Source organism: Leptodactylus fuscus, chromosome 1 (genome assembly GCF_031893055.1).
Source record: "Leptodactylus fuscus isolate aLepFus1 chromosome 1, aLepFus1.hap2, whole genome shotgun sequence".
NCBI lineage: Eukaryota > Metazoa > Chordata > Amphibia > Anura > Leptodactylidae > Leptodactylus > Leptodactylus fuscus.
In genome coordinates this window covers 298,086,007-298,146,954 of record NC_134265.1, presented here as the reverse complement: position 1 = coordinate 298,146,954, position 60,948 = coordinate 298,086,007, and the positions used below count along the sequence as shown (strand labels likewise).

Sequence of the window (60,948 nt, the reverse complement as noted above, 5' to 3'; positions counted from 1 at the left end):
CAGTGCTCAGAGGTCCCCAATTGTTCTGGAGATTGTCTAGAATACATATGAAATGTAACATAATCCTATAAATTATCATCTGCATAATCCCACAATAAAGAAGAGCTCCGGATAACATTGAAAGGATTGTCAAGGTTGCGTAAATGAATTTCTGGGCCAGTCATGAATTTAGTAGTATGAGCCCCCCCGCCGACCCCCTATAGCAGCCTATAGAGTATAGCTCCCTCTTTACAACAATTCAGCAGTAATTGCTCTCAGCTCAGGATAATATTGACTGGGAAATGAGAACGCAGATCTGTCGTTTTTGGTGAGCAAGCAGTCTGACTTCATAAATTATTGTTCTGAGGAATTTCTGGGACTGCTCCGTGTGGATTGTATTCACTTTTTATCTGTTGCGGAGAGATGGATAGAAAAGTTGGCCTGATTCTTCTCTTGGCTGTCACCACGGAATATATTATATGAGACATGAGAAACACAGAAAGAGATAAAAATAAATGGGGGCTGATTCACCGAAGGAAGAACAGAAAAGCCAGCGAGCTATGGGGAACTGCAATAGGAGAAGCCTGAAAAAGTGGAAGTTGTAAGATGCTGAATACAGACATGTGGATGTAGCAGAGCTGAGATGGTCAGATGGATAGATAGATAGATAGATAGATAGATAGATAGATAGATAGATAGATAGATAGATAGATAGATAGTAAGTTACTATTACCAGACTTGTCAGTCCACCCTCTGACAAGAGAAGAGTTAAAGGGCAGGTGAGGCAAAGAGTGCCAGAGCAGCCAGTGTTACCTATACACTGCATTCAGCACTTGTCCCCTCCCACTTGTAAAAAGGATTGAAGAGAAGGAAAGCAGAGAGATAAGACACAGTAACTCCAGAGCCTTGGAGGAGGTGACAGCACAAGGCAGGACTGCAGCCACACACAGGGACACTGGTACAGCAGCACTTCACTGCACCATCTACCTGCAAGACATCATGTATGCCAATGGGAAGGTGGCCCTGGTCACTGGAGCTGCGCAGGGCATTGGCAGAGCCATGGTGGAGGAACTTTTGAACAAGGGAGCTGCGGTAAGTTGGTGAATGCTCCTGACTGTGTGCTGTTGTGTATGGACCTGTATAGACTGTGCATCGGATAGAGTTTACAGAAACTACTGGCAGTGCCCATAGTAAATAGCACTCCGTATAGAGAGCATGGCAGGAGTGGCTTCTCTCAGGCTTCACAACTAGGCTGCATGGCTGAGGGTTGTAGTTCCTCCAGAAGATCACTGCCACTTCTGAGACTTGTAGTGCCTTGGCTGTATATAGTCCCACAAACTGTTTATTGCTGAGACCAGTTGTTTCTCATGAATAGGCTGATATGTAAATAAACTGGGACTTGTAGTTCCACACCAGGTGGATAGATGTATTGCTGAGGATCAGGTAAAAACCTATATACCATCCATGTTATATGCTCAGGGTGACTAGCTGTATATACTATGATGGGGCAAAGGTATAGGCAGTGTACACTCAGTCTTGTAGTTCTTTTAATGATAAAGATCTCTTTAGTTCTCAGAGGAGGCTTCCGAGACTTGTAGATACATAGAACATACAACAGGTAGATACATAGAGATTCCCTAAATTTATTACTGAGACTTGTAGTTCCTCAAATCAGCAGTTATAGATGTCCTTTCACATATCACTGCTGAGACTTGTAGTTCCTCAGATGTGTAGCTGTAGATGTCCTCTCACATATCACTGCTGAGACTTGTAGTTCCTCAAATCAGTAGTTATAGATGTCCTTTCACATATCACTGCTGAGACTTGTAGTTCCTCAGATGTGTAGCTGTAGATGTCCTCTCACATATCACTGCTGAGACTTGTAGTTCCTCAGATGTGTAGCTGTAGTTGTCCTCTCATAGTTCACTGCTGAGACTTGTAGTTCCTCAGATGTGTAGCTGTAGTTGTCCTCTCATAGTTCACTGCTGAGACTTGTAGTTCCTCAGATGTGTAGCTGTAGATGTCCTCTCACATATCACTGCTGAGACTTGTAGTTCCTCAAATCAGTAGTTATAGATGTCCTTTCACATATCACTGCTGAGACTTGTAGTTCCTCAGATGTGTAGCTGTAGATGTCCTCTCACATATCACTGCTGAGACTTGTAGTTCCTCAGATGTGTAGTTGTAAATGTCCTCTCATAGTTCACTGCTGAGTTTTGTAGTTCTCCTGGTAAGTAACTATATATTTGCTATAGTTCATTAGTGAGACTAGTAGTACCCCAAGTGAGTATAAATAGATTTATCATGGGAGTTCACTACTGAGACTTGTAGTTCCTCAGAAGACGAAAACCTGTATAATATAGTCTCTCAAAGTTCATCAGTGAAACTTGAAGTTCTTGAACCTGTGAGAATCCCTCTCAGGGATCATTGCTGAGATCTATAGTTGGAAACATATGTGCCCTCTCATGATACATGTCTGGTAGTCCGAGTTCCCCAGCAGATGCTATTGTATATTTCCTCTGAGATGTCATTGCTGGGATGTTTATCTCCTCAGCAGCTGGAGAACTAGACCTTATATTAAACTAGACATATATTAAACTTGGTTTGATTGGAAACTTCTCAGTAGATCTTGAGCAGGATTCTGAAGGGAGCAGTTCTGTGTTGTGCCTGGTACATTATCATAATATATGCAAACTATATTCACTTTCCAAGCTATATACTGAATACAGAGCCCAGAATACAATGCTAGCATTTATATATGCATGGCCTTTATTTGCAGGAAGCTTACAAAAGTCATTGTCGCTAAAAGACTTGACATAACAAGGATCACTGTGCTGGACAGGGGCCAGGGCAGCCCTAGAATGTTATAAAGTGGAAGTTTCATTCAATGTTGCAAGTAAAACTGCCTTTAGAAACAGAAGTCCATGATTTATGGAGGATGTCACCCTGCTGTGTGAATTGTAGGCTATTGTTCCCCCACATGACATTGTCCTGAAAATCTGTATAAACTGCCAGTGTTTCCAGTTACCATTAAACCAAGCAGCCTGATGTCTAGTTGTGCTAGGAATCCGCAGTGGGAAATGTAGTTCTTATACAGTGAAGTGCTGCAGTTTTGGCAATGAAAATCAGCTTTGTTCACCTGAATTGACTTTTACTACAGAAGGCACATGGATTTCTGCAAGCCTCATGCCTATGAATGCGACAGTCACAGACATCCTTGCAATAAATCTGCAGCATGTGAATTTACGTTCTGTGGTTTCCGTCTTCTGCATGCAGAAGACGGAAAGCACAGACCGGGTCCGGCCTGAGCGCCGGTGAGCGTTTTATGCTCTCCGCCGCGAAACAGTTTTTTTTAAACCGGACACAGAGTACTGCATGTCCGACTCTGTGTCCGATTTAAAAAAAAAACGGTTTCATGGCGGAGAGCATAAAACGCTCACCGCCGCTCACGGCCAGACATCTTTTATACCCATTCAAATGAATGGGATGAAAGAGTCCTGCAGGTTTCCGTCTCCTGCCTCTGTTTTGTGCAGGAAACGGAAACCTGCAGAACGGAGACCGGGCGCAGATGTGAACGAGCCCCCCTTACTCCGTTTTCAAATTTTGTAGTCATGTGATGTCTGTAAGTCCTTATTCACATTTCCACATATCACATACATGTCGTATCCACATTTTTAATGGATGCCATACGTACCCATTCATTTCAATATGTTTATCCAGACCTCCATGTTTATTTTGCAAACAGTCGGTTGGCAAAACACAACGGAGGCATATCCTTTTTCACCCTAATGAAATTCCACGAGTCTGTGAAAAATACAGATGACATCCATGTGTCGTCCATTTTTCATGGACCCAGAGAGATTTAAAAAAAAAAAAAAAAAACTGCTCTTGTTTTCACAGATGTGAAAAGAGGATCAACCATGGACAGAACACCACTCGCCAATGAACAGAGTGGGGTGCTGTCCATGAATAGCATGGACCTAACATGTCCCCAGATGCAGAGCATGAATGAGGCCATATAATCGTGGACAGTGCTCTCCAAGTGTTGATCTGTTTTTTTTTTTTTCACATGTATGAAAAATGGTATGCGTACATAAATTGCAGATGTGTTAATTCAGTATAAGGCTAATTTCACATTTCAGTATTTTACATCATCAGTATTTGTAAGGTAAGGCCAGAAGTGGAACCCACACAGTCACACCGCGAAAAAGATTAAGCCCCATGTGGCTTAAACATTATGGTTTGCCTGCAGTGTAACACTGCGGCAAAAACTGTGACGTTTTACAGTTCCGGCAAAGTGGATGGAATTCTAGTGGGAAAACACGTGCAGCAGACACACAGCAACTTCCAAAACCGTTGTGATTTTGTAAATGAAATGTCAATTATACCTACGGAAATGCCGGTGGTTTCCCTATAGGTATAGTTGAAACAGAAATTCCACTGAGAAAACCTCTGTGGACTTTATGTGAAAAAGCGCTGTGGGAAGAACTGCAATGTGTTGCAAGTGCGTTTTTCCTGGGGGATACTATATGAGGTCTTAGCTCAATGAAAAGTTTTATATCTCTTCTATGTTTGGGACTGATGGTGTGAACATGGCCATAGTGTGTGACAGAATCTCAGTAGTCTGTGTCGCAGTTTAAAGTTCTCACGCTGTTTATCCCTCCTCCGCCACCAGATTGACAACCTTACAATGGTGGATTACACAACGTGAGGCTCCTGTACACTGCTATTGACATTGTGTAGTCAGTGAGCATGGAAAGCTTAAGGGTTGGATACATTTCCATTTCTGTATATTTATTACTTCTGTATGGAAAACGATTCCTTTTAGTCTTGCTTTAGGCTAAGGCCACACACTGTTTTTCCTATAGACTTATATAGTACAGGAAAGGCAAAAATTAAAAACAGTCGAAATGTAGGGAAAAAACACAAGCATTTTGGTTGCTTTTTTTTTTCTTTTGCATTTTTCCCTCAGTCTTTTTTTTTTTTTAAGCTGTCATTACTATGTATTGACTGAAATTATGTCAAACTATGAAATTGACTGAAATACATAGCCTTTCTATTAAAAAAAAAAAAAAATCCCAGAACATTTCAGTCCAATTTCAGTAGTGCTGCTGCTTAATTGGAAATGTTTACACTTTTATTACGGTATGTAAAAGTTATGGCTTGTTCGCATTTTCATCTATATCAGGGATGAACTGTCTGCATTGACAGCACACAATCCTATTGATTTTCAATGGGCGATGCAGATGTAGAGATAGTAAGAAGACATGCACTATATGTCTTACCGAACAGATGCTCATTAAAGTCTGTGAAGATCATACAGCATACAGAGCTAATCCATGTGCTGTCTGTTTACCACAGACATAGGGACAAAGATAAGGTTGCTATCCAAACACCAGGCTATTTGAAGCAATGGCCGGAACAGCTGCAGTCAATGGTAAGTACATTCAGCTCCTATAGACAAGCTGCACCTGTGTGTGCCAAGGCTTCAAATAGCAAAGTCCATTCCTGGCAATTAGTGGTAAACACATGTGGAGAAAGCCCTGTATGGGTGGTGGTGTACTGGATATGGCTATAACCACATCCAGTCCCTTGGCCGACGGAGCTTTCACTTTTTTATAAATGAAACCCCAATTAGATTCAGCTTATCATTATTTGCTGTGCTCACAATATTCATTAGTAACAATATTCACTAATATGATTTACTAATAGAGAAGTACAAGCACTAGCAGCCCAGGCACTGAATGTGGCTATAGCCCTATCCAGTACATCATGCAGTACCACCCTATGGCAGCACCTTTACATAGCAAATTAATCGGCGCCCCTGTGTATGCCTTTAGACAGGGCATTGTCTGGAGAGCATTTTTTTTTTCTTCAATACAAGTAGGAAAATAGACTATAGGGAAATAGGAAAGGGTGGTGAATAAGACATCTCTTTGTCATGTCTGTGCTGTGAACATCGAGGTTATTTGGAATGCAAATTGCCAGCTAAGTTCTTGGTCAGCACCTGACGTACTGTATCATTAAAAGATTTACATGTCCTAGAATGTCTGACTTACCAGGTAATATTTTAATGATAGGTGTTCAGCCAGCAGGACACAGATACAAGGTAGAATATCTACACTCCACTGACCTCCAGATCTCTGCATGTTCTAGCATGAATGGTACATGGTGTAACCTGAGCAATGTAATGTATCCCGTGTAAAGAGAACCGTCACCATTAGTGACATGTCTACTTTGGTCAATAATTACACAGCATTTGTATTAACAATTCTGAAACACAATTTTTAAAACCTTGTTGTGGCGTTCCTCTGTTGTTCCTCCTAGAAATGGATGAATAAATTGACAACTGGCTGTTACCATCACTGTTGGCAAAGGGTGTGTGTCCTAATAGAGTCTGATGCTGTCAGAACTGGCAGAGAGTGTCACCCGGTAAAGGGCCAAACCTTCAACAGTTGTCAATTTAGTCATAAGGTTTAAAAGATGTATCTAAGGAACCGCCCGATGTGAGTTATAAGAGAAGATGCTGGTGGAATGGTGGAATTGATACCTAAAGTGTAATAGATAATTGTGTAACTTTTCAATATACAAAAAATAACATTTATTTGCTGAAAATGGACGACCCCTTTAAGTATTACATAGTCTATGTATTAAAATGATGCTTTATATGGTGCCACTTTTTATTGTGTGGGTGGCATTATATTGGTAACACAGCTGCTTATCTAAAAAAAACAAAACTTTGTAATGACATCAGCAGCTCTTCCTGTTACTAAGTGTACTGCATGATGACCTCAGCAACTGTGGATCTGTGTACTGTGTGATCTCAGCAACCAAAATGAAGATAGTGACATTGCCTGTTTCTCAGCACACATTGTTCTAATCTCAAAATACTGGCAAGTCCTCTGTGAAAAGTGCATTTTTTTTTCCCCATACCAAAAGCATTTGTCAGATAGCACAACATTATTTAGCTGTCCATACGTATGACCAGTGCTATATGGCTAAAAGGCTCAAAGATATGTACCTTTAAGGGAACCTGTGACTATGGAAAAAGCATACTAAGTAATAGGATGTTGCATGAATGAGGAGCTTTGTTCCTACACATGGGACAGTTCACATATCAAATATGAAGCAACATATGGTCATAGTCCTTGAAGTTAGCTTAGTACAGAAGAGCAGGGTATTGTTCTCTGTACCCAACAAAAGGATGTAGATCAAAACTGAAAATCTTCTATACTGGAAGCTTACCAAGATCCGGTAAGGCAGGTGTGCTGGATATGGAGAGCACTGCAGCTCCTTACCTGTCCCAGCCATAAAGACGCAAACAATTCCATCTTTGTTCTGTATCATCTAACAAAGGGACTGGTGGTACTATACTGCCCAGACAAAAAAACCTGGAAAGATGCAGAATCTTCTGAAAGGTGTAGGACCCAACACTAGAAACTGCAAAGAGACAATAAGGGCCCGTTCACACAGAATAAACGCGCGTGTATTTTGGCAAAATACACGTGTAAAAAAATAAGACTCCCATAGACTTCAATGACATTTTACACGTGTATTTTGATGTATTTTTTATTTATTTATTTATTTATTTTTACACGTGTAAAAAAAAAAAGTAATTGAACTCAATGGGAGTCTTATTTTTATATGTGTATTTTTTCCACACGTATTTTGCGAAAATACACGTGCCTTTTACTCCATGTGAACGGGCCCTAAAAGTCACTAGAATACATGTTGTTTGGTAACCAGGACTATAAGAGAGTTCTCAATACAATGCTTTATGTGATATATTGTTGCAACAAAGTAACAAAACAACTGCAGGACTTTACCAGCTATAAACATAGATGAAAGAAGAAAACCCAGTCCGCTGTGACAATATGCTTGGAGACATTTATCACATCCAAGTAGTTCAGTTAGGTGCCTTATCTCATAGGAGGCCAGTAAAGTATACATACACTGTTTACTATATATCTTTAGTGTTCTTATGATAAGAACTGCAGATAAGGGGAAATAAACCTATAGCTCACTTAAGCTGCCATGCAAAATAGTAGCATTATAGAGATCTCTCTATTCCTCTCTGTATCCACAAAGCATCATTGTGTAGGGACAAGTATTTGCAGCAGTGACAGCTGGGACCAAGTGCCAAGGACAGCTAGCTTTATGTATTTACCCTAGTGCCACTGTGACAGAAATCCTCTGGACCATGCCTGCTGCTCTGTTTTACTTGGCATCAGATGATGAATTTTGTAGCAAAAAATCCCTGTGTCTATACAGCAAGGCTCCCACTGAGTCACTTATGTTCTTGTTTATTTGAGTTGGCGTGATGATGTTCTATTCCTCAAAGACCCATAAGGTTGTAGTCATCCTGACTGTCTATATAGTCAATCACATTCATTATTTAAAATCTTGAGGAACGTTAGTAAATCAGCCCGGCTCACATCTGCATTTAGGTCATTCTGTTCCCCTCTCCACTTGAAAAATGTGGAGAAAAAAGCACTACAAGTAGCACTTTTTTCTCTACACATTTTTTGTGTGAAAACAGAGCAGAAACCACACGGACCCCTATGGGGTCCGCGGGTTTCGTAAGGTAACTGCTTTTTCATGCGGACTAGGTTTCCGTTCGGGGGGGTTCGAAACCCATGCACAGATGTGAACTGGGCCTAATAATGTGTCATAAGTATGATCAGAAATGTTCTTAGGTTGTTGGGATACGATGATGCCTTTCTTAGATCCCTCACAAGTACTAGTTAAAGGACTATTCCGGCCTAAAATGGATTTTTCATACTGATGACCTACAGTATATAAAGGATAGGCCATGAGTATGTGATTTGAAGGGGTCCGATATGGACCCCACACATTTCTGCTGTAGTAGACAGGGCTGTTCCTATTCAGTTAATGAGAGCGGTGCTGCAGCTCCATCCATGGCCCAATGGTGGTTGTTGGGAATTACTACAACAGCTGACCTGTGCGGGGTTGAGTGTTGAATCCCACAGATAACATAGTGACGACATATTAATATCCTGTGGAAAGGTCAAAGGTCTGAAAATTCCATTTGGGGCTGGGGAACCCATATAAACAGCTGATATCACTCTATGAATTTCTAAGATATATTATAGAAAGCATACGGTAATTGGAATCTTTTGTCGTTGCTACGAAAAGAATCAAACTGGCTCTAACCATTGGCAATCACTATCTCCAGACAAAGACAAGCGTTTACTATAGCATTCAGTATGCAATGTCTTTCCAGGGAATCGGAGCAGATGAGCTATGTCCAGCAATGAGAGAGGTCAAAAACCTTAAAGATGGTGCCAAAAATATTCACTCAAAAGAGCAAACGTTGCATGTTGTTAAATATGGCTCACTTTACAATTGTAAATACATGTCATCTTGATGTTATCACATCTGGAAGCATGCTTGTACAAAATGCTAAGCCCTCAAGACAAGAAAAAGCTGCAGGAAGGAATGTGGAATTATCTGATAGCTATGAGGAAGTAGGAAACAACACAAGCAAGCAGGGAGCCCAAGCATACACAACTAGTGTAAACACACACTCATGTGGGTGTGAGATACTATGAGATCAGAATGTCATTAGTTTCCAATGTTCTGTGTATGGAGACATATGTGTCATAAAGTAAATGAAGTTCTCGGACGGCACATATTGTACAGCACTTAGTTGACTGTTTGTGAAGCAGATTGTTCTCCATGTTAATAGGTCTGGGTGTCTCTTAATACTCTTCTAAATTACAGCCCAAGTGAGATACATAGCCATTTGCTCATCTGGTGCTGGCAGGACAGGATACAAAGCACTGGAGTACTATTAGGACAATTACATCATCCTAGTTAATAGCTATGTATGAAGCTGGATGAGTAATTATTTCACAAATTACATAAACCATTGCAGGGACTCCAGAGAAGTTTCCAGTGCCCAGACAACACATTGACGCTTACATTTGTACAGATTTTTGCTTATGACAGTAGATTGACCCTGTACATTTATTTCCCTTTACTGCATTGCATTGCTGTGTAGTGATTGTCAACATTCACATCACTTCCTTCTACTAATTTGCTTAAAGCAAAGAGGTCTACTACTGTCAGTGAACCATATCCAATAGAATACAGTATTCTTTAATACCGTATTCTATTGGACACTAATTTGCTTAGAAGGGTTTTCCAGGACTTTTTAATTGATGGCCATGTGAGGTGACGTTCATCAGTCACATGACCTGATTTCAGGTCAGTCCCATTCAAACTACGAAACGAATATAGCTGCTACACAAATGTATGCCGCTCTGCTTAGTAAGCTCTAAACCCAGACCCAGTGCTCACCCAAACCCTGCAGCCTCTTCAAACAGCTGATCAGTCTGGGGGCTGAGAGTTGGTCCCGGCCGAACTTTAATTGATGAACCATTCTAAATTAAGGTTTAAGATAGATTATCAATTAGTAAATCCAAGAAGACTCCAAGTCCGTTCTGCAAACAATTCATCCTTTAACTGGACAGTATAAGAAGTGGTATATTTATATCTGGTGGGGGTATTTCCTATTTATCTAATGTTTTATTGCTTTCTTTTTTTAGTATTGTATGTGTTCATCTGATTTTCCTCTATTCTAAGAATCTGGTGTAAACAGTTTTGTAAAGTCCAGATTTCAAGGACACTAGTAATAGGCTGAAGCTCAGGAATCTTACTTGTACAACCAGTTATCTTCATTAGTTAGAAGAATTATGTGGACTTGTCTGTGCTAATAAATTCCAAGCATCAATATTTGTAAGCAAATGCAGGTGTGGTGGTGGAGTCCTTCCAAGACAGATCCTCTCTTCCTCTCCTGCAATTCTACATGAGAGTTCCTCCGCAGACAACCATTAAGAACAAACATCTTGTGTCTATGTTGAGCAACTTAACAAAAAATAAAACCACAGAACATGCAGTTTCTATTAGTCACTGGAGGAACCATTAAATCAAGAAGATCAAGCTTTCAAATATTTTGCTGACATGTTTGGAGGAATGGGAAGAGGAACGGACTATTTTTAATTACAATCTGTTTTTTTCAAAATTCTTTGGTACAGAAAGTGAAAGTATTCCAAAAAAAGGTCACAGGCAGAGGACTCCTTCACAATGGCCCCAGTATCGTAAAGGACTATTGATAGTGATTAAAAGTAGAGATGAGCGAGTAGTATTCGATCGAGTGGGTATTCGATCGAATACTACGGTATTCGAAATACTTGTACTCGATCGAACACTACTAGCTGTTCGAAGTTAGGATTCGATGCAGAACCAGCGTTGATTGGCAGAATGCTATACATTGCCAATCAACGCTGGTTCTTCTCTTACCTTTAGAAGTCTTCTCCCTGCGCAGCGTTCCCGCATCCTCTTCCGGCTCCGAATTCACTCTGCTTAGGCATCGGGCCTGGGCAGAGCCGACTGTGCATGCCCGCACATGCGCAGTCGGCTCTGCCTAGGCCCGATGCCTAGCAGAGTGAATTCAAGGCCGGAAGAGGACGCGGGGACTCTGCGCAGGGAGAAGAATCCAGCCCGACCCTCACTCATGGACTTGGTAAGTAGCATTTGATCGAATGTTGCGTACCCCTGAAACGAGCATTTCCCCCCATAGACTATAATGGGGTTCGAAACCCGTTCGAACAGTGTGCGGCTGTTCGAATCGGATTTCGAACCTAGAACATTTTAGTGTTCGCTGATCTCTAATTAAAAGGGTTTTTGTGTTAAAATTATTAATGACCTGATCCTAAGAGAGTGATGAGAATTCGGCACCCCCAGTTGATACCCAGAGAATGGAGTAGGAAGCAGACAGAAATGTCTGATCTACAATACCTTGGTCTGATCACTACAAAAAGGATCGAGCTGTCTGCTTCCTGCTCCATTCTCTGTGTGTCAACCGCTGGGAACAGCTGATCGATGCAGTCTCAGGTGTCAGACCTACACTGATCTGATATTTATGACCTGTTCTTAGAATACATCATCAGTATTTTTAGCCTGGAAAAATCTCTTTAAAGTATAGGTAGTTCCAGAGGGTTGTGCAACTTGTTTTAGTAAAAGGGAAATCCCAGATGGCCTGGCCCCACAGGCTTGTAAGCACCACAAATCTTATTTTTTCCCACTAAAACCACATTACTATCCATAGGATAGTTCACATCTGGTTGTGAGCATGAGGGAGCCGGTACCGTATACGCGGCGCTATTTTGTGGCTGTGATTTTGCGGCGGCCGCAAAATAGCGCCGCGTATACGGTACCGGCTCCCATTGAAAACAATAGGAGTGTATACGGCCCGCAAAACCTCCCGCACCGTCTAGGTACCACATTATGAGCCAAAATACTCCGTGTGAACCCAGCCTTAGACTGTAAAAAATAAAATTTAACATGAGCATCTCCCTCAACTTTTACAAAACTCCCTAGATCACCCCTATCCATTTTATGGTAACAGAGTAATCATACTGTATGTTTTTCTACTTTTCTTTTGTAGTTGACAATAGTGGACCAAAACCGTATAGCGGGTGAGCAGTGCAAGGCCTCTCTTGACGAGAAGTTTGGAAGTAACAGGACGCTGTTTATCCAGTGCGATGTCACAGACCAAGAACAACTGAGAGGTAAAGATAAGTGGGGAGAGGGGTAAAAGAGGTCTAGTAATGTGAAAATAATAATTATCAGTGTAGTAAATGCAATTATGATATTATAACGTAGTAATATGGAAAATACTGTTTCTGCCATCTGGCACAGACAGCTCATTCAGCCGACAGGTATTCTTCCTAATCCTCCCATATTCATACACATTTGGACAAGTCTGAAAGTGTTCTCAATAGCAAGATTTATCTCCCATAAGCCAAGGGATTGAGTATGTTGGCATTCAACATGTCTGACCCTTCTTTCTCTTGACATCTGCCATCAGTGGAGAGTTAGGAAACCCCCATACACATTACATGGTGGGAAATTCCTGCCAAAATCAACATCTTGTATTCATCAAATGTGTGCAGCCATGTTAAGTTTGATCAGTAACACCTTTTCTTTGTGTACTACAGTAACACAGGTATGCACACTGAGTACAAGGGTACAGCTATGGTAGTAATATACACAATGGTCAAACATGGAGCGATATTAGGGGGGCGGATGGAGGTGAAAGCAGTAGCATGTCTGCATTTAGGGTCCTGACCAGTTGACCAAAACACTCGGCTTCATATCCTCCGATTGGCTCACATTGATACCGATACTTATTTTGGTCTTCAGAGTGACTCTTTTTTTTTGAAAGACGAGAGGTAATACAGACTTGATATTTCCTTACAAAAACCCATCAGGTCCTTCATAGATTATCTCTAAAAATTAAACTAAACCTGTATTCCCATTTGGCATTGATGAACACTCTTATATTCTAGGTGCATTTCAGAAGACAGTACAACATTTTGGAAGGTTGGATATCTTGGTGAACAATGCTGGAGTAAATAATGAAAAAGACTGGGAAAAGACTATCGAGGTTAACTTGGTAAGTTGTATTCAACACTTTATCAAAGAAGCTAAACCATTAACCTGAGAAGTCTACAAACTAGACACAAGCTGCACATAATAATATCATATATGGATATAGTGTATCCACTGGTGGAACTTTCTAAATCCCATAAAAGTGAATGTAGAGAGCCAAACATGGGTGGAAACATGTCTGTTCTCAATGCACATGCGACCAGCATCAAGAGACCTCCATTCTGGAGATAGGAGCCACGTTTTCAGATTTTTATGGCTCCTCCTGTGTATAAGCCATAAGTATTAAGATGAAGAAAACTGCTTTAAAGAAATGTGCTAGGTAGTAATGTTTGTTTTTCATTTTATTCTTCCACATTAGAGGTAAAATATTGATGGCCTTTCCTTAGGATAGAATAGGTCACCAATATCAGCTCAGTGGGGGTCAGACACCTTTGTGACCACCTGTTTGAAGAAGCTGCAGTTCTCATAAGTCTGGCCCCTCCACCATGTTGAAGTTGCAGCTCAACTGCACTGAACAAGGCTGAGCTACAATGAAAGCCCTAAGCAATATATTGAACCTTTGCATTATATTCAGGAAACAGGCTACAGCAATTACCTGAACACACACTCTTTAAAGAGTTGATCTGTAGGGGGCCCAGATCTCAGACCCCCACCTATCAGATACTGATGACCTATCCTTTACTCTTGGAAAACTCCTTTAAATTCCAGACATCCCCTTTTAATGATGCATTTTACACTGGAATAGGTAAAGCAATACCAGAAGTCAGGAAATAGTTGTTTTGTCAGCTATATACATATTTGCATTCTTGATGGGTGCCGCGTCAGTGTTATCCAGAACACCGTCATATGTTAAAGCATGCAAAACTTAAGACCTTAAGCGACTGGCTTAGTTTAGTTCATTATAGACACACCTCTGCCTGTCAGTAGCCTGCAGCCTCTGAGATAAACTGTGTAAATTAGAGAGGAGGTAATGATGGGTTTGTAGGAGATCATATCTCTGCTCAGACGTATGCCTCTGACATTCCAGATTATCCAGACTGCTGGGTGCCAGACTAGAGGAATTGTGCTGCATTTATTGTAATGCATTATAATGTACGATATATAGGTATTATTTAGCTGTACCCCGTGGAGCAAGGAACCTTACTGACAAAGTATTTTTATTAGAATTTGTACCGTGTACACAAAGCATCCATCAATGTCAGTTTGTCCATATAGTAAGAGTCAGTGTACAAGTACAGCAAATTTGCCAATCCCTAATAATAAACAGAATACATTCCTGCATGGACAGGTTCCTCCCTTTACAACAGATATATTAAATCATGTTTGTAGTTTCTTGTACTCCAAGGCATCATTCTTGCTATAATGTGATAGTGTTACGTCTTATACATGCCTATAGCTCTGTATTATACAGGTGGCTGTGCTACAATAACAGGGTCAATGCTCACACACGTATTTTAACATTCAATATTTGAAGGTGCTTTTTTGGCAAATGATATTGAGGATCTATTTTTAGAATAGGTTAGAGATATCAGTTCGGCAAGATTCCCACACCACACCCAGTACCGCCACTGATCAGCAATCTTTAGGAGTCGCAATACAGAGAACAGAATCGGAAATAGACAGTTCTGTTCTATGTGTCATTTATTTGTATAGCAGCGGAGCTGCAGTAACTCAGTACAGTACACAGAGAATAAAGCTAACCAAGTCCCACTCTGTTAGGCTCAATTGTCAAACAAAACAACATCAATCAAAAAGATGTTAAAAAAAAAAAAACACAACAAAACCATAATAAGCCTTGTTAAATGCTACTACAAAATGTAAATAATACAGTCACTGGCGATGAATATACATAGTAATTAGCAAATACCACCACATGACAAATGTAGGACACAGTGCGTGGGAGAAATATGTTCTTACACAGAGGAGGAAGTAAGTAGTAGCTCTTGGAACCTCATCTGTATTTGTGGATTCTTAGTATCAGATTTGTGTATAGTTAATAAGTCAATGTAACAAAATACTACAATGTTCAGCCAAAATACATCTTTAAAGCTAATGTGAACCAAGAATATCCTGGTTCAGTTTACTTGCATAGATTTTGGCCCAGTTCCATACAAAAATATTATTATATTAATATCTGTACCAGGAATGATACTTGCTTGATTGTTTGTCTGAGTGTCACCATTTTCTTCCAGAAAAAAAGCTATTATAGGTATAAAGGGTATTATTTCCTAAGGTTGACCATACACATTAGATATCTTCCAGCCAAATGCTTATAGTAAATCTAATTGCTGTTACATGAAGACAATTTGGGATATAGTATAGTATTGCTTTACATCACTACATTCAGTGACAGCTGACTCTATTGACTGCTCATTTCCAGCCTCGATACTTACAAGTTTGGAGTCTCCAGATGGCTGTTTTTGGCATTCTCTCCTCCAACTGTTTGTTTTAATCTGCCATGTTTGCTTTATCCTTCTATTAGGTTGACAAAATTTCTTCCTTTGACCTTTTAACTGTTTGATTTTTATTCAAACACAGTTAAAATGAAAGAGTAGATTCTGAGACGGAGGAAAAGAAAGAAGGATTTTGATTCAGCTCATTAATTCCGGATTCTGTAAAATGTCTAGTGTTACTGTGATGGATATTATGGAGTCATATCAGAGCAGTTCTAGAAGAAGCATTATTGTGACTGCTAATATGGTTCACTTGTATGGTGCATGCTGGCAAGGCATATATACTCACAGGTTCCTCTGCAGGGTCTGGTTGCAATATTGGTGATGGCTCTGCATGTACAGACCTCGTGCAGTGACAAATTTCAGTTTAGCATCACACAAGTGTTCGATATCATGTTTGAAATTTTTTAGGTAAATGTACATTTTGCATTGATTGCCTCTAAATCATACATGTTACAGGTGATTAAAAAAAAAACAAAAAAACTTTTCATCCCTCATCCTATCCGGTTATTATTGTGACAGCAGAATACATTATATAGAAATGTCTTTCCTTGCCTATACCCTTGACTCAACATATTCCAAGAAGAGTGGTATGACATGAACAACTCATTTTCCAATACACAAGATGTCCATCCTATATGTGTTGATATACATGTAGATTGCAGCCAATATTTTGTTAGCATGTCACAATATTGAATTTGTTCCATGAGAGATCGCCTAACTCAGCGACTAACTAAACAGATCTGATAACCTAACTATACATGTAGCTTATTTCCAGCCACACAAACAAAGCCAGCACAATATTGTCTCTTTGGACTCAGGATTACAGGACAGAACCACAAACCTCCTTTCACCTGATGGAACGGCACTGGAGTGCAGGATCTGCAGCCTTTTTCTGGCCCAGTAATCAGCCAAGGATCTATACCGGGGCTGAGGCCTGCAACAGATCTGCCCTGGACCACACATATGTCGGAAACCTGGGGCTAATATATCTGGGATCCAGCACTCTGCCTGTGTGTATATTAAATTGGAACATCTCAGACGCCATGTGTTTAAGGACGCCCAGTGGGCGTTGTAAATAATTTATCTGCTGACATGAATGAAATATGGAAAGGTTACCTTTAACCCAGTTAGAGAACATTCCCAATAGAATGATTGCTGATCTATGTGTTGTCATTACGTTTCTGGAATACTTAAATCTCTGTATCAACACATTTACCACGCCAAAAACACATTCTGTTCAGACTTGCAAGGAATTACCAATCTTGGGCAACCCGTGACAGCCTCTGACAGACAAGAATGATCTCTAATAACCATGCAGTCGCAAGAATACTGTGGAAACTGTATACTCCGCACATTAAGGGAAGCTGACATTTACATAAGATCGGGCGGTTACTTTGTCACCTCCAAACAATACACCACATGCTGATTTCATCACAGTTTCTTGAAGGAAGAAAAAAAGCCTCGTAAGAAGTAACCTCACCAGGAAATTACATAACAGTAAACCCAGCCATATATTGGATCCAGCAAAAATCTATTGTGTATGGGGGCTGCTGCGTCCCCTTGAGTATTTCCTTCTGTGGGGAATATATTAGACTAAATTCTGTCACCCATTTCTCTTCTTGTGTTCCTGAGACGGGTGACACCAGATTTTACATGGCCAGGAAATCCGTTTAGACATTATACATGCCATATTAAATTGCATAAAAAAAGATTAATTGGGTCAAAAATTAACTAAGACCTTTCACCAACCACAAGAAGAGGCCTGTTGTAGAGAAGTGATAGGGCAAGTGGCTACCCAATAGTAAACTCAGCGGGAAACCTCTAAATAAGGTGACGCTATAAAATGATCACCTTTCAATTTCAGAGGTTGTCTCACCCCAAAATGATTTTTTTCATGCTGATGTGGATCCCATTGCAGCCCTCTATACAGTATAACATCCCCACAATTACTTTTGGCCCTTGCAGCCAAGGGGGCCCCGGACTATAACCCAATTTGCCCTTATTATAATCTACCCCTGGGCCAAACTACAACGATCCTATCTTCCAATTCAAAACCATGTATAAGTATTTTCCATTTATTTTCCTTATATTCCTGATTTTCCCACAATTTTTCAATTATTTTAATCTGTATTTTTCTAGCTAAGACAAATTCTGGTTTGATGGTAAATTTTCAGATGCTGTTATTCTAGAAAATTCATGTGTTAAGATATAGGAAAATTGCGTTTGTTACATTTGTCTTTTTTGTGTGTCTTATGTTACATGACTCTTAGCTGGGGCTCTATATAGGACTGTCACATGTGTATGTTAATTCTGCACAAGCGTTGCTAGCTTGCATATATTTCTACAAATAAGCCATCTCTTCTTCATATTATGAGAGCAAATTATTCTGTTGCTTTTGGCCACTTGCTGCAATATTTACCAATTATTACATTTGTCAAAATGCCTAAAAACGGCATGCCCCTGGCACATTGTCTTTTCCATTAAATTGTCTTTTATACATTTTTGCCCATTTTCAGATGAATGCGAACTCTGTTTAACCTTTGGATATTAGATCTTGTATAATAGAATATATTGGACCGCACTGACCTGTGATAGACGTAGTAGAGACATTTCTCATATCCCGCACTTTCTGTTTTAGATCTCAGTTATTCGAGGAACCTATATTGGCTTGGAACTTATGAACAAAAAGAATGGAGGTCAAGGAGGAGTCATAATAAATATATCATCTCTGGCAGGTAAGATATGGCATCTGTAATATCATAAATGTTTACCTATAAACAGAATATGCAGAGCTATGTGCCAAAGAGAAGTGTATATAGCTGTATGGCCACATATTGTCCAGTCATTGGCTTCAGATATACACTTTCTTGAGACACAAAAAGAAATCTCACTAAGAAACCTTCTTTAAAATATGATTTAACATAACATCGAAAGCCACATTTTTGCACTTATAAACATATCTCATAAACAGGCAATAAATAGCTTTTATATGAAAGTAGGTCTTCATTATTTCCTTTGGAAATGGTGAGATACCAACTATCTTAAAAGCACGAGCCCGGGCTAAAATTCAGCTTTAACGTAGTCAGTCGTAATAGAGGTCCGCATTATGGCCACAACATCAAGATCTCCTGTGGCTATACTCAACTAAAATAGAACTGTGTTAGGACTATTATTTACTGTATGTTAAGGTAGTAAAGATGTTAAAATGTTCCTGCATTAAGGTAAAGTCACATCTTTATCGGAGAACCTTTTAAGAACCTTGACTTAAGACTCTACTGACGTCCCAAGGCAGCTTAGTAAAATGGTGGACATCATGATGGAAACCCTAAGATCCTCCTTACAGTAAATGTAATGGATCCAGCACTGCTATTATTTTAGTTTTACTTTTCTATGATGAAACAGAAAATTGTAAAGTTTAGATGCGAGTCTTAAAGGGAGTCTGTCACCAGGAAACATGATATCAAACCAACCACATTACATTGTAGGGGACATTTAGGCGAGCACCATCATACCATTACATAGTCCAATAGGTTCTCCATTTCCTTTAAAAAGCCATTTTTATAAATATGCAAACAGGTACATTGGTGGTAGGCTTGAACTGGGCACAGGTGAATCCCATGGTGGCCCCGTAAGCTAAATGGGCCCCAAAATCACCCGGACTTGGCACGGTTCACTCATTATACTCATACAGATACCCATAATACAGCAGTTCACCCAGGCTATGTGTCAGTTTATTTGTATACACTGGACAGCTGAGATGACATCTATGTGCAGAGTTAGGCCAACCAGTATCCTCCAGCTTTGGATCACACTGCAGGACCCTACTCACCAATTGTCTTGCAGAGTATTTCTGCTGCCTGAGGCTCGCTGCAGGGTGGCATGTATCCCATATTCACAGAGCTAAGAAAGCCCAAGTCAAGAGATATGCAACAGGCTACTGACAGGACCACAGGACAGAAACAAGCAAGCTACTACTGAAAATACATTTATGTTGGCAACATTTTAGGAATTTGAGAATGAGTATCCGGTAATATTGGCATGTAGCTGCATAGTGGTATCAATTTTCCTGTTGAAAAACCCGCTTTTATCCATGTGAAAGCAGTCATATAAAGATCAGATCACAGATTCTCTGTTGTCCCCTACAAGATCCCAGCTGAAGCCTGACCTGACTTCCTCAGCATAGAAATCTAGTATTAGTATCATGAGCCCCTCAGGAGTTTGTAGGAAATAAAAACTTTTAACTAGAAACCAATAACACAAGCAACTTTGCCCTACTAAATCTGTTTTGATGGAGGATCACTTTGTTTTTAGAGGGACATTAGTGTGAAAAGAATGCGAACTGGCAGATATTTTGGATTTTCCATTGTTCACGCCATGAAAAAGCAGATGGTCACCCCACCTACATGCGTAACCATAACATGCACATTTGGCAAGCTGAGTGCATGTTATTGGTGGCATCGGAACTAATGGTTCAGTAGATACTTAGCTTAATGTGAATCATCAGCTTAAGAGGGGGTCATGCCTGATATCCCAGGCTTTTAGATTTTACTATCTAGCCATCCGATGTGAGCTATACAACTGGTACATTTTAATCTACTCGGAAACATTGGAACAAGCTATCAGAACGTGAGACAGAATTGTGCCACTGAAGACATATGTCACTGCCAGGGTAGCCAAGACTGGATAGAACTGTATCGACCGCTCACATGTGAAAATTATTACAGTAGATCGGTAGAACTGTATCAGTGAAATATCACATTATTACGTAGTATTCTTCCAAAAAAAAACCCTATCCTCTGTTCAACTCTTATCAAGTTGTTACACTCATGGTTAAAGGTCATAGTATATATAACTTTGGAGCAAAGCCAACACTACCAAGTAGTAGATGAGCTTGGATTTCATTACTGTGTACAGACCATCCACAGTCTGATATCAGTGTTACATGTGAGTGTATCTGGCAGATAACTGCAGCTGGCATACAGTCATAGGAGTATTAATGGGAGGTTAATCAGCCGCGAACCAGAGGATGTCTCGTGACATTTTATGGGGTTCTTTTAGGGGCAGACATAACATATCTGCATTTTAAAATGTCTGTTTTTGAAAAAGAAGACCTGTCAGTGTTAGCTGTGAAATCACAAACATTTACCTTCTTTATAGATGAAGAAAAAAATGTAGAGAAAAAAGCTGCAAAAAACGTGCTGTGGTTTTTATCTGCAGTTTTTGTTTAACTGCATTTTGCTACATGTATCCTTAGCCTTAGTCATCTTACACAAAGTTAGCAGCTTCCTATCATCTGTTAGATTGTACATAAGTGATTGACAGTTGTCTTTGGATTGTTACAGAGCCAAAAAAATACTTCTCTATGAGGGGCAGTTACTTTTACATGGGTTCTATAGATGTTTTAGGCAACAGCTTCTTGAGTCTGATATTTTGGTTAGAGATAGAAACCACTCACTAATACCAATAAGTAATAAAGGGGGTGAATAGAATACTATATTATACAGTATATAGAATCCCATGTTCTGCTCTTAGTGTTAATGTGTCATAGCATTATCACTATCTGAATGGAGACGCTTGTAAATCAAGGAATGTGAAGAATCCCTAACACTAGAGCTCCTGTAAGTCTTATTAGATTAGTAATTCCTGCTGGATATGTTACAAGGAGGAAAAAAAGACTTGTTGCTCTTAGTATTCTATAAGAGCTTGTTCCCAAAAGAAAGTAGCGTAAATTAATTCTGAGCTCTAAGTCATTGTGATGAGCAGCTAGGTCACCTTATCTCTAAATATGATACATAAAGCTCATGGTAGGTTATAAGCATTGTCATCTTACATAGAAAAATGTGACTTGTCAGCTACTGTAGATTATTGTAAGGGATTAGATTTCAGAAGTATTAGTCATCTGCTGAATAATAGTCAAATGCTTCCTACAGCACGTTGGTTGAGGTTGACCTTAGATACCTCTGATTTACCACAACCTTAAGGGAAAATATACCAAGACAGACTGCAGAATGTTACTTGGGTGAAGATTAAACCATACTTTATGAAAGCATTAGCTGTTTTTGTTTTGTTTTGTTTTTTCCCTTTAAAATCTAGCAGCAGAAAGCCAATAGTTGTATTTTTACATTGGCATAAGATCACTGGTTCTGTCTTCTGGTATAGGTTGAGATAGAAATGTAAGAAAATGTAAAGGGTATCTATCACTTCAGTAAACTTCTGACATATATAGATGTGACCGCTCACAAGTTTTGATTGGTGAGGTGCGGAGACCTTTACTGATCGCTAAGAAGAAGGGGCTAGGAGCGCACTCTGCCCCTCAAGATTGTCTTGTCTTGGCTCTCCTCACAGAGTTCAGTTATTGGTGTACAGAGTCATAGACTTTCCAGGAACCCATTTACTACGCATTCTTGATACCTGGCTCTCTTCAAGGAGATTCAAGCAGATCAGATCAGAACTGGAGGGGCACAGCACTCAGTTTTGCACCTATGCCCCTTCACTTCTAACAGTTACATGTTTAAAAGAATAAAATAAATAAAAAAAAAAAAAATTGTAAAAAGTTGGGAAACTTCCACTTCTTCTAGTTAGAATTTTATGGCCAGTTCTGAATAAACTGATTTTTTTCACATTAAAAGCATTTTTAATGCCCAAGGCAGTCTTTGTACTGTACACTATGCTATATATTAGAAGCGCAGCATTAGGCAGGGCAAGTGCCTCCTAGGTACATGGCATGCACACCCTGGGATAAACCTACCACAGATTGAGATGGTAAATCATAATCCATATCCATAGTCTGACAATGACAGATTTTGTATTGGTATCACCAGTGATGACGTTAGGTTTTTCACTTTCATTTACCCTGAGTAATAATTACATTTAATGCCATATGTAGTTCAGTTATCATCCTACCAGCGATGGCATTCCTACCACTTGGTGGTGGACCTACTGTCTGCCTATAGTAAGTCTACTGCCTCTACTAGAATGTGACCCTTCTATGAAAGCGAATCTACCACCTCCCCCAAGTATATTCAACTGCACCATCACATTACAGAGCACATTACAGGGGTAAACAACATATTTACGTAGATTTGAAGGTTTAAGCAAATGAGGCAGTTGGCCATATTTTATGGCATTGTTTGCTAGCTATATGGTATATATTTTTGTCTTCCCTCCATTAATTTATACTTAAAAAGAAATGACATTATGTAATAGTGGAGAAGACTATGTATTTATTAGCCTGTATCACCTCTTAATATCACTAGGTATAATGGTATATCCACAGTAGAGCCAAAGTAAGTAATATATAGGGTGACCCTGTGAGATCCTGCAGCACTGTAATGTACCTGCACTGTGTGTGAGCCTGTGAAAAGCCACAATTTTCAAGCCTTAAGTACATTACTTATATCTTATCAGCTGGAAACAACACTTCCTACAGCAAACCCCCAGTGCAAGTGTAAAACGCAATAGCCTTTCCTTCCTTTCCAAATAATATAGTCTGGAAAATTACATCTTCCCTCATTGCTAGAGTGCAAATGAAAGTTGAATATGTATTTTTTCAGTGCAATGAAATTTCTAATGCATGTGAGTGACTCTAGTAGATTGCCCTGCCATGTACATTATCTTGGATGGCTGTTTCGGTCGGCTGCAGAAATAAAATACTAAAATGCCGTCTGCCGTCATTCAAGGTTATCTGAAATGATCAGGGTATGTCAGTAATCTTGTGTCACTGTGACCAAAAAAGCATGTCTTGGTAGCATTTTATTGATTGAAATGATATTTATTATCTTTATCAAAGGGCTGACACCTGCTGCCTACCAGCCAGTATACTCTGCTTCAAAGCATGGCGTAATTGGATTCACAAGATCAATAGCGGTGAGTATAATGTAGTATATAAATTATCATTCATGACAATGTGCTCTCATATTTATCTACCCGTATAAATGAGTCTTCTTTATATGCATATGCTGTGCACTTTGATGTCACTTGTAAACTGTGAGCTAAATGTATCTTTGTCTGTCTTTAAAGGGAACCTGTCACCTACATTTGGGACACTAAACCACTGATAGGTCCCAAATATTGGTATATAGCATGTCTGTGCAGGGAACGGGGATTTAAAAAAAAAAAAAATATATATATATATATATATATATATATATATATATATATATATATATTCCCTTTCCGACAGCTGCTGTTGTTGCAAAAACACAGATTTTTAGTGAAGCAGTAGACAGCCCTGAGCTACACTGTTTCTGTAATGCACATAGAAGTGAATGAGTGTACTAAGAGCTACAATGTTTCCATGACTCATGTGGGAGCTACAGAAGCAATGTAGCTAACTGTATGCTCATTCACTTTTATGGGAGTTATGGAAACTGCGTAACTCAAAGCTGTGTTGGTTCCATAAAGCCTGGTCATAGTCTTGACAGCAAGGACAAGGTCATGTAAGCAGCAGGCATGGAAGGTGTTAAAATAAGACAATCCTTTAATAATCCCACCATGGGGGAAATTCAGTGTGTTACAGCAGCATGGATAAATACAGCAATATATTTCAAGAAAGAACACATACAAACTCATAGCAGATAGAAAAGGTACTAGGAGTCAAATAAAAAGAAAAATAAGACTTCAGGATCATTTAGTTCTGTGCGGAGTGATCTCTGCTTAGTCTGATGTTGATTATAAAGCCTGACCGCGGTTGGTTGGAAGAACAGATGCTATGACCTAGTGGGCCCGACATCTATCAGACAATTATGACCTCTCCTGTGGATATGCCATAGATGTCTTTTGATGGAAAATACTTATGTCACAGACCTCAGTCCCTGCATCAGGCATAGCACATTGTATGATCTTTACTCAATCCACACAATCCAATTCGGTGTTCATAAATACAATGCTAACTTTTCTAAGCCAAAAGTAAAAAAAAAAAAAAAAAGATAAAAACTACAGACTTGTTTCCTGATATATGTTAACTTAGTACAGTTGCAAATGTCAGACCTGTATTACAGTTCCATTACGTCCTTAGAAGATAACGCTGTGGCTTCCTCATTTAGATCAGTAAGACTTTTAAGGTTGATGTAGCAATGGCTTATTCTCTGCTGCATTTGCATAATACACAGCTGCCGCTCTGGAATACGGCCAAGTGGTTCTACTTCTCTAATCTAATAGTCTGACATTTCATCCAGATATGTGTGATATCATTTAGTATCAGGATTAATATTTACAGATGTAGCCATGTTACCCTGAATGTCTGCAACTGGTTATCACAGAAGACAAAAAAACAATGAAGTATTTTGAAAAACATTATTGAAGATATCATGGAACAGTAGTTTTAACCAATTGCAGACATTCAGGTTAACGCTCCAACATTGTTTGTTTCATATTGTTGCAGACTAAGATTGTAGTGATAGACAAGACAGCCTGATCTATTGTATAGGTCTTACCAGACCCTGTGGATTACTAGACCTTGATGAAGAATATATTGGCATGTCATTGCAGTGAATAACTAGTCTTGTAAAACCTGTCAGTCTAGTCTACCTACTGTATGTCTAATGGAATTTCTCATAAAACCAATTCAATGCAATAACACAATATTGCTAACAAAAGCCTTGAAAGGCTGCAATTTACACCCCCGACCCCTCACCAGAGTAGACACAAATAGCATGGTTAGCATAACCCATTATCGGGAGATCATGTTGCTTTGAGAATAGGGGCTTAACACACATCTGTACATGTCCAGCCAAGAGAAAAGGCAATGGAGAACCTATCTGTATATCTGATATCTCACATACAAGACGCCTTATTCACTTTCTCCCTTTCAGACGTATATTATTACGGTACATTGCAATACAATAGCAATAACATCATGTACCCTAGTGAAGTATGAAGGCAACTCTTTATCTAAAAATCAATAGAACCATAATGGAACAATCATTGAAATTTATTGTGATGTACAGCAAAAAAAGGGAACATTGCCTTTATGTCACCAGTTTGGCATATTTTAAAGTAAGGAAAGATGACATTTTTTGACAATAATAATGGTAGCAGTCATGTTCAGGTCTACAGTATACAATAGGGACAGAATGTAAGAAATTGTGCAGTCATTGCGGCATACAAAGAAGTTGCAGATCCATTAACCACTTATAGCCTTGGTTGGTCTACTGTAAGGGTTTTCCTTGGGATATCACAAATTGCTGGTCACTGCAGAGATGGAGAACAGACTGATACCAAAGATAGAAAGTAAAGGTCTATAGAGGTGTCCAGAAATATAGGAAAGATATAGTGTCAATCAAGTCAAACGGAATTGCCATAGGCAAGGCAGATGTAACAGACACAAGCTGATGGTAGAAGCATGACACAGGAGTTACCGGGAATACCAGAATTCTAGCAAAACAAAACCCTCAGACCCTCTAGGCAAATACATCATCAATGCTTACAGATAGATGTTCTCTCATGTTGGAGGAGTGGGGGTTGAGTTTATTGCTGTACCATTGATCCTATTGCAACATACCAGATAACATTGTGGTTTTTTTTTTAACTAACTTTCATTGAAGAGGTGTTTGTAAGAAATATAACAGATAATGACAAAGCATCATATACCTGAACATCAGGTAGAACAAAACAGAGCAAATTCAATAAGAAATATCAACTAGTGGCGTGAACAAAAGACAAGATGAGAGACAGAAAGGTGAAAAGAATGGAAGGAGGAGCTAAAGAGACTGTGATCAGAGACCTTGCAGTACACAAAATGTATTGCAGGGAGTCCAGATAGACTGGAACGCCTCAACCATGTTATTTAAAGATACAATTAGGTATTCGATGCTATAATAATAATAATATAGAGGCTATGAACATCTTTCATTCTAAGTTGGGACAAGAATGGGGGGGCAACACCTCTCCAGTGCTTAGCAATGAGCGTCTTAGAATGTGTGGGGAGCCTTTGGGGACAGGGGTCAAGTCTTGGTTGGTCCTTCCCGCAAATGGATAGGGAATGAACTGAATGTCATAGAATGGGAGTGGAGTGATAAGAAAGAACTAGGCACTTCTATTCTGTATGGCTAATGCCAGCTTCATAAATAGATGGGGCTCTTTTTGATATGGGACCTCCCTCTCTTTTATGAAAGCCTTACCACATTGATTCCTTATATGTAAAGCATTGCAAGAGTTGACCGTCTCTGTCACACCAACATCTGGAAAGTTGTAGAGACCATAATCCTCTCTAGAATAAAGGTAAAGCCACTTAGATATGTAGATTTTTTTTTTCTAGCACAATAGCATGTTCCTAAAATGTCAGTAGATAAAATATTATGCATCATATATATGACAATATCACATTTATAGTAACCAAAGAGTCAAGTCTACAGCCAGAATACTAGAGGATCCTTTGTTGGATGTACGTTCTGCCACACTACCGTGGCCCTTCCACTATTGTACCCACAGTGTAGAGTAAGTCTGTTCCATAAACCTTGAGGAGTGACTTATTGCTCATAGACATTCAACATGCCCAAGTCTTACTTTTTCTAAAAAATCATCAGGGGAGAACCGGTATAATATACTATAAGATTGTCAACCAATCCCTCTAAAAATCGATGGAGTCAGCCATTTACTCTTTAATGGGCACCTTTCTGTGTACAGTTTTCTCCTAGTGTTTTGTATCTTTTCATTTATAAGCTATCTAATAGTTCTTATAGATTTTATGACCTATGTAAGCCATGATAATAGCATGATGTACTGTGCAGCTAACAGTAGGCATATCCTTGTATGGTAGAGCTGGAGTATAGGCTCATATTATCATTTCTTCCTGCCAACACTGTATATATTGCTGAAATACACACAGTTGTAATTGGATTCTTATTTGATTCCTACGTAGTATGGAGAGGAACCTTTGTGCCTCTAGTGTCACTAGCTCAAATATCCTCTCCAGAAAGTAGCGAGTAATAATGATGCTCTTTGGCTTTATCTGTGAGCTTTAATGTAGGTTATGTAATCTTTGTCATCCACTGAGCAAACAGAGTCGACACCAGGAACAATTTGTTCCGTGTTTGATTGCTTTGTGCCAAATAAAATGGAACTTTCAGAGTACAAGTAAATGATTACTGTGTTTAGAAGCTGGGAAAGTTATTAGCTCTGGAAACAAGGTACAGCTCCCAGCAAGGATCAATTCCTTCCAAATTAGCGTCCTGATATTTATACACAGTCACATCCTGACAGAAAGACAATAGCAGGCTCCCTGTTGTAGATAATGAATCCTGCTTAGAAAAGCCATGTGTAAACTGCTTGTGGTTTGTACAATTTCCTGCATACCTACCGAGGAACATATGTCATAGATTTAGTTACTTAATAGTGGTTTGTAAATGTTTATGCTGAATACTCTGTATACAAGTAGTGTGCTTCCCTGCTTATATGTACAGTATCCTAGTAAATACATCACATTCTTTTCATGGAAACATGGTAAAAAGAACTTGGATATCATTTTATTTCAAAGCCAGTAAAACAAAGTGACAACCAATACATTTTTTTTTTTTTTTTTTTTTTTGGGGGGGGGGGGCGATACTCTTTGGGAGTCCATATTAATAATAGGCCCATTACATATTGGTACCCATACTGAAGAGTTTAAGAAAAAAGTTTTAACAACTCAGCAAGAGAGGATAATTTGGTGACTCCAATATACAGCTATTTAGTATGTATCTAAAGAGAAACTGTCCTCTCTCCTAACATGTCTATTTTAGTAATAATTCTACAGCAACTTTACATTGTGCCATTCCTCTATCAGTCTTCCTAGACAGCTAGGTGTTACCAGTTGGGGGTGTGCACACTGTTAGGCCTTTTGCAGATGACCGTGGTTTAGGTCAATGTGCGATCTGTGTATTTCACGGATAACGCACTGACCCATGATTTTCACGGTCCCGTGTGCAGGCCAACAGCCAAGGCCGTATCAGATAGGACAGGACCTATTTCGCATCCGGTGCGTCTGTGGCTCCTATTCATTTAATGAAAAGAGCCGTGGAAGCCCAGCCCATGCATGGGTGGCACATGGGGACATCCCCGTGTCTTTCGTGTGCAGCCAGTGCTTTTAATTCTCAACAGGCCATTCGTGGCTCAGTTGTCTGAAACCAGCCTTATACTGCCACATGTCTATCATTAGGGAAATGGTAACTCCCAGCTGTCAATTATTCCATATATATCCTGGAGGAGTAACAGAGCAATGGTACAACATGGAGTTCTTTCTTTCAAATTCTCTTTAGAACATGGAGTTCTAAGAAAAGATGCTTCAGAATTGTCACTTCATATAGAATACCAGTATTTACTAATGCATACATGTCAGATTTCTTTAAGGGGGACATAAATGTATTTCTGAAACTTAATAAATGAGTAGTTCCCAAACTACACAAGGCCAGGAACTCCTAAAATAGCTATTGCGAAAAAATACAGCCATATGTGTGATCCATCAGGAAACTTAAGTGGTCATGTTGTCAATCACGTGATCACCCTTGGGGGCGATGATTGATCCATTTGCCAACACTATAGTATAGAATATCATTGTAGAGTGCACAATATTTCTCCCACAAGGAGAAATCCTGTTTATCAAAGATGCAGTTATTTAATGCATATATTAACTTCATTGTTTAATCCTCTTGTGTTATGATAGATGGAGGACCATGCAGGGAATAAATGAATATTAATAGGCAGTATAATCTAGCAGGACATTGTCACTTGTATGGAATGTCTCCTGCTTTAGTTGTACCATGCAAGCACGTGTGAACATGCTGAAGAATGCCTTGCTGCTAGGACTATGCAGAGGGTCTTTCCATTTTAGGCTGATCGGAGGATAAATGTAGTATACTTCAATAGGATTAGTGATAGGCCGTCCAGATAAATGTCTGCCCCAAAGATACTTACTTTATCTAATGTATTACCAGTTCTGAGAACCTCCATAAACATTTACATACAGTACATATTTGTCAAGGATTTTGGCAGCTACCTTTACAACCTTTGCACTTCACTAAAGGTGTTTGCTTTTTATTAACCACAAAGGATCACATATCTCTTATTCTGTTACTGATTCTAATTACTTTATGAAGGGTAATGTAGCATATCGTGGATAACTAGCAATGTACAGGGGGTGTCAGGATTATGATATAAGTAAGTATGCTGGAACCCCAAAGTTTACCTTTGCGGAGTGCAGAGGGGTGATTAAAGCTGTGTCCGTTGAGCAGAATGGAGTTGGTGATGTGAGTGAGAGTCAGAGGAGGCAGAGAAATTAGAGTTAGAGTCTCCCCAGTCATCTTCCGCAATCGCAAACTTAAGGGCTTCAAGGGACTAGTTCTATTAGTAATGAAGCTTAAAGGGGTTGTCCCATCTCAAGGATCCTATCTATACAGCTAGTTTATGTGGATTTAAGACTTTTCCTAAATACATTGCTTTATCAAAACTGCTTTGTTTGGCCGCTATCTTAATTTATTCACTTCATTGCATTCCTGCTCTCAGATAGGGGAGGGGGGAGGTGAGTGCTCCATGCTTGTATTTCTGAGCTGTTTATCTCCGGCTCTTCCAGTTATCAGTCGGATAATTGAATTTGGGTGATATTGGCTGAGATAGGGAGTCCGGTATTTCTCTATGTAAACACAGACCTAAAACCAAGTTTATTGCGATGAAATCCATCTCTGTTACATCAGCTTCATATTGTGCATCTTCCAGTGATACTGTGGTAATTTATGTACAACCAATCCCTCATTACTGACTGCAAACATACTGCTATGAAGAGAGATAGCAGAGCTTTGCCTGGGAGAAGACAGCAAGTGAAACCCTGCCCACCAATGTACTGAGAAAACAAGGAAGTGAACAGAGCACACAGCCTGCAATATGGTGAACAAGCCAGTTGGGGATACCCTTTTAACCATTGCAGGGAATGTTAACCAAGTTTCGAAGTGACTTCTAAACTGAATAATGTATATAGCAAAGTGTGAATGTACTGGTCACCAGTATGATGCAACGTTTCCATTATCAACCATTGCTATAATTTGCTTTTAAAGAAAAAGTTGTATGGAAATTGAATTGCTTATATGGAAAACTATGACATTTTTACATGTTGTTTCCATCAACTTTGCGTTACCCCTAGTAAATATAAAAATTTGCCCTATTGATCATGAAAACCGCTAGTATTCAATAAAACCATGTATTTATTTAGTAGCGTCTGGACAGGATTCTTATTCACTTCAGTAGTGACTTTTTAATGCAACAAAAAACATGCCGTAGGTGTAAGTATATCGGATCACAAAATCTTTTAGCCAATATTTTATATTAAATCCTCTGAAATACTTCCTTGTGATAGCTAGCCAAAAACCTTGCCAGAAGTTAAGACAAACGATCCTATGACTATCGGTCTGGACTACGTGCAAGTAAATATTTTTCAGTGTCTACATGATAAGGGACAGGCGTCGTCTGCACTCCCTGTAGATTGTCATGGTCATATGACAAGGTTGGAAACGCTCACCCTTTCATGGAAAAGTACTGCAAGGAGATAAGCATAGTATTGTACAATAAACATAATATTATCTACTAAGGCCTTGTCCATTATAACACAAGACGCACAATGCCAGTAGCCAATAGCAATCCATTAGACTCTTGTCATTTAGTCTATGATAAATTGAGTAATACTAATATTTCTAGGGTCGATACATTTGGGCCCCTAGCTGTTATAGACTTCTATTGACTTTATGCCTAGAAATGTTATGCTATATTTCAGACTACTGTAGACATTCCCTGAGATATATTTCTGTAGATGATATGGCATGTTAATGAGACAATACCCACAATACTGTTCTTCATCATACCATCACCCTATAAGCCCTTCACATGGAGGTGTGCAGTCTGCCTATGCAAGCAACAACACAATTCAGGCTTTTACTTGCATCAAGCAAAACCCTTTCAGAAGACCTCGGCCCCTGTTGCCATGAAGCATCATCTCTTCTCTTGATTTAACATGGCTGATTTTGACCTGTATATAGAACTGAAGGCAGAACTTAAGCCCAATATTAGGTCCAGGTTACTTGGCCATCAATCATCTATCCCACCACATTAGAGAGGGCCATTTGTAAGTGTCAGCGTATTGTATGAAGATATATTAACCTGAAAAAACAGCTGACCGTATACCGCAGTGTCAGCATGTTATATAGCATCTTAAAACACTCCTGTCACCGGCTCCTGTAATAGTATTTTTTAATAAGCAGACGCAAGCTATTCCCTACATTCCCACTGACCTGAGGCTGAACATTGTTCCTGCCCAATGAACAATGTATTACATTACCTGACACTGGCCTATGTTTTAGGTTTTTTTTTTTTTACAAGAATTTTTATTATTATTATTATATTATCTTGCCCTGTTTTATTGGTTTTGGTCAGAACATTTTCTTTCCACTTTTAAGGTATATTCACTTGGAAAAATTTGTCTTTCCGCTTTTAACTCCTCTCCAAAAACTGGCCCTGTTCCGCCTCTTATTGTTTTCAATGGTAGACCTTGACAGACGCTTCATTTTGTCAAGGCGTCTGCAGCAGAATCTTGGTGGAAAACACGACATGTACTTCACTCTTTTTAACCCAATTGTATGAGGATAATGACGTGTGAACCCATGCCAACCCAAGGCATGATATGACTTTCTGCTGCAAAGACACCTCAAAGTCCTCTCCAATTTACTCCATGTGAACTTCTCATGCACTAAATGTTTCCTTGGTGAAGTATCATTGTTTTCCTTTTGGAACCAGAGCTCTCCATGGGGTTTTCCATCCTAAATGTATCCCATTTCTTTCTACAGGCTCTGGCATCTATTGGTGACTATGGTGTGAGGGTAAATACAGTGTGCCCGGCCTTTGTAGACACACCACTCCTAGAATCCATTGACAAAGAAGAAAATATGGGAGAATATTTCCAATACAAGGATAATATAAAGGACATGATGAAATTGTTTGGTATTCTTGAGTAAGTATTAATATGTAAGGGTGAATTCACACTGAGTAAACGCTAGCTTATTTTGTAGAGTAAAATTACACTTGTAAATTTTGCTATCCCATTGACTTCAATGACATTTTACAGGCGTATTTTTACAGGCGTATTTTTTACAGGCGTATTTTTTACAGGCGTATTTTTACACTTGTAAAAAAATATCATTGAAGTCAATGAGATAGCAAAATTTACAAGTGTAATTTTACTCTACAAAATAAGCTAGCGTTTACTCAGTGTGAATGCACCCTTACATAGTGTCTTTTTATTTTTCGTTTCCACTCTACTGGCTTACTTTAGCAAATATTAAAAGAATAAACACAAAGAGGGAAATTTACAATACCTTGTCCGCATGGCATGAAAAAAAATCCAAGTTTTATTCTTCCAAGCGTGGGTGTTGTGCAAATAATTCTTGACTTTTTTTTTTCTCTTGTACGCCAACCTTGACATTTGGCATCAATACTGCAACTAGCCCCATCATATTTAGGATCACTTATGCCAAACAATGCTTCAAATCTTACCCATAAAGTGAATTTAGGATAAAATGGCCTATAACTCCAGTAATTGTTACCACAATCACGTGTAGCCTATGAAATTAGCCAGTTGATACATCTGAGATGGGGACATTATCTAAAATTCTAAACTCCTCTATATTCCTCATAGTAACCACCAATTGGATTTTGACTATTTTTCGTCTGGGGCCTCATCAACCAGAACACTGTGATAACTGAGCTTGATGTTGGTCAGTAAGCAAAGCAACCATCCATCATCCAAAGATTATCAAACATGTGCCCTATGTTAATAAACAAGTCCCATGTATGATACCCATGGGGTGTGGGATGGTCCTACACAACATGCAGTCCTGTATCCCTACAAGTATATCCCTGCAGAATAAAGTATATTGGATTTGAAAAATATAATAGTAATAGTGTACAGGTGAATACTTCATTGTGTTATTATGGTTCTAATATTTTCCAGGTTATGTGACGAATACATTAAAGTGCCGAGGTTAATATAATATAATATAAATTCCACCACTTTAGTGTACTAGACACATAACCTGACCTACGGAGTATAGGAGTTGTTTATGCACAGTATCTGCCTGCTTTGCTAGCCGTAGGTTGTATTAATCATTGTTTATTGTATACTTGGCAAGCTTCATGCGGCAATAGTGAATATTGTTTTACATTATTTGGCACGTAGAACAATTGCTGTTTCCTCCCTTGGGTCTCTTTTATGCTTGATTTGTAGTTGGCTATAAACTTGAGGAAAGATCTATTTTAGGACCTGAATTATTACAATTTTGTCAATTTTGACATTTTTAGTTTCAAACCTCCCCCACACAAGCAATGTTTGTACAATATACTTTATCTAACTTTATCTCATCCTTCCTTCAATTATGTGTGTTGTAAAGAATACTATCTTTAATTCCTGAGTCTTTGGCCTGGGGTGTATCCTGCACTATATATACACACCCTATATAGTGTTTTGTCTCCTTTATAAAGATATATACAGTTTACGACTTGTGGAGCCCTGGCCTTAATTTATTAAAAAGCTATTGAATGAATTCCTATGAAAGTAAATATGCAGCACACTATACACCTAATTCTCTATACAATCAGCAATGGTGTAAAATTATGAAATTATTTTGAGGCTGATTCGGCAGTCGGTAGCTTTTTTTTCTGACTCTGAATCCAACTGTACCCAAAATTGTCCCCAACTCTGACTCCACAACCCTGATAAGCATGGCGGCCACTTTGTTCTAGCAATTATCAGGTCAGACCCCCACCTAACCTGCTGATATCTACTATAATAAAGAGGTTCTCCACTCTTAGAAGCCTTCCTTGAATATTAGCTGATAACAAAGTGTCTTCTTCTGGGTCCGTAGGGGAATCAATTGTGGTTTATGGGAAAACCGTAAGTGTTAATTTCCACAGGGGGAATTAAGAATTACACACTGTCTGTTCAAATCAATGAGTTTATTACAGGGTAGGTCCTCTGCTCTCTACTCTGGCACCCAGATGAATATCCTGAATAGAGGGCCCCTATATCATCTCTGAATCTGAAGTTAGGTTTTCTAAACTGGACAATTCCATTAAACTATGACTTTGAAACAAAGCTTCATTTATCTGTTAAATGTATCCCAGTTATTTATATGAATATTTCTTTTGTTACAGTCCATCATTAATCGCACAGGGACTAGTCAGACTCATAGAAGATGAAACTGCCAATGGAGCAGTAATGAAGATCACAACATCCCGGGGAATTCATTTTGAAGAATTCAGTTCTCAGCAGAAGACAAAAGTGTGAATCTGCAATAAGAAGAGTGTTCATTGTTGAATAGAAGCTAAAGTACATAATCCATATTTTTAGATACAGCCAAATGGAAAGTAAAATAAGCACAGGAGCAAATGGCATGGACGGAATAATGCCATATCAGGGAAAACCTACTGCAAAATCTGAGGCTGAGGGCACATGTTGCATTTTTGTCCGTTGCAGAAATAAATGCTGCATTTTACATTCCTTAGCAAAGGAAGATGATAAAGTAAGCGCCGCCCATCCAAAATTCTGTTCTGATTTCTTGTTCCAATATACTTTTATAGCAATCATATTTTTCTACATAGATAAAAATGTAATAGACGCTCACTAGGTTATCAACGTACAGGTGTCCTCCCCCTCTTGTCCTTTTGGCTCCACATGTCCAGATGTTTGTCACAAGATGATCAGCTTTTCAAACAACATGATTTTGCGATACTTACGTCTTTGGGACCACCCAGTGGTTGTTTTGTGTGCTGCAGTCTGTCAAGGACTTTGAAAGTATGTTGTGATATTTTATCCAATTAGTTTCATGAGTTATTTTGTCCTTCCATACACTTTCTATTAAGATTGTGCTACATGCCACAGCAGACTACGTGCCAGCGGTCAATTCAACATCTGCTACATCTGTATAAAGACAAAGCAGTTAGCTCCGTACCTCCATGTGGAAATGGCAGGCAGACATGTATCATTTACCTCTACGTCTATGCAGATACTTTGATTTCTGGATCTATTTAGCATAAAAGGTGTTTAATGTGAACAATTATTTTGCTTTTTTGTTGCCTTTTTGACTTCTACACAATTGAACACTCCAGTACCGAGATGAAGAAATGCCTTAATACACATTGTAGCTATTAGTGCTATATAGAATACACGTGATGATAAGTAACTAAAAGACTCCTAAAGTCACCATAGTTAGAAAACAATGCATGGGATAAATTCAGTGGGCATTTATTTAGTTGTATATAAAATAGACAGCAAACAGCTGTAGTCTTGTGTGTGCCACATATCGCTGCTATGAGCGAATCAAATCTATAGTCCGTATTCTCAAGGCAGATCTGTGTTCATGGAAATTTATGTAAGTATATTTTATAAACCAATGACTGACACATTGAGAATGTGTATTCAATGCAAATCCAAAGAAAAAATGTGTAGTCCAAGAGAGTGAATTCTTTATGTACATATGTTTACCAATGCTGACCTATAGCGTCTTCTGTTTGAAACCTACATCTGACATATACAATAATAAGTCATAATTTCTGTAATGTGACATTAAGGTTATTGTGAAATAATATGTATAACAGGGCAGGGGCCTAGCTGGGGGTGCATGTGGCTCCAGTAATGGTTGTCACAGTGGGGGGCAATAAGCCAGTGAGGACAGTGAAATGAACCCTTGCCCTGGGTGATGGAAAGCCTAGCTACAGCTCTGAGTAGTATACGGCAGTATATATCGACCCATCTCAGCCCACAGGCTTGTAAAATTTGAGAAAGCAGCCCAAGTCCTTAGTCATCCATTATGGATTGACTTTTATGTCAATACTGGTGCTCAGTTTTTAACCCTTGTATCATCTACAGTCGGGTCAGTATATCATCCAGTTTTTTTGCATTTATAATTTTTTGAGCATTCCGTGGAAGACAAAGTGGTGAGGGGATAAAGGCTGGCCAGGGCGGAGACCACCTCAGCCTCATTGATTTACTATAACCTGCTTCAGAAAAATGGAGAAATATAGCTTTATAGCTATAGAAATATAAAATTATAGCTGAAATCTGTGACCATTCTTGACTGGTGTAGATTTCTGTTCTGGTGCACAGTACATCTTGAGATGCGCCAAAATTATTAAGAGGCTGGAGTGTAGACACGTGCAAGTACAAAAAGTATCAAGAGCGTAGCACAAAATGCTGGCCTGAAAGGTGTTTAACAGGACTTTGGACAAGATGGGTCATCAGTTAAACATGGGTGTCCAACATAGATCAGTTGTTTGAGCTCCACTTCCACTTCCCAGATCATGTGACATCATCGGTCACATGGCCTGATTGCAGCTCAGTCCCATTCAAGTAAATTGACTGAGCAGTGATACCAAGCACAGTCGCTGTACAATTGTACAGTGTTGTGCTTGGTAACTACTGATCTGAATGTGATAGCCTCTTCAGACATGATGGTCTTGGAGCCTAGGTTTCAGGCACATGTTGATCTTTAATTGGTCACCAAACCCTTTTAGCATTTTGGCCTCATTAGATTATATTTACACAGACACGCCTGAAGATAAAGACTTAGGACACAATGTGACTATTTGCAGGACTACTGATTGATTTCAACCATTCAATGACAGCTGCAGGCACAAGATTAGATAGAAGACAATGCAGCTGAATGTGGGCTGCAGTTGGGACTCAATAGTTAAAACCATTTAGTAGTATTACAACATCTAGCAGAGCAGCCCTGGCCTTATCTTATTTCAGAAGGTCATTATAGAGTTTTACACCTATAAATCCATGGTGCATAGTACAATGCAAGAATAAAAATTCAGCTAACAGAGACCCTCCAAAAATAAATAACCCCCCTTGGAATAAATATGATAAAAATATTCACCAGTCATGTCATAGATGTGATATATACCTTATAGATTATGGTATTTGAAAAGCTTTAGGTATAGGGTTTTAGATAAACTGTGAAAATAGATGTTACTGCAACTTTTGTAGGATTACTTCCCACCAAAACACTTAATAAACCTTAATTGTTCCTGTTATATTATACACCCCGCCATGTACTAGTTCTTCAACCAGCAGAAAGGTAAAGTCTTCATGCATTGATTGTTAAATATTGTAGCAAATGTATATACTTAAGTTATGGTTTTCATAATGGTAAGAAATATGCTGTGATTTATGTGTGAAGTGCCTGTGTATAGTTTAGAAACGTTATAATTTGTATGTTTGTGAATTTGTCTTGTTCTTTATTATAATACACAATTTTCGATTGTAAGAATATCTAGAATATGTGATACAATGTTCAATCTTGTCAAATATATAAAAATTGTCTTATAGTTTGTGCAGTCCAATAAAACATTTACCTGAATTAATAGATTTTTGTGAAATTCACTGTATATGGTCCACATGTTTCTAAAGATTCACAGAATATCACAAATTGTTGCTGCATTCACTCATTGCAGAAGAACATTTTTTTTTAAGAAAAAGTTTTGTACTTGGGTGGCAAAAATATTGGTGTACTACCTCAGCGTGTTACACGTAGTAGAAAAGTATTCCTACAAAATAAGAGAGCAATTAGAAAAATTTAAACACAACTTATATATATTTTTTGAGTTCAGTTTGGAGGTCTAGACCCAAGAGGTTTGCTTGACACTAACAACGCTATAGTAAGACGGCTCCAATCTCTTGAATCAACACCAGAAGGTCTTACTCCTCAGGCTAATCCTGAGGAAAAGAAAGACTAAGTATGCCATGAAAAGTAAGCTTGCATTCTAAGACCCAAAAAGAATCGACATCCGTATTCTCTTCTACTAAATTGGTTCTAAACCATGGACTTCTCTTCTGTATCATTCTCTCTTGAGACCTATGCCCATTTTCCCTGACCATGAAATTCTATGGGAAGAATATGCAAATCCGCCTTCCATGATGTAATTAGGAAGACAGTTGCTGCCTCATTGTTGCAAACCAATAGAGGGCGCTCACTGGAATGTGCAAGCCTGTCTTAAAACAGGATTCCAGTGAAATAACCCAATAATGGCTGCTCCCTTTAGCCTCATGCCCGACCTTCCAAGAGGCCTTTGTTTAGCAATGACGCTGGGATTAATACCAGGTATAGTCTCTCAATCGAGGACAGCTGTTTCGATCTGGTTGGATCTCATTAGCCCGATGTAGAGAGGACTATAACCTGGTAGAGGTGAAAGGCTTAGACAGGGTTCGGGGGATATTGTCACTCCTTAGGGAGAGACCACCATATAGGTGTGTGGAGACTTGTTAAGCCTTTAGCACTCCACTTTGCAAGGAACTATGGGAAGAATATGCAAATCCGCCTCCCATGATGTAATTAGGAAGACAGTTGCTGCCTCATTGTTGCAAACCAATAGAGGGCGCTCACTGGAATGTGCAAGCCTGTCTTAAAACAGGATTCCAGTGAAATAACCCAATAATGGCTGCTCCCTTTAGCCTCATGCCCGACCTTCCAAGAGGCCTTTGTTTAGCAATGACGCTGGGATTAATACCAGGTACAGTCTCACAATCGAGGACAGCTGTTTTGATCTGGTTGGATCTCACCAGCCCGATGTAGAGAGAACTATAACCTGGTAGAGGTGAGAGGCTTAGACAGGGTTCGGGGGATATTGTCACTCCTTAGGGAGAGACCACCATATAGGTGTGTGGAGACTTGTTAAGCCTTTAGCACTCCACTTTGCAAGGAACTATGGGAAGAATATGCAAATCCGCCTTCCATGATGTAATTAGGAAGACAGTTGCTGCCTCATTGTTGCAAACCAATAGAGGGCGCTCACTGGAATGTGCAAGCCTGTCTTAAAACAGGATTCCAGTGAAATAACCCAATAATGGCTGCTCCCTTTAGCCTCATGCCCAACCTTCCAAGAGACCTTTGTTTAGCAATGACGCTGGGATTAATACCAGGTATAGTCTCTCAATCGAGGACAGCTGTTTCGATCTGGTTGGATCTCATCAGCCCGATGTAGAGAGAACTATAACCTGGTAGAGGTGAGAGGCTTAGACAGGGTTCGGGGGATATTGTCACTTCTTAGGGAGAGACCACCATATAGGTGTGTGGAGACTTGTTAAGCCTTTAGCACTCCACTTTGCAAGGAACTATGGGAAGAATATGCAAATCCGCCTCCCATGATGTAATTAGGAAGACAGTTGCTGCCTCATTGTTGCAAACCAATAGAGGGCGCTCACTGGAATGTGCAAGCCTGTCTTAAAACAGGATTCCAGTGAAATAACCCAATAATGGCTGCTCCCTTTAGCCTCATGCCCGACCTTCCAAGAGGCCTTTGTTTAGCAATGACGCTGGGATTAATACCAGGTACAGTCTCTCAATCGAGGACAGCTGTTTCGATCTGGTTGGATCTCATCAGCCCGATGTAGAGAGGACTATAACCTGGTAGAGATGAGAGGCTTAGACAGGGTTCGGGGGATATTGTCACTCCTTAGGGAGAGACCACCATATAGGTGTGTGGAGACTTGTTAAGCATTTAGCAACCAGATCGAAACAGCTGTCCTCGATTGAGAGACTATACCTGGTATTAATCCCAGCATCATTGCTAAACAAAGGCCTCTTGGAAGGTCGGGCATGAGGCTAAAGGGAGCAGCCATTATTGGGTTATTTCACTGGAATCCTGTTTTAAGACAGGCTTGCACATTCCAGTGAGCGCCCCCTATTGGTTTGCAACAATGAGGCAGCAACTGTCTTCCTAATGCCTTCATGGAAGGCGGATTTGCATATTCTTCCCATAGTTCCTTGCAAAGTGGAGTGCTAAAGGCTTAACAAGTCTCCACACGCCTATATGGTGGTCTCTCCCTAAGGAGTGACAATATCCCATGAAATTCTAGTCAGGGGATGGAAACAATAAGAGCCCTCTATTTCCAAGAGAGCTGGAGTGTGTAGGGTAGGCTGACCAAAGTCTGGCAAATACAAGGATGGACTAGGTATATTTATTCTGTCAATATGGCGACATGATATTTTTCTGCTCATTTTTTGTCTCCATGATAAAACTGTCAAGAGAAACTATAAGATTTATGAGCTTCAGGTCAGTTTCAGCAACATTTTTGGAAACCGCAATAGCAGCTTGGAAATTGCAGGTATTTTGTTGACACTGAAAAGAAAGATAAAGGAACACAATTATTATGGAGAAACTTTCATCCGCATTGAAACACTGCCCATCCTAGGGAGGATCATCTTCAAGCTTCCACTCCAGCCCAATGGTGTCCAAATCTGAGCAGCCATTCTTATGGAGATTGTTTCAATTGCCTTGCAGAAAACCATAATGAGCTGTTTACACTGTTATCAAATGTCTTCTGAGTAATTAATATTACGACAACAAGGAGACCCCCAACAACCATGAAATGGGAGAATTATTATAGGGTGTACCCCAGGGAAAACTACTACCATCAAGATCCACACGGCAGTCCCCTCTTCGCTATTGCACGAGACCATTACTACAGACACTCTGAGCCCAAGTGCACTCCCATCATCCCTATACTGATCCAATGGGTTGCTGTGTATATATATGATGGTGCGTGGGTAAGGAGAATGTTTGGTCTTCCTTGCAGGCTTGCGGTGGAGCTCAAGGGGGCAGATTATGGCACGTAATTCACGTCATAATCCGCCCCCTCACAATCGTGGTCTATGTAGACTGCCAGGATACTTTTTTTCTGTGAGCGGCATGCCGCGACAGTCTTGACAGGCGGGTTTTGACCCAAGAGTGATGTGGCTCCCCGCGTAACTCTCGGTGCCAAAATCGGCCTGAACGCTCCCCGTGTGAATTTAGCCTAAGAGGTGACTCTGGCTGTATGATGAAAGCAAATGGTTCAGATAGTTGAAATGACCTAAAGTTAAAAATAATAATAATAATGACCAATTTTTTTTTTTAATAACCGTTAGTTGGAAAATATCCTATGTGCAGGTTTTGTATTCCTCCTATGCCTATGATTTTTTTATATTTTTCAGCAGATCATCTCAATTGGTAAACCATTAATATATTTTTTGCCAGATTTACAAAGACTATTTCCACGACTAAAGTGAACACTGCTTTCACCATTATGGGCCTCATTATGTGATATACATCAGTTTTCCTCCTTTGAACTGATGCTTTGAAAAACATGCGTGAGAATATTAAATCAAAACAATGTACTCCCCAGCCATTCACCATAAGGAATGTGAATACTTTCCTTAAAAAATCCAGCATAATCTCTTTTTTTTTTTTTTTTTTTTTTTTTTTTAGAAAAAAAGTGCAGCCGGTATCTATCAACAAGTAATTCTAAGGTAATTGAGTTTTGTGTCAAACATTTCATCAAGCCTTAACTAACATGGTTTGTAGAATTACATGGTAGAACACTGCTGATAAGACAGAACAAGTAGAAACTAGCCAGGCATGTAAAATATGATTCATATTTACTTTGTAGTCTTATGTTTATATTTCTAGAACAGAGGTGTTTGCATATTACATGGTGCATTTCATAAAGGAGCACATATCTGATCAGCCACGGTCTACCCATGTGACTGCTGCAGCCAATCACTGGTCTCAATGGTCTTGTGCCATATAATACCAAGGTCAGTGATTGGTGCCCTGGTCACATGGGATGGACAAGGGACACATGAGATATCATTGCTGCAGCAAAGAAACAAAGACTAAAGCACCAGAGCATTGAGTGAGTAACTAGGTAAATATAGGTTCTTTGATCATGTTATACTATTCCTTCCTTCTGGCCATATACAGGGTGGCCATAATATAACCTCAGGTGTTTGGAGTTGTGTGCAGGCTGACCCAATGGATGGAATTGCCTGAAAATTTGTATGTGTGCTAATCAAGGCATGGGGAAACGGACGGCATGAAAAAAAAAATAACCCTAAAAATCATCACCAACTGCTTCCTCGTGACAATGACACCCGCATGATATTTGCATTAATGTTTCTGGCCAGAGTGGAAGTGGATACCAATTGGCCATGGAATATCCTGTGGAGCGATGAAGCGCAATTTTACCTGAATGGAACGGTCAACACACAGAACTGTCGCATATGGGCCACCGAAAACCCGCGTGCGCTCGAGGGGGTTAGGCTGAATTCGCCCAAGATGACCGTTTGGTGTGGCTTCACCTTATCGCTCATGATCGAACCATTCTTTTTCGAAGTTTTGGGCCCAACTGGGGTTGCCACCTGTTCCGTCACAGCAGCGAGGTACCGGACAATGCTGGAAACAGTGGTCATTCCCCAACTCCAACAGCGGGAGTCTGCAGACGATCACCTTCATGCAGGATGGAGCCCCTCCTCACATCGCAAATCCTGTAAAGAACGCTCTTCGTGCACATTTTCACGATGACAGGATTTTGAGCTGCTCATTACCTACATCGTGGCCACCGCGCTCTCCGGATCTCACCCCTTGTGATTTCTGGTTGTGGGGACACTTGAAGGAGCGTGTTTATCGGGGAAATGTCGAAACCCTGCCTGACCTCAAATACCGCATCACGTTGGAAGTGCGCAGCATCTCACCAGAGACTTTACACGCAAGCGTCGAGCACGTTCTGCATAGGATGACCATGCTCACCATGCACATTGAACAGTCATGCTAGTCGGTGGTCCAAATGGGACATCCCCAAATATTGACAAAAGGGTTTTGCGCCGTGCGCTCACTGTACAGCGCCACATTATGCCCTGGTGGGGAGTTTTCGTATGAATTTTTTATTTTTTTTTCCTTTTTTTTTTAATGCTCTCCGTTTCCCCATGCTTTTATTAGCACTAGAAATGAGCGAACACTGTTCGGATCAGCCGTTCCGAACAGCACGCTCCCATAGAAATGAATGGAAGCACCTGGCACATACACTTTGCCAGCGGCCGGTTGCCATGCCAGGTGCTTCCATTCATTTCTATGGGAGCGTGCTGTTCGGAACGGCTGATCCGAACAGTGTTCGCTCATCTCTAATTAGCACACATACAAATTTTCTGGCAATTCCGTCCATTGGGTCAACCTGCACACGACTCCAAACACCTGAGGTTATTTTATGGCCACCCTGTATTTTACTATGTCAAAAACATTCAGGTCCTTAAAATAATTGCATTAAGATACTTCACAGATATATCGATCATACACTAATATAGGCAAAACTCACCACAACTGGCTGTACAAATGCCCATTATATAAAACAACATCAATTATTGATATATGTTGAAACAATCAACAATTCCACATTTTCAAAAATACAAATGTAATCTTCAATGAGGAAAAAAATGATCCTCAAATCAGCAAGCCAATGAATCCTTACCAGAAAAACTGTTCAATAATTACGAAATAATCATTATATACTGACTTACTAGTAGGCCTCTATTGCACAGCCTCAGAGAAGAGACGGGGGGAAAATACCCATGATAAGAAAAATTTTTAGGCTACATTTACACGACATCCACTTTTTTAACAGACGTCACAGGCCACATTGATTCCAATATCAGTGAGTGGGGACTATTCACATGACCGTTATTTTGACGATCCGTTGTTATGGACCTTCAAAATATAGGTCATGTCGTATTTTTGGCTGTTTTCATGAATCCCTCCATACACTGAAATGTACAGGGGATCCGTAAAAAGTTAGCGCCCATCAATTGCAAGATGGCTGTGAAACATTGAGTTTTTCAGGTCTGTTTTGCACTTCTTTCATGCAAATCTTGGCTTAGGGCTAGTTCACATGTAAAACAGCTTCTTTTTCAATGTACGCCACACAATCGTTTTGAAACACATTAAACTCGATGTGTCTATTTACCTTCCCGTTTTTTTGATGTCCAATTTTTCACGGTGGTCAAAAAAACTGACATGCTTTATCTATAAAAACGTACATAGAGCCATGCAAGTAGACCCATTGACATACTCGAGATCCATAATGGCCAAGTGACAGCCGTCTGAATGAGCCCTTCCTCTCTATTTACCCTGAACTTTCACCTACTTCAGTTTCAAGGTTCATTCATCATAAAAACACCCTGAGAGTTAAGTCTTATGTTAAGGCTAGGATAAGATATGGAAGGTATTCTATACAAAATTGCGTAAAATAAATTTGAAAACCTATAGAATAAATGGATTAATTAAGGGAGCAGTACTTATCTCTCCGCATGATTAGTTTGGACACCGCGCGGAAAACACAAGGATCCCATTATAGTCTATGGGGTCCGTGTGCTTACTTTGCTAACCACTTTTTAATGCGTTCGGTATTCCATTCGGGGCGTCATCAAGCGGACTCCCCACTTACATTACATTAGAAATGAGCGAATAGTGAAATATTTGAGATTCGATATTTGTTTCGAGTAGAGGCTCAATATTCGACTTAGTCGATCGAATATCAAATCCCATTATAGTCTATGGGAAAAAATGCTCGTTTCAGGGGAAACCACTATTCGACTAAAGGAGAGTCACCAAGTCCACGAGTAGCAGGAGGAGAGTGTTTAGGAGGAGCGCTGTGCAGTTAAAGTGCACTGACCCCATTATAGTCTATGGGACCGTGCGCTTTAACTGCACAGCGCTTGCAGTTGTGCTGATAAAAAGTAATTTCCCTCGTAACAGCAAGCTGCCAGTTCTCCTGACTATCAAGGACGAGCCTGCTGCAGAACCAGCATTGATTTGCCGCAGGCTCGTCCTTGCTAGTCGGAAGAGCTGGCAGCTTGCTGTTATGAGGGAGCTGACTTTTTCTCATAGGAATGAATTGACCAGTGTTGATTGGCCAGTGTACAGCATTCGGCCAATCAACGCTGGTTCAGCCGGAGGTTCGTCTGTGAGGAGGCGGAGTCTAAAATCGGCCAACAATGGAGACTGCTGTGGTCCGATCTTAGACTCCGCCTCCTCACAGATGAGCCTCCGGCAGAACCAGCGTTGATTGGCCGAATGCTGTACATGGGCCAATCATCCCTGGTCTATTCATTCCTATGAGAAAAAGTAAGCTCCCTCGTAACAGCAAGCTGCCAGTTCTCCTGACTAGCAAGGACGAACCTGCTGCCGAACCAGCATTGATTTGCCGATTGCTATACACTGTATAGCATTTGGCTAATCAACGCTGGCTCTGAATCGAATATTTACTGCGAATAGCAGCAGTAGTATTCGATCGAGTACAAATATTTCGAATACCATAGTATTCGATAGAATACCGGTACCTACTCGATCAAATACTACTCGCTCATCTCTACATTACATTATTTACATTAAATATTGTATGGTATAGAAAAAACCTTCCTGTACCCCTTTCAAAATTCACAGCTATATTTCCCAAATCCCTGTTAACATCACATATGAATTAGTGACTGATACTTGTAGTTTTTGCTCATAGAGTAATTTTTTACAGTAGGTTAAGTGTTCCCTATGCTATGCCTGTATCCGTTATAACAAGTCTAACTGACAGGTAGGTGAGAGATCAGCCGTGTTACTGACATGTACTACTTGGTGCTCTGTTGTTGCAGCACATAACCAGTGGCTACCATGAACTTCGCCTTTATATCAATAACCTTGTTATTCTAGCACCATAATAATATTATCATCTATTTTATAAACTTCTGATTTGATTTTTTGCCATTTCTTTTTGGCAGTTTTCAACATTCCAGGCGTTCAGCTATTTGCAATTTTTCCTAAGGCAACCTTGACAACCTTCTATTAGCGGTGAATGTCTGAAAATGTTAAGACAGACTCTAGTCAATAGTCATTTTATTTCTGACACCTGATAAATGCTCTGCAATGACATGAAATAGCAGGTCGCCCGGCCAAAACGAATAATCTGCGCACCAAATCCTAACATGGTGGCCAGTTTAATACACAATTACACAGTTGTGCTGAAGGCGTTACATATTTATGTTCTGCTATATATTCAATTGCAATAACTTCACCTGCATAATTTGAGTCAGGATCATCAAGGGAAATTGCAAGGAACAGAAGTTGTCTATAAGTCTCAATATGTCTGTGGGTATACATCCAGTTATCTCCAAGACACTAATGGAATATAACAATGGCCATCAGCCCTATGTATGCATACCTCCCAACTTTTGAAGAACTGAAAGAGGGACAAAATGTGCGGCGCACGTAGCGCGCCACGGCAAATTTAGCCCCGCCCACTTTTGTGTTGACTCCGCCCACTCGTTAATTTTTTCATGTGCCCGCACACAGTATAATCCTCCTACAGTCACCCGTAAATTATATGTCCCCCCTCTATCTCTCCCCCAGTTTCATATACACCCTTCATCTGCCCCCAGTTTCATGTCCCCCTTCCATCTCTGCCCCCAGATTCATGTCCCCACATCTCTGCCCCCAGTTTCATGTCCCCTCCATCTCTGCCCCCTGATTCATGTCCCTCCATCTCTGCCCCAGATTCATGTCCCCCCAGATTCATGTCCCCCTCCATCTCTGTCCCCAGATTCATGTCCCCATCTCTGCCCCCAGATTCATGTCCCCCCATCTCTGCCCCCAGATTCATGTCTCCACATCTCTGCCCCCAGATTCATGTCCTCTCCATCTCTGCCCCCAGATTTATGTCCCCCCTCCATCTCTGCCCCCAGATTCATGTCCCCCATCTCTGCCCCCAGATTCATGTCTCCACATCTCTGCCCCCAGATTCATGTCCTCTCCATCTCTGCCCCCAGTGTCATGCCGTCCCCTCCTTCATCTGCCCCCAGTGTCATGCTGTCCCCTCCTTCATCTGCCCCCAGTGTCATGCCGTCCTCTCCATCTCTGCCCCCAGTGTTATGCCGTCCTCTCCTTCATCTGCCCCCAGATTCACGTTCCACCTCCACATTAAACTTACCTTCTCCTCCGCTCCCTCGCCGCTCTCTGCGCGCCTCTCTCGCTGACACATGCGGCTGAAGGAAGGAGCTGACACAGGTCAACTCCTCGCTTCGCCGCTGCGTGTCTCTCTCGCTGACACATATGCGGCTGAAGCGAGGAGCTGACCTGTGTCAGCTCCTCGCTTCACCGTTGCCGCCGGCTACTGGCTTGTAGACACGATGTGAACATTTGCCCCAAGCACAAAAGCAAAGTAACTTTTTAGAAAGCCATATAACGCTGCCACCTAAAAAACAAACATTAGCTATTTTTCATTTTCTACATTTATTCTAATGTTACTGATTTTACAAGTTTTTAGGGACTATAAAATTTAAGATATCATATCAGCAGAGGTCTGACAACTGGCACCCCTACTGATTAGCTGTTTGAAGAGACCCTAGAGTGCGGGCAATTGCTACTTCCTCATCTCAGGTCAGTGACATGATGTTGGTTAAATGAATGAGACTGAGCTGCAATACCAGGTGCAGCCACTACACAATGTATGGTGCCATGCTTGGCAAGTAATGATGAAGCTTCAGTGCTTGCCTTAACACCGCACCCCTTCAAACAGCTCAGCAGTGGGGGTGCCATTTGTAAGACTTTCACCAACTGCATATTGAGGACCTATACTAAGGGTAGGTCATCCATAATCTAGTTCAGGAAAAGCCCTTTAACATTTTATGTTATATATATCATAAGCCGATGTCTGGTCAGGTAATGGAGGGGGTGTACATCTCACCCAGACTACTAAGGTGGGTGAGATGAGAAAACTCCAGAAAGAATGTTTCTCAGCAGATAACTATTGTCTTCTAAGGAATATTTCCAAGTTCCGGTTACTGGGCTGGATTTATAGGAATGACAGGTAGGTTGGTAGTGGGACCTGTCATTTCACCCCCCTCCAGTCCACACTTTGGGGATATTCCTGCATTGACTCAGCTGCAGAGAGTCTCCTCATCAAGGAGGCTTAAGAAGCTAGCTCCAGCAGCAGACTGGGGGCAGAGTTTGGCTGGAGAGCCAAAGAGAGAGGTCATATTGTTGGAGCTGTGTCCTGAATGATTCTACTGGCTTTTGGATTTCTGTTACTCTAGGTGAGGTAACCTATTCTATCTTTAGTTAGAGCCTAGCCGGGCAGGTATGTATTTTTGCATTGTTTCCTTTTGTTGCTGCACTACCTTTTTGAGTGAAATTTTGGACTAAAGAAACTGGACTTGTGTGTCTATGCCACCCCATCTAGCAACCCCAGACCCTGACAAAAAAATAAATAAATAAATAAATACACATATATATATATATATATATATATATATATATATAATTTTTTTTATTTTTTTCTTCAAAGAGAGATGTGTAATATTCCAAGAATGCATGTTCCTCTATGTTCCCCTCACGCTAAAAAGAAAAAAAAAATCTTGTAAAATATGCGCTGTCTGCTAAAGTTCCAAAAATGAGAAATGTTGGTAGTGTAAAATATTATTTTGATGTGTGGTTTTGGTGGAGTTTCATTGAATGCTCCAAGTCACATGTACTTGCCAAGTTTTCCTGCTGAAATGTACTCATTGCCTGCTGATGTTCTTCTTTCATGTCAGACTTTTATGCCAAAACACAGCCCCATGAAAATAATCCTGCAAACACTCATTAAGTGTAACTAAAGCTGGCCTTACACCGACCAACACTGACTCCAATCAAATCAGCTACATATTTCTATGTAGAGACATTTTCCTAAGATAGAATCAAGAAAAATTGTACTTTTCTTAGCAAATAAAATGTCTGTTTCTCCCCATCAAGATTCTAGTAAACTAAGTAACTATTTGTGGTGCACGAGAGAGCAAAGGGAGAGAGCAAAGGGGCTGCCATGATGGCCATCAGCACATTACAAAGTGCAATGACAATTTCTGTGCTCCCCACTCTTTAATACTACAAGCTCTTCTAGGCTACTGGGCACTAGCGTTGGGTTGGGGAAGGGTTACTTGTCACTTTCCCACATAAATAATTTGGCTACAAGTCAAATATCACAAAATGGTCTGAATTTTCAGGGTCTATGAGAAGACATTCCAGACATTCCATATAGGGCTCACAATCTACATTTTCCCTATCAGTATGGGAGGAAATCCACACAAACACCGTGAGAACATACAAACTCCTTGCAAATGTTGTTCCTGGCAGGATTCAAACCCAGTACCCCAGTGCTGCAAGACTGTGCAGGGCTAACCACTGAGCCACTGTGTTGCCCCCATAATTTGTTTCTCTAACTCTATTCTGCCACTTTCAGAACAGTTTCTGCAGATCTTTTCTCCCCTAAAACTGGCCATACACATAAGATAAAAGAAATCCAAACTTACTTTTGGAGGTATTAGCCAATAATTTTTTGAGGGCATTCTCCCAGGTTACAGATGTTTGGAAATGTGTCCCTTTTCTTTACATAGAGATGTGATCTTCCTAATGATTAAAAAAGATATATAGGAGGAAGTCAATGAAATGTGATGTATGTGTTATGCTGTCGCTGTGTTTATGTCATTCTTAGAGATGAGCGAACACTAAAATGTTCGAGGTTCGAAATTCGATTCGAACAGCCGCTCACTGTTCGAGTGTTCGAACGGGTTTCGAACCCCATTATAGTCTATGGGGAACATATACTCGTTAAGGGGGAAACCCAAATCCGTGTATGGAGGGTCACCAAGTCCACTATGACACCCCAGGAAATGATGCCAACACCTCTGGAATGACACTGGGACAGCAGGGGAAGCATGTCTGGGGGCATCTAACCCACCAAAGACCCTCTATTACCCCACTATCACAGCCTAACAACTACACACTTTCCACATTCAAAAAAAACTCTATCAAAGTGGGAAAATACCTGGAAACCTTCTTTACTCCCCAAATGGATGGACACAAACCCCAATTTAAGCTCAACAAACAGTAACAACCACCCCTTTAAACCATGACAACCACAGATGGAATAGGCAATGGGAAATCTTTTAGTCCTCACCCACAACTGTCATTGTGTGTGTGTGTGTGTGTGTGTGTGTGTGATGTGGTAAGACCTTCCAAAATTGACTTTTCTAGCCCTTAACATGAGCCCTTCCAAACAAAGTTACAGGACCTTAAGCTGAGCTACCAGTAGAGATTGAGGCCCTTGGCATGAGTAGAGCCTTGCACCAGCAGTGTTTTTGGCCCTTAGGGTGAGTTGAGCCTTGTACCAGCGTGTGTCCCTTAACATCAGGCGGGCCCTAAGTTCTGCGCTTTGCACAAAAGTTCAACATTAACCTTAGTAGCCTTAGTAGGCCCGAGAACCAGGAACAGGTCTTGCAATGGCTGTCGGATAACGCTTAAAGCACATTGTCCACCAGCCAGTCAGCCTCTACCTCCTCTCCTCCTCTTACCCAACAGTCTTGTCCTCCTTCCACCCAAAATTCTCAATCTTCCCAGAACAATAACCCCAAATGTCCCTGCTCCCCAGAGCTGTTCTCCCTTCCTTTGACTGTACCACAACCTGCCCCTCCATTTCGCGATTCCACGGACGTAACAGACGAGTATCTGTGTCCAGATGCTCAAACACTAGAGTCTCCTCCATCTCCGGTCGATTTGGATGACCAGCAACCCACCCTCATCGACGACGATGAGATGCAGTTGCTGTCAGGGCAGCCAGTTGACATGCGCATTGTGCAGGAGGAGGAGGAGAGACAGGAGTTGAAAGAGGAGGTGGTGGACGACGAGGACACCGACCCCACCTGGACAAGGCGGATGTCAAGCTGGGAAAGTAGTGTGGATGTTGAGGCAGGTGCAGCACCAAAAAGGGTAGCTAGAGGCAGAGGTCAGCAGCTTCGCCGAAGCCAGGCCAGACCCGGAATGTCCGAAGATGTTCCCTTTTGTACCCAGCCCAGAAAAACTCCCCCATCGAGGGCACGTTTCTCGAAGGTGTAGAGTTTTTTCAAGGAATGCGCCGAGGACAGATATAGTGTTGTCTACACAATTTGCCTCTCGAAATCGAGTAGGGGCCCTGAGAAGAGCAACCTGTCCACCAATTCAATGCACCGTCATTTGGAATCCAAGCACTGGAATCAGTGTCAGGCAGCAACGGCAGGACAAACGTCGCCCGCCGTTCATGCCACTGCCTCTGCTCACAGTGCTGGCGATGCACTCCAGAGGACAAGCCAGGACATCACTTCATCTGCCTCCGCCACTTTGTTGACTTCTCCCTCATCCTCCCCTGTTTCTGTCTTATCTCCTTCTCCTGCACCATCAAAGGCACCATCAGGCACTTCTTTACAACAACCCACCATCTCTCAGACATTGGAGCGCCGGCAGAAATACACCGCTAACCACCCACCCATGCAAGCCTAGAACGCCAACATCGCTAAACTGCTGGCCCAGGAGATGTTGGCGTTCCGGCTTGTTGAAACTCCCGCCTTCCCGGACCTGATGGCAACTGTGGCACCTCACTATGCCGTCCCTAGCCGTCACAACTTCTCCCGGTGTGGCGTCCCCGCCTTGCACCAGCACGTGTCACTCAACATCAGGTGGGCCCTTAGTTCCGCGCTTTGCTGCAAGGTCCACTTGACCACCGACACTTGGACAAGCGCCTGTGGTCAGGGATGCTGCTTATCTTTAAGGACAGGCAGGGTGAATGTGGTGGAGTCTGGTCCCGGGGTGCAAACTGAGGAACCCTATCTCCTCTCCCAGGCCAAAATTCAAGGCAGGAGTAGACTGAAACCCTACGACGCTGCAACCTCCACCCCAGCTACTAGCGGCAAACGCTAAAACACTGGTGTGGGGAGACGTCAGCAGGCCGTGCTGAAGCTCATCAGCTTGGGGGACAGACAGCACAGTGCCTCCGAGGTCAGGGATGCCATCCTGGCTGAGATGGCTTTTTTTTTCCCTGCTACACCTGGGGCCTGGCATTTTTATGCCTGTGATAATGGCTGGAACCTGGTAGCGGCTCTGGAGCTTGCCAGCCTCCAACACGTTCCATGTTTGGCCCACGTCTAACTTAGTGGTGCAACGTTTTTTGAAAACATACCCAAATGTACCGAAGCTACTGTTGAAAATGCGACGCTTGTGCGCCCACTTTTGCAAGTGTACAGGAGTCGCTGCTAGCCTAAAAACACTCTAGCAAGGCCTACATCTGTCCAAACACAGGCTGTTGTCCGTCATTCACACACGCTGAAACCCTACAATACCATATCTTGAGCAGGGTGTGTGAGCTGCACAAACCTTTGATGGAGTTCCATCTACAAAACCCAAGGGTTCCTCAAAGTCAGCTCCCAAAGTTTCTGCACCATGAGTTTCCATGGGTGGCAGAGTTATGGCTAGAGGCACAGGCATGGATAGGGGTAATGTGTAGGGGCAAAAGCAGTGTGGATGTGGAGGCAAGCTAAGCATAAAAAACTGGGGGTAAAAGCAGAGGCATGGACTGGGGTGATGTCTAGGGGCAAAAGCAGTGTGGATGTGGAGGCAAGCAAAGCAGGGAAAATGGTGGCTAGAGGCAAAGGGATGTCCATAGGCAGCAAGGGCAAAGATGCAAAACTCTCCCCTGTTTCAAGAATTTTCCTGACTTGTCTCCCCACACAACATTCCTGGGAGGAGGGCTGAAACACCACCCTCCTCCTCCTCCGCTGTTAGATTGACCCCAGCTACGAGCTGGAAACGCTGCAACACTGGTGTGGGGAGACGTCAGCGGGCCGTGCTGAAGCTCATCAGCTTGGGGGCCAGACAGCACACTGCCTACAAAGTGAGTCATGCCATCCTCGATGAGACGGCAATGTGGTTTTTGCCACTGCACCTGGGCCCAGGCATGTTGTCATGTGTGATAATGGCCGTAACCTGGGATCGGCTCTGTAGCTTGGCAGCCTGCAACATATTCCATGCCTGGGCCACGTTTTTAACTCATTGCTGCTAATCTTTTTAAAAAAGTACCCCAATGTTCCTGAGCTACTGGTGAAAGTGTGGCGCTTGTGCGGATAGTTTTTAAAGTCTATAGTTGCCGCTGCTAGCCTCTATGCACTCCTACAATGCCTGTACCTGCTGGAACAATGGCTGTTGTGCGACGTCTCCACACTGCTGGCACTAAACATATCATGTGTTGAGCAGAGTGTGTGAGCAGCACAGACCTTTGATGTAGTTCCAACTCCAAAACCCTCGGGTTCGTCAAAGTCAACTCCCTCAGTTGCTCAACCATGAGTGGCCATGGGTGGCAGACTTATGTGAAATCCCATCCCATCCATTGCACTGGACACGAAACATTAGCATGCGCTCATCACAACTCCGGATATGGCAGCTGCGTTAAGCAGGGTGCAGGGTACAACACAGACCAGGCCCGAGCACCAGGAACAGGTGTTGGAAATACTGCAGCATCCGCCATTTCCTTCCAATTTTGGGGTTTTGGACCTGCCACCGACTTGTCTGGACCTCAGTGGGGATCATGAGACACAGTTGCCATCAGGGCAAGCTGTGGTCATGTGCGGTTTGCAGTAAGGGGGCAGTGCGCAATTGGAAGAGGAGTTGGTGGATGACGAGGCCACCGACCCCACATGGACAGGGGTGATGTCTAGGGGCTAAAGCAGTGTAGATGTAGAGGGAAGCTAAATCAACAAAAAACCTGGGTAGAAGCAAAGGCATAAACTGGGGTGATGTTTAGGGGCTAAAGCAGTGTAGATGTGGAGGGAAGCTAATTCAACAAAAAAACAGGGTAGAAGCAAAGGCATAAACTGGGGTGATGTTTAGGGGCGAAAGCAGTGTAGATGTGGAGGGAAGCTAATTCAACAAAAAAACAGGGTAGAAGCAGATGCATAAACTGGGGTGATGTTTAGGGGCGAAAGCAGTGTAGATGTGGAGGGAAGCTAAGCAGAAAAAACAGTGGGTAGAAGCAAAGGCATGCAAAACTCTACCCTGTTGGAAGACTTATTCCTAGGTCTGGAACACGTTAATGGCCCCCCTGGACAAATTACTGCCACTCAGGGGCCTATTGTCACCAGGAGGGACAAGTATAGGCGCATGTTGTGGGAATACCTGGCCGACACCAGCTCTGTCCTCTCCGATCCCTCTGTGCTCTACAGCCTACACTTATTTTCTCATCTTTTTTTCTGCACTGCACATCTCTTGCCTACTTCCTTTGGGATCTTAGAAGTGGTGGTCCACTTCCAAAGATGGTAATTTCACTAGACAGTGTAACGGGAGTAGCTGAGGGATCGCTGTCTTAACCACTTTTTGGCACAAAATTAAATTCCAAAGCCAAGTATGGTGCAAGTATATGATGCAAGGACACCTACACACCTATCTCTGACACATTGGGGAGTTCACCCTCATGTGCCCTTTTGGCCTGCACCATCATGTGCCTCTTCCCAGCCACTCCACATCTCCCAAGCTTTTCATTGCAGGCAGAAGTACAACACAACCCACCCCCATGCCCAAGCCTTTAACAGCCTCATCGATAAACTGCTGGCCCTGGAGATGTTGGTGTTTGTTTATGCTTCTGGATACCCAGGCCTTCCGTCAGCAGATGGCAGCTGGGGCACCTCTCTATGCTGGGCCTAGCCGTTACTACTTCTCTTGGTGTGATGTCCCTGCCTTGCGCCTGCATGTGTCCCATAACATCAGTCGGACCCAGAGCTCTGCGCTTTGCTGCAAGGTCCACTTGACCACCGACACATGGACAAGCGCCTGTGGTCAGGGATGCTGCAGTGCTTATCTTTAATGACAGGCAGGGTGAATGTGGTGGAGTCTGGTCCCCGGGTGCAAACTGGGGTGGCCTATCTCCTCTCCCAGGCCAAAATTCATGGCAGGAGTAGACTGAAACCCTACGACGCTGCAACCTCCACCCCAGCTACTAGCGGCAAGCGCTGTAACACTGGCGTGGGGAGATGTCAGCAGGCCGTGCTGAAGCTGATCAGCTTGGGGGACAGACAGCACAGTGCCTCCGAGGTCAGGGATGCCATCCTGGCTGAGATGGCATTTTTTTTTCCCTGCTACACCTGGTGCCTGGCATTTTTGCACCTGTGATAATGGCTGGAACCTGGTAGCAGATCTGGAGCTTGCCAGACTCAAACACGGTCCACACATGACCCACGTTTTCAACTTGTTGGTGCCATGTTTCTTTGAAACCTACACCATTGTGCCTGATATACAGGTCAAAGTGGGGCCATTTTTGTAAGTGAGAACTAGCCTCTGCTAGGCAGAAAACATTCAGAGCACACTCCTCTCATCTTCGCACCGTTGGCTGGCGGAGGAAGACGAGGGGGTTGGAGGGGCATCTGATGTCCCTGTCCCACACGAGGCAAGAGGGTGCACTTCAGTGCATCCCATTGCTTCACCACAAATGGTGTGAAGGGGAGTGGAAAATGGAGGAAATGGAGAATGACCCTTACAGTTGGGGCCAGCAAAGGCATGCCGAGTAACACACTGGCACACATGGCTGACTTCATCTTGGGTTGCTTTTCAAGAGTCTAACGCATATTTCACATCATGGAGAACAAATAATACTGGATTTTTACAAGCCTCGAACCACGGTCTAGGTCTAATGTCTGTTCCTTTCTTATATTAGGGGAGAGGGAAAAAAATTACTTCAGTGATGCGTTTAGCGTACATAGACTGACTATTAATGTGTATCCCACTTAGTGTTGTTAGGGTTACACACCGTCACAACCTGGCTAAAGCTTCCATAGCTGTTAATAAAGTCAACATAACTTTACAGTATCCAAAAAGACAGCTGGTACCGACAGAGAGCAAGACAAATGTCAACCAAAGCTGTGAGCTCTGAACACCCACAGTGACTTTGGCGTCATCATCATTATAAGGGAGCGGGTGGTAATAAATAACTTGGCAGTGCCTAAAACCCAACAAGCTTGTACAACTATATTTACATTAAGATACACAAATGACACTTCTTAGTAGCATGTCATGAGACAAGCTGATAAGATCTTCCTTTGTGCAGTGCTATTTGAAAGTTAATAGCTGCCTTCATTTTAATTCTGGAGAAGGTGCAGACATTAGATTTAGAACATGTTGTCTTCATTGTCCAAATCCTCTATATAGGTAATGTGTTTTTCGGGCCGAGCTGTCTGGGAACGAGCTGGTGCAGTACTGACAACCTGGGTGAATATGGCAAGAGCCTGAGATGTAGGGTGAATGTATCCCCAAATTATTTGGGGAATTTCCACTCAGAAACTGGCACTATATACCAGTAGCAAAAATTGTGGGTGCACGTAACCCCAATATATTCTTTGAATTCCCAGTCAGAAACTGGCACTATATGGCAGTGGCAGGACTTGAAGGTATTTGTAACCCCAATATATTCTTTGAATTCCAAGTCAGAAACTGGCACTATATGGCAGTGGCAGGACTTGAAGGTATTTGTAACCCCAATATATTCTTTGAATTCCAAGTCAGAAACTGGCACTATATGGCAGTGGCAGGACTTGAGTGTATTTGTAACCCCAATATATTCATTGAATTCCCAGTCAGAAACTGGCACTATATGGCAGTGGCAGGACTTGAAGGTATTTGTAACCCCAATATATTCTTTGAATTCCCAGTCAGAAACTGGCACTATATGGCAGTGGCAGGACTTGAGTGTATTTGTAACCCCAATATATTCTTTGAATTCCCAGTCAGAAACTGGCACTATATGGCAGTGGCAGGACTTGAAGGTATTTGTAACACCAATATATTCTTTGAATTCCCAGTCAGAAACTGGCACTATATGGCAGTGGCAGGACTTGAAGGTATTTGTAACACCAATATATTCTTTGAATTCCCAGTCAGACAATGGCACTATATGGCAGTAGCAAAAATAGTGTGTGTATATAGCCCCAATTCTATTGCTAGGGGACTTGCAGTGTATTTCTGGGGTGAAGGTGGGGGGGCACACCGTTGGAACGGGGATCGGGGGTATATATAGGGTATACGGGAATACACTGTCAGTGTATTCCATTCAGGATCCTGGGAAAGCTGGGTTGCGGCGATTGAGCCCGTCAGTGCCACGTTACACTGACAAGCTTCTCCCTGGAATTGAAGTTATATGTAACCCCAATATATTCTTTGAATTCCCAGTCAGACAATGGCACTATATGGCAGTAGCAAAAATAGTGGGTGCATATAGCCCCAATTCTATTGCTAGGGGACTGCCAGTGTATTTCTGGGGTGAAGGTGGGGGGGCACACCGTTGGAACGGGGATCGGGGTGTATATATAGGGTATATGGGAATACACTGTCAGTGTATTCCATTCAGGATCCTGGGAAAGCTGGGTTGCGGCGATTGAGCCCGTCAGTGCCACGTTACACTAACAAGCTTCTCCCTGGAATTTAGCTCTTACAAGAGCTGTTGGTTCTCTTCTCCTTCCTATCCTAGCCTGTCCCTGCCTACCCAGAATCTAAGCCCTAGCTAAGTGGACTGAAGCCTCCGTCCCCGGTGAATTGCAAGCTCAGAATGACGCGAACCTGGGCGGCGCTGTTCTTTTAAATCAGAGGTCACATGTTTTCGGCAGCCAATGGGTTTTTCCTACTTTTTTCAACGTCACCTGTGTCGTAGTTCCTGTCCCACCTACCCTGCGCTGTTATTGGAGCAAAAAAGGCGCCAGGGAAGGTGGGAGGGGAATCGAGTAATGGCGCACTTTACCACGCGGTGTTCGATTCGATTCGAACATGGCGAACAGCCTAATATCCGATCGAACATGAGTTCGATAGAACACTGTTCGCTCATCTCTAGTCATTCTATGTCCCTTAACAGGCTTGGACTAGCCCATAGAAGATCTGATGAGTCCTCCAGTCCCCCCATTGATGTGCCCCCAGCCCCTTATCCCCTGAGTGGAACACATCACAGTATACTTCCTGTACTAAATACAGATATGCATTATAAATTTTATAAGATATCTAACTACCTTCCAGGTGGCTGATGTGACATCTAGGCGCAGAGAAAGACCTGTTTCCTCCCTTTCCAGGCCCCATATTCTCAATATTGCTACAGGGCCCCCATCACCAGTCATCTTAAAGCATCTTGTTTCTGCCTATGGTCTACTAGAGATCTCTATTTCAAGGCAAGAACCAGTCCACTGAGGAGTTCTGTGGTCCAAAGCAAGGAGTATTCAGCAGCTATTGCAAAAATAGTTTGTTGGGTCAGTATAAGGAACTTGTGAACTCCACCTCGGTGACCCAAACTTATCTTGAGAATAAAGGTTCTCTCTTCTTCAGTGGCGTAACTAGGAATGGCATAACTTTTGACATGGCGCCCCTCCCCCCGACCGACACCGAAGACCTCAACTGACCCCCTCCTATGCATTCCTGTGCGTTCTATTATGCCCCATAGTGGCCCCTTCGCACAGTATTATCCCCCATAGTGGCCCCTGCACACAGTATTATCCCTCATAGTGGCCCCTGGACATAGTATTATCCCCAATAGTGGCCCCTGCACACAGTATTATCCCCCATAGTGGCCCCTTCACACAGTATTATCCCCAACAGTGGCCCCTGCACCCAGTATTATGTCCCACTGTGGACACCCATAAACAATTATTATACTCTGGGGTCTTTTCAGACCCCAGACTATAATAATCGGAGACCCGGGAGAATAAAAACATAAAAAAACTACTGTTTCTTACCTGTCCCCGGCTCCTACCGTGTCTTCTCCGCTGCTGTCCCTCATCAATTACGTCGGACGTCACATGACCCAGGACGCAGGCCAGGTTCATGTGACATCAGAGACGTCAGTCAACTAGGAAGGAGGCCTGGCAGGATCGTGGAGAGGTAAGTAACAGTGTTTTTTATGTTTCTTACCTCTCTTGGTCCACCAATCATTATACTCGGGGGTCTGAAAAGACCCCCGAATATATATATAGCAGCGGTAGCAGCTGTCACCAGGCCCCTAATGTCCTGGGCCCTGTGGCAGCTGCCTCTGCTGCTATGGCGGTAGTTACGCCACTGCTCTTCTTCTTCGGCCCTCTTCTAATGGCTGCATTGATTGGAGAGTTCTCACCAGCTAGTGCAGCTGCAAGACAAGGGTCAGCTACCACAGTCTTGAGGTAGATTCAAGTCCCATCTTTACAGCTATCATAATTTTATGACATATATAGTGGATATAGCTATATAAGTCCAGATGAGAATAGAATACTCCTTTAAAAACTGAACTTTAACTATATGTTATTGTCTACAAATCTCCCAACTGTATTCATTTTGTAAACTTTATAGGTTCCCAGTTCCCACATCTCTCCTGTATCTATAAATCTGTACAGCTCACCATACTTAGCTTTGTGCTCATGTATTACCATTTACATCTGAAGCCATAACGTCTTATTGAATATAACTAAACTCCTCTGGGTGTCATTTGGCAAAGCTACTGTAGAAAATACTGTTATGTCTTCCAATTTCGATTGAATATAAATGGAATTTACTGAACCATGTGCTAATATTTTACAAAAGATGAATGCAGTGCCAAGTGCCGTCGGGATCCTTTTCATCTGCTCCTCAGCATTCCTTTCTGATTCCAAAAAGTGGAATCATTCAATGATTAAAACATTGCCTTTGGAATAAAATTCACGGAAAGTTAAATAGTGGAGATTTATTACTAGTGGATACAAAGTACTTTCTTGATATACAATAAGCTTAAGAAAATTAAAATTGCTAAAGGCTAATAGGGTCACTAAACTTACAACATATTTTATTACATGGCCTTATAGACAGCAATACGATCTGTTATTCCAGGCTTTACAAGCCTTCTAAAAGTCACTTATAACCTATTGACTGAAGTTCAACCAAATTTGTCGCCATTGTTTAATTCACTTTTTAAAACATGATAGTGAAATATATCGCATATTTTGTATATTTTGATTGTAGATTTTTTGTTCTATATATCCATTATATATTTTGTTCCAATGTATCCATAACTGTAACCCTGTCTTGTGGTGAAATCTGTTTTCCGTGACTCTGGTGACAGCTGACTAAAACTTGGTACATTAAATTATTAGCAGAACTAACTGTCCTCTTCCTGAGACAGTACAATTTGTTACTGTACCTATAGAGCTTTAAATAATGGCCTCATATTCGGAGATGATCTCCCTCTACGTCCTGCCTGATTCTTTCCATCCACTGGTTTTGGGATTATCCTTGTTCTGTATACACACCATATTGATTAATTGGAACTTAGGACAAATCCTCCAATGAGACACTTGTTGTCAATTCAGATATCTTACCAAAGTTCAATTTCTGACTTCTGTTCTACTGAATTTGTCGAGGTATT

At 41.4% G+C, this 60,948-nt stretch overlaps 1 protein-coding gene across 1 annotated transcript; it reads left to right on the top strand.

Moving 5' to 3' along the window:
• The first annotated feature begins 859 nt into the window (after window positions 1-859).
• On the top strand, window positions 860-35,901 carry HPGD (15-hydroxyprostaglandin dehydrogenase). The gene is made up of 7 exons (XM_075258127.1): window positions 860-1,071; window positions 12,452-12,575; window positions 13,356-13,462; window positions 18,553-18,649; window positions 23,704-23,780; window positions 32,717-32,880; window positions 35,079-35,901. Exons 1-7 carry the CDS (start codon window positions 979-981, stop codon window positions 35,209-35,211), a joined length of 795 nt encoding a protein of 264 aa, XP_075114228.1. The 5' UTR covers window positions 860-978; the 3' UTR covers window positions 35,212-35,901.
• Window positions 35,902-60,948: the final 25,047 nt, after the last annotated feature.

What these genes read in the sequence shown, in the direction of transcription:
- HPGD (XM_075258127.1), top strand. Translation starts at nt 979, where the DNA reads ATGTATGCCAATGGGAAGGTGGCCCTGGTCACTGGAGCTGCGCAGGGC. An exon ending in AGACTATCGAGGTTAACTTG is followed by an intron (nt 13,463 to 18,552) that starts GTAAGTTGTATT and finishes TTTCTGTTTTAG; the next exon opens with ATCTCAGTTATTCGAGGAAC. An exon ending in GATTCACAAGATCAATAGCG is followed by an intron (nt 23,781 to 32,716) that starts GTGAGTATAATG and finishes TTCTTTCTACAG; the next exon opens with GCTCTGGCATCTATTGGTGA.